The 72,089-nt window shown below is 40.6% G+C and overlaps 3 protein-coding genes across 3 annotated transcripts; 2 read left to right on the top strand and 1 right to left on the bottom strand.

Annotated features, from left to right (window-relative positions):
* Positions 1-29,090: 29,090 nt before the first annotated feature.
* LOC149023039 (uncharacterized) lies at positions 29,091-46,686 on the top strand. Its single transcript, XM_089150903.1, has 2 exons — positions 29,091-29,943; positions 45,791-46,686. The coding sequence occupies exons 1-2, from the start codon at positions 29,658-29,660 to the stop codon at positions 46,147-46,149; spliced, it is 645 nt and encodes a 214-aa protein (XP_089007029.1). The 5' UTR covers positions 29,091-29,657; the 3' UTR covers positions 46,150-46,686.
* A 13,260-nt stretch (positions 46,687-59,946) lies between these two features.
* On the bottom strand, positions 59,947-61,278 carry LOC149023038 (uncharacterized). Its single transcript, XM_089147750.1, has one exon. The coding sequence runs from the start codon at positions 61,276-61,278 to the stop codon at positions 59,947-59,949; it is 1,332 nt and encodes a 443-aa protein (XP_089003876.1).
* Positions 61,279-64,627: 3,349 nt separating this feature from the next.
* On the top strand, positions 64,628-71,301 carry LOC149023037 (putative sucrose-phosphate synthase 3). Its single transcript, XM_089150902.1, has 12 exons — positions 64,628-65,228; positions 65,691-65,923; positions 66,120-66,183; positions 66,263-66,961; positions 67,090-67,224; positions 67,307-67,438; positions 67,512-67,688; positions 67,772-67,825; positions 67,912-67,974; positions 68,782-69,756; positions 69,863-69,990; positions 70,641-71,301. Exons 1-12 carry the CDS (start codon positions 64,950-64,952, stop codon positions 70,918-70,920), a joined length of 3,219 nt encoding a protein of 1,072 aa, XP_089007028.1. The 5' UTR covers positions 64,628-64,949; the 3' UTR covers positions 70,921-71,301.
* Positions 71,302-72,089: the final 788 nt, after the last annotated feature.

Below are 72,089 nucleotides of genomic sequence, written 5' to 3'. Positions count from 1 at the left end.
ATAGCCCTCCGAATCCCTGTTTGAACCTTGTTGTTCTACTTGGTCGACTCCTTGGTCGACTGGGCTAGTCGACCAAGCACTCGACCAATTGTGTGTTAAATCCAAGAAAATGCAATTTTAGGGTTTTTTCACTTATATTTAAACCCTACTTCGTGTTTCTTAGTTACGGCTGCCTCCTAAACACTTTTTGAACGTGAAAAGACCTCTCCGAAACTCTCTCTGGTGATTTCGAAGATTCCTCTGCAGATCTGAAGCCTCTCATCTCTGATCTGACAATTCAAGGTTAGTAATCACTTCGACATTACAAATTTCTTTTCTTTGATCTTGTTCTTGATTGGGATCAGGAAGAAGATGCTGCATTCTTGCAACCATCCCTTCGTGATCTCCTTCATTTCTTTGAGATCTATAATCATCGTCATGATCTTAACCCTAGCCTATTTATTTTCTTGAAACCCTAACCTTGTATGATCTTTCTCGAAACCTTTGGTAACCTCCCATGCGAGAGAAACCTCATGGGCAATTTTTCTATTAATCTGAACTTGGTTTTCTATGATTTTCTTGTTATAATTGGCCAAGCATTCATTCCCTCTCATTTCGTGATCATAACCTTTTCATGGGAGCCATAAAGGTTGAAACCCTAGTTTCTTGGGTCAAATCAGAAACCCATCTTTTGACCATGACTTGATGTTTTTATCTTCCTAAATGATTCTAATACATCCTAGGAAGTTCCCCTTCGAATTTCGGATCAATCTGACTTCAAACGAAGAAGTTATTGACCAAATCAGTTTTTACTTTTCCGTACTGACTCGATTGGTCGATTGATTGGTCGACTGGACCACTTGACCAAAGGAGGCAGTAGCTTCATTTTTTGCCCAATTCGATTCGTTTGCTCTCTGACCTTTTAGGTATCTTTCCTAATGTTGTATTTATGATTGTTAGGGGTTTATTTGCTAAGTTTGGAGTTCCTCTCTTTGATCTTTGGATTATCTTCGGTGATAATCAAGGTAAGGACAGCTATTTCATAATAACATAGATCGCATACTCTCTGGTTTCTACTTTATGAAACTATGAGTTTGTTTATTGTTCTTGTACTTTATACTTCTGATATACTACTGTAAGTACAGTAGCACTTGTTTATGTATTCTTTTTCATTATTCAAGCTTATATGAAATGTTTATTACTGCTTGATCGGATTATGCTTTTACATTCTCTTTTATAGGATGAATTGTTGGTTGTGTATGTCATGACTAATCTGAGAATGTGTTTGATTAGGTATGGTTTGGGATTGGGAAGTGTCCTTTTGACACTTATGTCCTTGGACATCGGAGGGAATAGTATGGGATGTTCTCCGAAGATGCCCATCGACGCTTTCCCGAATCATTGGTTGTCATACCGAGGGCTGTCTAGCAGTGTTTTGCTAGGATGTCCCCGTTATATCAGACCTGAATCGGAAGGGTATTGAGACCGAGCGACCCGTGGTAGAAATGTGATTCACGGGCGCTCAAGACCGGTAACCAACCCGTGAGAGGACGGGAATCATATTGTGGGGGCCATTTATTGGAGGGTTGCATATGGATAGACTTGGGCTCATGGGCGCTCAAGACCGGTAACCAATCCATGAGAGGACATGAGAGCTTCCCGTTTATCATATGTAGATAACCAATAGGGTTGATGAGTCCGTATTTGAGAGAGTCGGATACGCTGACTCTAGTGTGAAGGATACTGGAAAGGATCCCGAGAGGGGAGGAATGGACGTATCTGGATCTGAGTTGATGTAACTGAGTAGATGACTTGCATTAGGCTAGGCTTTACCCTGACATGCGCCAGTACTTAGACCAATGGTGATGTGAGAGAGCGGTGACTTAACCCCCATCCATGGAATGTCCCGAGGGATGCCGGACCCACTACCAAAAGGCGTTGTGTGACTGACCTACCCAAAGAAGTATGGTGCTATGACTTAAAGCATGTCTGCCAATAGAGACCAGCATACATAGAGTTTAGATGCATACATACATTATATGTGACACCTAGCCCAAATCTAGCCCGAAGACCCGATCTGTTTTGGGTGAAGTCGGGTTTGTTTAATGTTGACTTTGAAGTTTGACCGTGATTTCAGTTTTACTATCTTTGAAAATCGTAGGAAGCCATGTCAGACATTTCCCTTAGGGTTGATCCAATGTCCCAAAATGAGGAAGATGTCTTTGTGGGCCATCTCAGTAGAAGATATGGTGTTTGACCCAAAACCCATGGATATTAATGATAGTGTTTCTTTATGGAAACCTTTTTTGAATTGGAGTTGAACTATTTATTTGTGATGAAGAACTTGGTTGATGGACCTAAAGCCTAGTTGGACGTGGTTTGAAGACATCCCTCCATACTAGGTAAGTAGTATGATGTGTTGAAAGAAGCCCATCCAAAAATATTGAAGTTAGGTCCATTAAATCCTTTGTTTTAAATAAGCTGTCCAGGCAGGGGCATTTTGGTAATTTTCTGTTTTGAAGTTTTTTTAAAAGCTTTATTTCTTTGAAATTCGTGTTAAGCTATCCCACTATTTTTCTAAACCTCTTGATGGTGTGGGAAGGACCTTAGAACTTTCTCTTTGGCAACCAATCAACCAACAGGGTCAGTTTGGTCAGTTTGGTCAGTTTGGTGAAATCCTAGTAATTCTTGAACTCTTTGTGCTATTTAAAAGGGGGAACACCATGTGTTTCACTCTCAATCTGTTCTAAGCCTTTGGAGAACGTGGGAAAAGCCCTAGAACCTCTCCTTCGAAGCCAAGGAAGATCCTCAAGCATCTGTTCAGATTTCTTCATCGGTTTCTCTTCTATGAGGTTGGTATTCAATTCGTTTCTTCTTTAATTCATTCTTTCTTCTCTAATTCTGATCTTCTGATTATGAGAAGGGTATTACACTGCTGTAATGACCTCTTCTCTAATTCTTTTAGCCCTAGAGTGAATCCCCCAATTCACTCTATGTTCTTGAAGCCATATGGCGATGATTCTTGAATTTGATTCCACCAACAATCTTGATGACACTTTCACTGAATTTTCTACCTATCTTTATGATTGTGGGGAAGGTCTCATACTTTTACCATGACCTTCCCTTGTGTCCTCATGATTTAGGAGTTGATCCCTGATATTCCTTAGACCATTGGAAACCAAAAGGGGAGAGATTTTGAGGGGAAATTTTTGGGTAACCAACTCTCATGAAAGGGTAACCAATTGGCAACCCTTTTATTTTCTATTAATTCATTTGGACCCTCCCCAAAACCTTTCTTGATTGTAAATTCTTTGCCCTAAGGGTGAATCTTTATTCTCCCTAGTCTTTTTGTGGGATACACAGATTCTTGTTAGTAAATCCCTAATTATATGATTTGAATTTCTTTCCTTTCATTTTAATTGAGAACCTTATTTTCTCTCATTGGTAGACCCTTCCTAATTCCATTCTTTATTTTGAAATACTAATGAGATGTTCCTTTATCTATCTTGGGTTGTTTTTGTGAGAGTTAATTATGGGTAACTCTCATGAGAGGTAACCAACTCTCATGAGAGGTAACCATATATGAGACCCTAATGTTCTTTTATCTATTGGAAACTCCCCAACACCTTTTTAGATTGTGCATTCTTTGTTTCTCTTTCTCTAGGGTGAATCTTGATTCCCCCTAGCCTTTCCATGAGAGCCATAGGTTATGTTTGATGAAATCCTAATCCCTTTATTATTGACCTATTGAGATTCATTTTCGGACTAAGATCTCCCCAATGTCTTCATTTGGGTTAGGTTGTACTTGGTCATCAACCCCATGAGCAAAGCACCCTTGTATAGCAATATACATGGGGGCGGTTGCTAGTGGCGGTCGATTGAACCAATCGACCGCTTGGAGCGACCGCCCGGTTCTGTTTTCGGGGTTTTGCCCTATTTTGCCCCCTGACTTCTATAAAAGGTAACCCTCACCTCTTTTACGAATATTTTATTCGTGGTTGCTATGGTTGGAGGTTAGACGGCTGTGGAAATGTGCGGGATTCAGGTCTGAAGTGTTGTTAATGATATGGAACCTTTTCTCTTCTATTCTTGGTGATTCTGGTTAAGGTAATGAATCTCCATTTGCAATTCTCTTCTTTTTAACCTCTAATTGATATGAACCCATCCCCTTTTTGTTAGTGGTTACCCAATTGATTTGTTGTACTCCCTCTCCAATGTTCTTGTTGAGATCCTGTCCAGAAATGAATCCCTGCATTTGTTAATGGATAGATCCAGTCAAGGGGAGAGTTTCTGGGTAATCCATTTTTTATGATTGTTAGTTTTCCCTTCACCTATTGTCTTTAAGAGTGTTAGGTTCGAGACTTAGGCCATGATCACTCGAAATCCGGATTAAAAACGGATGATCAGAAGCCTGAGTTTCGGATTGAAACTCTCTGTTTTTGGGGCGGTCGCTCAACCTAAGCGACCGGCTGGTTTCAAGTGTCTGTGTAAGTTTGATTTTGGTTTTGTTTTGACTCTTGACTCTTATATATTCTTGTAACCCTATGCCTAGGTGTTCTCAGTTTCAAGTAAAAGTCTTATAATAGTTTCTGGAATTCAAGTTAGAGGAATTTTACATAATTATAGGTAAGGACATGCATTCTTGTTTATATGCAATTACATATACATGATGATTCAGCTGTTCTATTTACTATTCTTTGATCATGTATCTTGCTGTAATTGTATAAAGCATGTGAATCTTATTGTATACTCGTTGTTTGTGGTGTTCCTTGATGTACTTCATCTTTTATGATATTGCACAACTGTTCATGATATGATAAAGAGTGATGTAGTGTAGTTGTGATGGAAGGGGTATTCCTTTGGGATATCTTAGCTTGGGATATCAGAAGGCTGTGGAATGGGACACATGCTCTTGATGTCTCCAGCACTATCATGATTACTGGATGACATACTTAGGAGTGTCTAGAATTGCATGGCTAGGTACCCCACATGCTATTACCCTTTCGGCAGGGGAATTGAAGCCGAGTGACCTGTGACAATGGTGACGTGACTTTGTTTCATCCTACAACGGTAACCAGTCCATGCGGAGACTCAGTGGTCCACTGTTGGTCATGCAATGGTAGGGTTGCATATGCTAGGGTTGGGCTCATGGACGTCCAAGGAGCGAACCGGGTGTCGTGAGGAGTCATGAGAGCATCCGCCCCAATAATATGTGGATGACCATAGGGTTATGGAGTGGAGTCCAACAGCGGTAGCCAGTCCGTGAGGGTTCTCACTCCTAGGTTGCGAAGGATACTGAACCGAGTTGGTTGGTGCCATAAGGGAAGTATCTGGACTCGATTTAGTATGTTACCTTAATGACTTGCATTGGATTAGAAACCCCGACATGCGCCAGTACTCATTGCGAAATGGTCGTGGTGAGAGAGTATTGACTTAAACCCCAGCCATGGTTTGAGAGCCAGATGTGGACTTACCCCTTTGCCCAGGATCCCTACAGAGGTAACCAGTCCTTGCCGGATCAGAGTGATGAGACTTACCCAGAGGAGGGCTGGTGTATATCTTAAAGCATGTCAGCTGTTAGAGACTTGCATAGTTAGATCTTAGTAGCATTCATATTTCTGCATACCATCCATATCATTTCATCTGTGCATTCGTGGATTGTATTGACATATATATATGAGAATTGCTTGTTCCTTACTGAGTTCGTTGGAACTCATTCCTTTCATTGTATATATTATATGAGTTGTACAAATGATTGCACAACGTCGGGAGTTGGAGATGATTCATATGAAAGAACCTTCTCGTATGAAGCTGATGTGACACAGACAGTGATACATGAACTTGCAGAGCATGAAGCCTCCTGAAGATGCTTGATGAGCGCTTTTAGCACCCATTGATGGCCAACAGAGGCAGATTCCCAGGATTTTGATGATCGTGTGAAGAAAGATTGGAGGACATCTTTACTTGTTAATTTAGACAACTAGTTTTTAGATTTATAAAAGGTAAGCAGAAAGAAGATTATTTAGTTATTTATTTTGCTTCCGCTGAACTCGATATTACATTTGATTCTTGATTCTTTCTTTTGATTATTTATTGGATATTTATTGGAGTATTTGGACTCCTATAACCTTTTTATTAATTATTGCTCTATTCTTGCTCTTGATTACATGTATTTGTATTTATTATTATTGATAGACTAAAACTGTGGATCCTATGACGGTTCGCACCCATGGGTTGTCGGGCGGGTAACCGGGCCCGGCGGGCGGGGTGTGACATTATCTGTTTCATATTGCATTGCATCTTGTTATGTTTTGATATATGTTATTTATACTGTTATGAGTTAACTTGCCTTACTGGGTTTCTTTCGAAACTCACTCCTTTTGTACCATATCTTTTGTTAGACTTCTCTACAGGTTCGGAATACCATGACGGTACGTACGAGGAAGCACAGGGTGAAGAAGAAGAAGAGCTGACTGAAGATGTGGAATAGTTTTCTCTACATTCTTCTAGACTTTTACTTTACTTGTATTAGCTTAGAGCTTTACTTAGATTTCGATCTACCTTCCGCATATGTTGTGGAGTATATTTCCGCTATACTCTACAGTTGTCTTTTGATTTGGTATCTTGTTAATTCGCACTCTGATATTCTTAGTGAACCTTCTGAGATCTTTTCTTGATTTTTATTATTAACTTATTAGAATACAATGATTTGTTCTTGCTTTTGATTATGTTATTGTGCTAAATGGATATGATCGTTCCTAAACTTGATCTTTTGGGCTGTGGATCACTCCCCGGATAACCCAGATAGGGTATAGGCTGGGTGTATTTGGGTGGGATGTGACATCTAAGGGCCACGAGGATTCAACCATCTTTGTATTAGTGCATGTGGACGACATCCTTATTGCCAGTTCTGATGCTTTGGCTATTTCCTTTCCTTCACCAACAATTTCGTATCAAATATCTTGGGCCCATGAAATAATTTCTGGTCTTGAACTGGCTCGTTCAAAAAAGGGTATTTTCCTAAATCAACGAAAATACACTTTGTATATATTATCTGATGTCGGCCTAACCGGTGCTCGCCCGACTTCAATTCCAATGGAACAAAATCTCAAGCTTATGGACTCTGATGGTGATGTCCTTCTTGAACCTACATCTTATCGGTGTTTGATTGGATGATTGATTTATCTCACCATCACTTGTCCTGATATTGTGTACACTGTCAACATTCTCAGCTAGTTTATGCACCAACCTCGGAAACCACATATAGACACTGCAACTTGCCTTCTCTGATACCTTCATAGCTCACTTGGCCAGGGTATTTTACTCCAGCTAATAGCACCTTATCACTTCGTGCTTTTTGTGACTCTAATTGGGCTAGTTGTCCCATGACTTGCCACTCCACCACTGGTTATTATGTTTTTCTCAGTTCTAACCTTATACCTTATCTCTTGGAAGACCAAGAAACAACATACAATTTCTCGATCCTCTGTCGAGGAAAAATATCGAGCCATGGCGATGGCCACTTGTGAGCTAATTTGGTTAACTTTGCTCCAAAATTTTGGTGTTCATTTGAAGCAGTCAATCCCTCTTTTCTGTGACAATCAAGCGGCCATCCACATCGCCGCCAATCCTGTGTTTCACAAGCTGATAAGCATGAATTTACCATTATTTATTTGATTTAAAATTCCCCATACTTATTTAATTGAAGAGAACTAATTGAGTATTTTTGTGTATTTTTCATGAATAAGGTGATTTTGGATATTAGAGATAATATGGAGTAAAGTTGGCAAATATATTAGATATTGGTGGATTTTAAAACATGGCATTCAATCTTGCTGCCCAATAAATCATGAAAAGTGAGATCTTAGCATAATTGGAAACAGATGGAGGTCTAAGGAACAAAATTGGTAATAAATCTGAAAATCGGGTAAACAAACCTACCTTCAGTATTTTGGGCATATCTCTCTCGTACGAGCTTGGGTTGCAGTGATTCAAAATGCTATGGAACGATATTGAAAATATCTACAACTTTTCAGTTTTGAGTTTTTCCAAAATTCGAAAGAAGAAATGTCAAATCGACGGGTAAAGAGGGGATTCATTGTGTGCGGGATACATAAAAGAGAAGCCAGCCACAGAGAAGAAAAGAAGACGGCGAATGCGGCTCTCATCTCTCTCATTGCTGAAGAAGAAGACCACATCTCTCTCTCTCTCTCTCTCCCTATGTTTCATCTTTATTTTTCTTATGAACTTTGTGATAATGAGTAGCTAATTCATTTTCTTTGGGATGTAGATGAACCATGTTTATTTCATTAATTTGATTGTTCTATATCTTCTAGTTGATTGTGTTTGAGTTTGGCCAAAGATGTTCTATAGCTCAGCGAACTAAGTGTGCCAAGCTTCCGCGAAGGACAATAGTCTTGCGAAGATAGGGCATATCTAGGAAGACCATCCCTAATTTGCTTTGAAGCGTAGAGTTATATTGGTTAGGGAAAAGCATTGGGGATTCAAAATCCCAAAGATCTTTACATATTCATAGTTTAAGTTTTTGCATTAAGTAATAGATTTAGTTTAAATTTAGTTTTGTTGAATTCAATCTTAGTAACTTAGCCTTTTAGTTCCCTATGGTTCGACCCCATACTTTTTGCTTGTTAGATTAGTATAGGATTTTATTTTTGATTGGTTAGCGACACGATCACAAGCGCACCAAACATATTGAAATTTATTGTTATGTTATTCGTGATAAGATACGCTCTGGCTTCATCCGCATCGTCCACACTTCAGTTTTACCCAAATTGCTTACATTTTCACTAAATCTCTGGGTAAAGATTATTTTCTATTCCTAAAGGACAAATTGAGAGTTCTTGATATTCACTCTCTAACTTGAGGGGGAATATTAGCTATAATATGATCGTTGGAAATCTTTGGAGAATATGACCATCGGGGATCTTATGGAGATTATGGTGGACTGAATTTCAAGCTAGCAATGACCGTTGCAAATTATATATGCTAGGATTGAAATTCAAATCCTCATCCCATGCATTTTTTCCCTTTATGTATTATTCCATATAATTTCTTTTCTTATGTACAGCATGCCACATTTATTTTATTCTTTATTTGATTGTATTATATATACTCATGAAGAGGTAATACAAAATCACTTTTACCCAAAATCTTCTTAACAAATAGGAAAATTTTTAAGAACACCCTTAGGTATTGGCAAAAAGCATAAATATTCCAAAACAATACCAAATTGGTAGTTGCCCCTTTTTTGCTAGAATCACTCGTTGTTTAGAGGGAATGACAAATATATTTTAGTTGTACTAATTTATATCTTGTAACATAAAATAATGAACGGAGGAAGAAGAAGGAACTCATGGAGGAAGAAAGAGAAGAAATTCAGGATTTTATTTTACCAATGGCAACACAGTAAAGTCAAAAGAGATTAAGTGAAATTTAGTTATTATGAAATTATCTAACCATGACCTAATAAAGTTTTGCTGACGGAGTTTACTATTCCGCAAGTTTAAGAGACATTTTTTTCATTTTTGGGCGCACAGGGGGGTGAGGGGGTTCATTCCACATTTGACATACTTTGGGGTGCCTGTGCATTTTTTTTCTTTCAATTATTCTAGGGTGTCCATAAAATTTTCTTATGTATTATATATGTATTCAATTTGAATTTGACCAATTGGATGATCCCTTGTCAAACAAGGGGTTCTCTGTTGTGGGCAGTGTCCATAAATTTTTTTCTATTTATTACTCTTACCACCTTATGTTATAGATTAATTACTAAGCTTTTTAAGGTGAAGGAAAAGCATATAGAAATTGCTGAGAATAATAATAGAAGGGCACCCATGAAAAAGCAGTCTGTGTGTGGGGAAATTGTGTCTGCATAAAGTTTACCCTTGTATTATTTTGAGCAGAATTCCATCTGTTTGAAATATTTTAACTGGAGAAATTGTTCGTTTGCAGTAGACTTTTGGAGGTCTAATTTAATTCTTGAGTTGACTTTTGGCATGGCTTAAGGGTGAGATCTTGTCTTAACAACCCCCAAACCCAACCAAAAAAAAAGAAAAAAAAGAAAATGAGATCTTGTTTTGTTCTTTGGAGAATTCGGATCATCACCCTGTGAGTCTGTGCTCCCTGACGGCTTTACCACCATAAATCCTGTGGGACTCACAGGCAAAAAATAAAAAAATAATAATAAAAAAAAAGATTTTCCATCACCCAACCCCTAGGTCCCCTTGTATTTATGGTGGTAAAGCCGTCGGAGAGCACAGAGTGCTCCCCCAACGGGTAGCTGATCCGAACTCTTCTTTGGGTACCCTGGAAGTCACTTAATGTGCTGGATAAAGCAAAAAAAAAATTTCTTTTCTATTTTAATAAAAAAAAGAAGACTGTTTAGCATTTTAAATTTAAGGTTAATTTTTTCCTAAGGATAATAATATAATTTAATATAAAATGTAAATAAATAATATAAAAATTAAAGGTTATTTTTGGGTTTTTGAATTTATAAAAGATGTCATACATTACTTAACTAACTGACCTTAACGGGCAAGAAACATTAGTAATTATAGACAAAGTCTAAGGTTGAATAATGTAATATTAAAAAATATAGAGTAAAGTAGTAATTATGTTGTAATACAGAGGGCAATAGTAATTATCCCATTATTTTTTCATTTGTTCTAGAAGGGGAAGTACCAGAGATGGTGAAGCTCTTCTGCAATGTGTCTCAAACGGGATGGATTGTTGTTGGTATAATCAGATTCCAATGAGGTAATAAGTGGATAACTGGTGCTACATGCCTCCTCAATTTGAGCTTATCAATATCTTGCAGGATATTAGTTTTTCGAAGGAAGAAGATGAGTGAAAGAGGAATCATTTCACCCACCTAATATCGTTTTTTAAAATAAAGTGTCGGGGTATTTTAGCAAATTTACATTTATTAATTGTGAAGAAGGCATTTTGGTCCTTTTCCCCTTCACCAACCTATATAGTTTTGTAAAATAGGGTAAGTGGCTTCTCTTTTGAAAAAGAAAAAAAAAGATATGTAGGTATTTTTGTAAAATTATATTTATTAATTGTCAAGGAAGGCATTTTGGTCATTTAACTTTTAAATTTTGAATTAGACTAATAGTTACTCAAAGTGTTATTGGCCCTATACTTAGATGTAAGGTTTCCCACTAGGAGGACCCAACAGGTAATTTATCCTTGACTAAGAAGACCCTGAAGTAAATTTCTCTCTTTTTTTTTTTTTTTTTTTTTTTTTTTTAAATTTGGTTTTGTTCTCACCAACTCTCAAACCAAAATTAAGTCAAATCCACCATTTGACACCACTAACAAAAGAAGTAATCACACCAATTTAAATAGTTCTCCATAATAAACGAAAAGGTAGTAGTTGCAACTGCTCAAAACACAACATGCTTATATGCTTTCTCTTTCTTAAAAGCTAAAAAAAAGTATAGACAAGGAGTGTTATGTGTTACCTAATTCTTATACCCAACTTCATAGATGAAGCAACCCCAATATATTTTGGTAGGCTATTTGAATGACCCAACTAGCAAGGGCAGACCTATGAAGGGGCCGGAGGGGGCCATGGCCCCCCCCCCAGATTTTTTAAAATTTTATGCATATTCCCTTAATTCCTTTAATTTTTCTGGTTTTTTCTCTTTTCGCATGTGAAATGTCACTATTTGCCCCCCCCCCAATATTGTGAACAATTTTTAAAGGTAAAATGATGGGTATAAATGTCATTCCCAATAAAAAAATTAATTCATCAATCCCTATTTATTCTCCCCTCTCTTCTCTCTCATCTTTTCTTCCTATGTATTCCCTTCTGTTTCTATAAACGTGGGTTAAAGGAAATTTTTGAAAAAAAATCTTATTAGGTATTCAAAAATCAAAATGTTATTTCTAATTTAAAACTAACTCTTCAATCCCTATTTATTCTCCTATCTCCTCTCTCCTCTCTCCTCTCTCCTCTATCATCTTTTTTTTCCTATTTATTCTTTTCCCTTTTTATAAGCGTGGTTTAAGAAAATTTGGAAAAAAATCTACTCCACAATTATGTCTTTTTCTCTTGCTCAATTTATTTATTGTTTCTCTTTTTCTCTTTTCTTTTTTAGTTATTCTTTTTAATTTTATTTTATATTCTATGTTTCTTTATTTCTTTGCAATTTTTGTTATTTGATTTTGTATTGTGAATAAAATGTCTATAGTTAGTAGGTAATTAACTACCATTAATTTGCATCTCTTATCTAAAAAAAAATTCTGGTTTACATCTCCTACCAAAGAAAATTTTGGTTTGCATTTAACTTTTTAGGGTTGAAGTCATGTATATATATTTTTTATATTGTTGCTTTAATTTTACCTATATTTTGTCTTAAAAAAAATTATTATCAATAATTTATTATTTTTTCAAATATGTGTGGGCCCCACAAAATATATGTGGGTCTATTCTTTAATTTAATAAAATAATTTAGAGGTGGGACCCCAAATGGGAAGGTTATCTGGCTTTCATTTTTCAGCCCCCCTACTATTGCATCCTAGGTCCGCCACTGCCAACTAGTGATACTTGTAATGGATGTTGGCCCAAGCCCAGAGCCCATCACGAATCTTGGTTTTGGTTGAGAGTGTAGCTAACCGAATATGTCAACCACTTTACCATATCAAAATCTAAAAATATGTACTCTATCTTCTCTTATCAAGTCATTGTGAGATTTGAGATTTTTGCCTTAAGGTTTTGGGTGAGAGTTTTTGTAACACCGTTTTGACGATTAAGTTTAAGATCTCCATTATAATCTTCTTCCTACATAGTGAGAGTTCTTCTTCTTTGCTTTGAGTGTAGCACACCGTGTTGGTGTGTGAACCACGTTAAAATTATATTCTACTTTGATTTGTCTATGTTCTTATTTGTGATTTCTTGGTGTTCATTCTGACAAGTAATATTGATTAACAATATTCTCAGGCTCAACTGGGGGTGTCAACTTCAGGCTCAACCCTACAAAGTCGATCATCCTCCTATAGTTAAAAGTTTGTGTGCATGGTTTTTCTAAAGACTCCTAGTAGGATTGCAAATGCAAGTAGGTTGGGTTGGTAGAACTTAATTTTTAAGCCTTGACCCTAATCGTAAATCCAGTAACTTGATCTTGACCTTATAAGGTTGGGTTAGGATTAGGTGTGTTAGACAACTAACCGTGACACTGACTCTAATCTAGACCGTAACCACGAAACAATAAAACAATGCATAATTCCATAATGTTACCTTATTTTTACTAAAAATATTCTATAAGGCGGCTCGGTTAGACTGGGCAATAGCTCAACCTTAACTCGGCCTAGATCCTAATCCAAGGCTACCTTAACTTGGCCTTGACATGCCTTTAGGATAAGAATTTTGGGTGGGCCTGAGGACTCGGGACATAAAGGTCCAAACTTGGCACCCACAGGTCCTAGCTTGTTGGGTGTCTAATGAGACTGACAAGTCTAGGCTCGACCTAGCCCAACCATTAAAATGGATTGGTAAGTTAACTGAGGTTCTTATATATGCGCTCAGGTGGGCTGAGAATGAAAGAATGGTGGTTGGGCTTATGTAGACTGTTATACAATGCTTTATAATGCCATGTTTAGATTTTACTCATTCATTGTTTTTTTCTTTCAATTCTATTAAAAAAAAAAGAAGAAGTTAATCATGATGAATGTCATTTGCATAAGCTATCATTTCAGCTGAGCTCCACTCAGATAAAACATGCCCATAGCCCAAGTTGTTGCCTCATTCTCCATAACCATTAAATATTGAGTTACACAATGGGAAACACAACATGGTTTTCTATATAGATTTCACTTTGAATTGGGACATATTGTGAAGTGAAAGCAAATACTTTTTATTGTCTTATTCAAGTCCAGTTTTGCTTCTTTTGAGGGTAGTGTATAACATTACATCTCATTCCCACTACTCTACAATGAGAGGTCTCACCTTGTCAACTTTTAAAGATGGGGGTTTCACTTGATTGTGTGATGGAGAGGGTGGGGCCTCTAAAAGGGAGATGATCCCAACTCATCTTAACCACGGGAGTGAATGAAACACGAGTTAAAACCCTCATATGGTTGATTTCTTCTTCAAACTCTTTTGATATTGGCGAATAGATGTTTGAGTAGCAGAATGACCCACTATGTCATCACAAGAGCCAATAGACACTACAAGAAAAAGGGTCAATGGCAACATTGGTAGATATCGCCATAGGTTCTTTAAATGCTGCTTTAGACCTAATTTGGTGTTTCCCTAAATGCTACATAAAATGTTGCCAAATGTACCATTGTATTGCAATAACAACACTTTTCAAGCGATTGACAATGTAAGCTCATGAGAGATGGCCTCCCCACCCCCGCTCTGATCCTTCCGGCAACTCCCTTGACCTCTCCAATGACCCACCGAACCCCTCCCCCACCCTTGACTCTTTCCCTTCCATTTCTCCAACTAAACCCTGGAATTCCCTCTTCACTTCCTCCACCTCTAACTCCATCATAAATGAATGCAACTTCTGCTCCCTTGTCGGTTACCCCTACTGCCCACTACCCTGCCTCTGCTACCAAGGAGAGCATCCTTCTTTGGCAATTTGCCATTGTTGGATAGTTTCTTAGCCCTTCTCCAGTATTGTAAAAACCTCATTATCTAAGCAATGGAAAGCAATAGAATATTTGAACTTTTTGTTCTCAATTCTAGCTTCTTTCTCTTCAATCTCCATTCCTCTAATTGCAAAGCCCGCACTTTGGAAGGTTCTCCTTGGTTCGTCGGTAAATCCCCTATTTTCCTTCAGCCATGGTATCCTTCAATGCCCCTCCACAAGGTCGACCAACACAATTCCCTTGTGGATCAATCTCCCCGGTCTCCCTCTTGATTTCTTAAGTACTGAATGTCTCAACCGCATCGGATCTGCCATAGGAAGACCCCTCCGCTCTGATCATAAAACATTGAATTTCAAAAGGCTCTCCTATGTCAGTATTTATGTAGAAGTGTCTGCTGCTAATCCTCTCCCGTCCTCCATCTCCATTGTTGATGATAATGGACTCAACTATAGACAAGTTATTGTCTATGATTGGGTTCCATCAAGATGCATCTCTTGTCGACTATTTGGCCATGAGACTGCCTCCTACTCTTCTGCTACCCTGAATACCCCCATCAACATCTTCTAGCAAAGAATTCATGTCGGTTCCTGGTAGCCTCATATTGACAAATTAGAAAGATGTTTGATTGATGTCTCTCGCACCATTGTCGCCACTGACCTAGAAGATTTTGTTGTTGCCGCTGTTGCTCAAGAACAAGAAGGCACCGTTGCTGCCACTGCTAATCAAATCCTTAAAGAAGTTGTTGCTATTACTGGTGCTTAAGACACTTTACCCCTTGCTGATTTTAGTGAAAATACCTCTGCTCTAGTTTGAGAATTTCTAGTGTCAAGCACTCAGAAGTTCCTACTCCTTCATCATTAGCAATAGCAACCTCTATCACAGCCGTTGTCATTCAGGCGGTTCCTTCAATATCAATACTTGCGATTCAGGGTTCTCGATCGCCGCCGGTAGCCAGTACTTACCGGAGAAGAAGTCGATTAAATCCTGTTCAGACAGCGACAATTCCAAGCATAATGCCCCAAATTGTGAAGACCTTCAAGAAATTTTGTCAGTTCACTGTAGTCAAAGCCCCTGCTTCCTCTGTCGAAGCTAGGATTTCTGCTCCTTCCACAACTTTTGAAGGTCCTTCTTCCTTTAACCAGTCCCTACAAGAGTCATTGTATCTCACTCCTAGCCCTCGAGATCAGACCACCCTCTTCCGTGAAACCCAATCCTTTGAGCTCTCTGTTAACCCCTCACCACCTATCCAACTTTTCTCTTTGGTTAATGAAATAAACATTTCAACCACCGCCACTTCATTCTCCTCTCATACCCATGATCAATTTGGCCTTCCCATTTTACCTCCCCAAATTGTTCCATTTTGGGCCCTACGCCCCATGGGCCTAACCTTATTAACCCCTGCTCCTCTCCTCACTCTTCCCCCACCCCTGTTCTGAACCCCTTGGCCCATTCCTCTAATCCCCTCACTTGCTCCACCTCTCACCCCTCCTCCTCTCACCCCTCTTTCCTATCAGTAACCCTTGATCGCTCTGCCAAATCTCTGACTTGTGATTTAAAACCCACAGAGCACGCTATTGATTCTCTTATCTCCCTCCCTACACACGATCTAGACAGTGCTAGGTGTAGAAGGAGTAACCATCCTAATAAAGGGCACAACCCATTCGGTGATGACTTGTTGGTTGATCTCAAGTCCTCCAAGAGAAAGAAGGAAAAGAAAAAAAAATTCACAGAATAGCTTCTTTGGGTCTCTGTTGGCCCTATTTCTTTGGGATATGTCCTAGCTGCTTTGTCTGTGCCCTTAAGCTTCGCTAAAATTTTGCTTTGATGTAAGTGTGTTTGTTCGGTTCTTTTTAATGCACTTATTTATTCATCCAAAAAAAAACAAAGGTTTTTTGCAAGTGCTTGTGATGGTAAGAAATCACAACATACATCCTAACATATATGTTATATAATGAAGAAAAAAATGCCAGAATATATGTATACATGACAATGATTTTGTAGAACATTGTAATAAATACATTATACCTACGTTTTTGTTAAATATTGTCATAACACCACCCAAAGTACTGTCGTTGACCCCTTTTCTTGTACTAAGAAGCTCATAAGTTGAATTAACATGGATAGAATTTTCATCTTTTTTACGGGTATGAGACGGTCATCCCATCCTATGCGTTCATAGGAGGCATGCTCTCAAATAGTCATTTTCCCTCAATATATCGTAACTTTCACATACGAATCCATGACCACTATAAAGATTAACCATCACTGCCCACCTTTCCTTCATTATTGTGGCTTATATTTCACCACCATCAAAGTCCCTACATCCTTGTGGTTCTTGGCAACATGTCTTTGGCATGCATCTACCGTGACACCATTACTAATCCCTTCCTAGATTATGAGTAGCCAATGTTTCTACGTGTGAACATTCTTCTAGTTCCACTATTGGCTCCTTCACGAGGAAGTCTAAAGATTGAAATGTTTTGAGTTTTCTTTTTCCGCCTATTTTTTATGAGAAAAAAAAACCCGAAAAAGTAGCAAACAAGTTGCTGCACACCTTAAGGACCAAGGTCAGATGCCCAACTGTCCATAAAAAATCTATCACTGACTTATCTAACAAGTTGAGTATTTGTAACAAAGCAGGGACTAAATGCAATGGCCAAGGTTTCTTCGATTCAAGCAAAAACCAACTCGATTGATCAAAATTGGAGAAGACGAAGTTGATTCAAATTCCCATAGTTGCTACATACTGTAAGCCTTGGTGAAGTACAATCAACATATATAGCTATTAAACAAAATCTTTTGGTTCCCCATAATATGCTATTGCAAGAGCCTTTGTCAATGAAGCCACAGTACCAAGTGCCCTCCTGCGATTCCCAATGTTGCTTGATCGGCAATGATTAGGGAATTATTAGGCAACATATTCCAGTTAAAAAGAGAATTATGTGATGAAGTAATTTGGGACACAAAAGCTTCATGGGCCTGATTTAAAGAGAAAGCCTTACTTAACCAAAGTATCCCAATAGTGAATTTGTTTAACTAGACGCAAGGGACTCAATTTTTTTTATAGAGTCTAATTACATTTCTCTCTCCCCAAATTAAATAACAAGTTATTGCAAGTATATTAAAGATCTAGGCGAGATACCCTATATCCCATTTATGCACGATGCAAAGCTATTTACAAGTACTCAATAGGTTATTCAGGTGAAAAGGCCAAATGAACACCCAGAAAAAAGGGTCCCGCAGCCTAGGTATGATTAATCCAATCGCATTCAAAAAACAAGTGAGAGATGGTCTCTTCCTCTTTTTTACAAAAACGAAAAAGGGGTCTATGTGAGCCCACTTCACAATTACAAAAGAAACAGGAACCCCATTATTTATAAGCCGCAAAAAAAAAACACCTTGGAGTCATTTTGATTTCAAAAAAAACCACCACCACTTTTTTATCAATCTATCAGCTTGATTAGCCAATGAAAGAGATTTTGTCAATCTATCATTCTTCTTCTTCTTTTTCTTTCTTTCTTCTTTTTGAAAAGGACCATTGGTTGTCAACAAAAACTCTCGAGAATACGAGGAGTCTAAGATGGAGATATGGAGGATGGCCCGGGTTACTTCAGATGGCAGATTTTGAGAAATAGGCATTTCCTGCCATTGGAAATTGTTCACAAAATTTGAAACTTGAGAGTAGGGGTCACTTATTCTCCAAATATGATGGATTGAATGCAATGAAATCCCCTTAACCCCAAGGGTCATACTAGAAAAAGGTGGAATTCCCATTTCCCAGTTTCCTAATAGTGCCATATTTCAAAAGAGACGACACAAAAATTATAGAATTCCAAATTCTAGACCCCTGCTTAGCTTGAATCTTTGGATCAAACATAGATGAATTTGGAGGGTTTTTGGTTTTCGATACTTTTTGCCCAAATGGATTGGGGTTCACTGAGAAGGCGCTAGGCTTGTTTTAAGAGAAGAGCTTTATTACGTGTTTCCACCTTCTAAAACCCCAATCGTCCTACCTTTGTAGGGAGACGAAGTGTATCCTAACAATTCAAAGCAGAGTTAGATTGTTTATCTATATTCCCATCTATAATCTAGATGCTATGGAATCTATTTTATAATAGCTCTGTTTAGGTAAAGCAAACACTCATAAAAAGATGGGATGGAAGCTAGAAAGGATTTGATTAAGACCCTTCTCTCTGCAAAACTAAGACATTAGCTTTCCCTTTTAGCTTACTGACTACTTTCCTAAACAAAAATCAAAATCTTGAGTTTGAGACTTCAAATGAAAGAGGTAAGTACATGGATACTTACTTGAGGTACTAATAAGAGGATGACCAATTTCTTCACTTAATTGAGTCTACAAAGGGATATGAACTTGGAATATTAACACTAAAGAAAATACCGCTCTATTGAAAATTAATTTTCGGTCCAGACAAATATGAGTACAGGTAAGAGCTGCATAAATTGTTGCAAAATCCTTTTCCGTAGCCTAGTAGAATATGAAAACATCATCTGCAAAAACCATCTCCAAGTTATTTCCTCATTATATTTTGTTTTTTTGGTACAAAGTGGGGTCACAGACCCAAGAAAAAACTAAATACACCTTGGTGTAAGATCAGTAGCACTAAGGATCTCCCTCAAATCCTCAGGGGGATTTAGAAAGAACACTGATGATTGCTGAGCAAGGAGCCCCAACTTCGACATCCAATCAGTTGCTTTATTGGCTTCTCGTACAACGTGCTTGAAGAGGAAACGCTCACACAACCCCACCACAACCTAAATACTTCCAACCACCATCACGGCCACTCCTTGAACTCGAGCATTTGGTTCAAGGAGACCGACTGCCTTGATCGAGTCAGTCTCTACATAACACGGCCAAGTACCTAAACTTTCCACCAAATGATCTCCCTCTAAAATCTCTAACAATTCGGCCTCCACCACCGAGCTAGCTTGAATACTCTTCACAAACCCTCCCAAAAACGTCCCTTCGCTATCTCGGATAACCCCGCCAACCCGGTCACTTCCTTTCCTCCCAAACGTCGCATCCACATTGCATTTGAAGGGGGTACACGAGGACGCTCCCACTTGGCTACACTCCTTCACCAATGACTTCTTTGCACTTGCAAATGGCATGGATCCTAAGCCTCCCTCATTGAAGCATAAAGACCATCAATAGCATCCTTCCCATCAGCCGGTCTCAAAAACTCGAGATCATGAACTCTTGGTTATGCCAAAACCAAAACAAATACAGGGCACAAGCAAAATACTCTGGCCACCCCTAACTCCATCGCCCCCTTGAATCACAAATATTATCCCTAATCCACTCCTCAAATGAGCACCCAAAAAACCAAGAATGATGGCGAACATCTACCATACGACTCCACACTCCTTTAATGGCACGATAGTCCCTGAGAACATGAATAGTGTTCTCTCTCATGGCCGAACACAATCCAAAACTCTCATTAGCCGTCAAACCTACACTAAACTTGCTCTCATTTGTAATTATCCTCCCTAGACCAGACAACCAAACAAAGGAACAAATCCAGAGAGGCATCCGTAACTTCCAAATCGCCTCCCAAAATTTGTTGTTCAAATTTAATTGCATGAGTTGAGGAGATTCTGCAGACAAAACCTCATATGCCGATCTCACCTTGAAAACACCATCCGCAGTTGGAGTCAAAATTATGACGTCCCTACCCATCTCCACCTTAGGCGGATCAACATGTTCAAGTCTATTAATGGCTTCTTGGTTTAGAAAGCGCTCCACTTCTTCTCACTTCCACTCACCAAAGTCATCCACAAAATCACTAACTACATTGAGCAAAAAAAAATTTGGAGGCACTGCTCAACAATGTCGATAAAGCACCATTCTTGCTCAACCCAAGGAATCCACCAAAACAACGTAGAGCAACCATCACCAATAACAAACTTATAATTTTTTATAATTTTGGAAAGCACTTGGCAGATCCCTTTCCACAGAGTTGCATCCTCCACACCAACCACAAAAGGAGAGCGTTGACAAGAAGAAAGGTACTTGGAATTGAGAACCTTCGCCCACATAGAATCTTGGTGTAAAAAAATCCAAGCAAGTCTCATCAAGAAAGCATCATGCATTAAGGGCAAATTTTTAAACCCCAAACCTCCTTTTTCTTTAGAGCAACATAAGCGATCCCATTTAACTAGATAAACCCTCTCTTGTCCAGACTATCCCCCCACACAAACCCACGGGCAAGCTTCTCCACCTCGCTCAAAATTCCCTTTGGGATAATACAACTTTGCATAGTATAATAAGGAATAGCCATAACAACTGACTTTGCAAGAGTCACTTTACCTGCCAAAGAAAGAGAAGACACCTTCCACCTGGCCAAATGCTCCTTAACTTTCGAAATAATAAAGTTATACCTTTCCTTCTCCTCTCTGCCACCCATCCCTGGCACTCCCAAATAGTGCTCAATGTCCTTGGATTCAAAGAAGCCACTGATATTCAGAATGTCCTTAGCCTGTGCAGGAAGGACACTCTTAGAGAAGAAAAAAAATCTAGTCTTCTTTACACTCACCTTGCTTCCTGAGGTAACACAAAAATTATTAAGACAATCAAGGATTAACCCCATCTAACTCAAAGAAGCCTCTGCAAAAAGAATAACATTGTCTGCATACATGAGATGAGAGATCAGCGAACCCTTCTTGCCCAAATGAATTGGTTTCCATCCACCTCCTTCAACAACATCCTGAATGCAATGAGTCAGACGTTCCATGCAAAGCACAAAGATGTAAAGGGAGAGTGGATCCCCTTGCCTTATACCCCTAGAGGCCGAAAAGTACTATGTGGCCACCCCATTCCATAAAATGCTAACTTTGGTAGAAGAAACACAAAGCATGATGGTCCTAACCAACACATCCGGAATACCTGCAAATTTGAGAGACTCCTCAATAAAGTCCCATCTCAACCTATCATAGGCTTTCTCCAAATCAATCTTGATTGCCATATACGTAGTTTTGCAACCTTTTTTGCTCATGTAGTGAACCACCTCGTGAGTAATAATATTATTATCTTGGATTTGCTGCCCAGGAACAAAGCTGGCTTGATTAGGAGCCACCCAACTGGGCATGTATTGCTTCAATATGTTGGTTATAGTCTTCGTTAAAATCTTCAAGCTTACATTGCATAGAGAAATAGGTCTAAACTGGGTCACCTGCTCAGGGTTGTCAATTTTTGGGTAAGGGTATTTAGAGTGTCATTGAGACCCTCATCTAACGAACCCTTAAAGGCTCTCTGGCACATTATGATCATTGTATTACAATTAGCATCCCAAGAATGCTGATAAAAGGCAGCACTAAAACCATCAGGACCTGGGGCCTTCCAAGGGCTCATCTGCTTGATCGCTCTAAACACCTCATCAACGAGAGAGATCACTTGAAAGATTAGATAGCCATTCCTACTCAAGAACAGGAAAAGTGTGATTAGTCAACAAGGAAGGGGGAATCACACTCTCCGTAGCAAAAAGGTTCTTATAGAACCCAATAGCATGATTCTTCAGAAGTTATTTATCTGAGATCCAATTCCCATCAGAATCTTTAAAGCATTCAATTTTATTTCTTCTCCTCCAAGCCACAATGGAAGTGGAAGTATTTTATATTTCTATCTCCTTGCAGCATCCACATCTTCCTAGCCTTCTGAGCCCAAAGGATCTCCTCCCTATACAAAATCCTTTCTAATTCCAACCTCAGCTTCTTCTCAAGCTTAATAAGAAACTATTTGTTCCTCCCTGCTCCTAAACTTCTTTGAATCCCTCCCAATCTCGCATTGAGTCTTCTTTTGACTGCCTCAATACACTCAAAACAATTGGTATTCCATTCCTTAAAATGACCCTAAAGTTTTTGAAGAGCAATGGGCAAATCCAAATCCGCATCCCAATTATTGCTTACTACTGAAGAAAAATCATTACGGGTAAGCCACATGGCTTCAAATCTGAAAGGACATGGCCTATAACGCTCTCTCTCCGAGAGAAGATCAACAAGGATAGGGTGGTGATCAGATTTCACCTTAGAAAGCACTCTCACAATAGCATCAGGGAAAAGAGTATGCTAGTCAATTGAGCACAAGCCTCAATCCAACCTCCTAAACACTCGATTTTGACCATTCCACAACGGACTCCTCCATGTAAACTTGGGTCCCACAAAACCCATATCCAAGAGACTACATTTATCCATACTATCTCTAAAGCATTTGCAATGTCATTGAGGTCACCAACAAGAAGCCAAGACCCTAGAATATTCCTTCAAGCTATCTTCATCTCTTCCCACAAAACACGCCGAACAACATCCTGTGGGCTTACATACACTGCCGCTAGAAACCAATAACTACCATTCACATCTTTCACTTTTATTAAAAAAAAATTGAGAATGAGAGAACAAGAAGTTACATTGCCATCGAGTGTCCAAGAAAATACACCAAATTCCACCAACTAGCCCAACTGCATCCCTCTTGAAATGATATGCTCCTCCCATCTTCTTAATGTCCTTATCCACCTTAGCCCCACTGATTTTAGGCTCAACGATAATTAAACAATCAGGTTTGAGCTCTTTTTTATAGTGTTTTAGGGTCGTTGAGAATAACTTGCTTCTTGCACGTCGAAATTCCATGCAAAGACCTTCATTATAATAAAATAATAAGAAAAGGAGAAGAAATATCAATCTGTTTGCATAACATCGCTGCCCTTGAGATGCCCTCTATCCACTGCCATAGTCTGAACTTGGATCCAACCCACACCATGATCCAATGGGTCAGGTGGCTTATCTGGATCCCAAGGAATCTGTAGATCATTCACCACCAAACGAGTATATTCTGCAATATATAAGGAAGCTTCCAAATTAGGTGCACGTATAGGATCCTCCATCTCCATAAATTCATTTGAGCGGACCATGTTTGAAAGCCTACTAGATCCCTCCATGGTAGCCACAAATTGCCTAGCTTGTGCCAACTCATCAGGCAAAGAATAGTGAATTGTGAATTCAAAGACTTCCTTCAATTAGCATTAATTAAATCCCTACCAACCACATGAGAATCATTCCTTTCCATATCAACTTGTAACCTACCATGCACAACCCCTCCATTACTATGGTTGACTTGAAAATTCTCTCTCTCAACACCTAGCTTCCCAAATTTAAAGCCCTTGGCCCCACCTCAGCATCACCCTCCAAAATAGTTTCCCTCAAAATTTGAAATCGAGATCTAGAAGTTGCGCCCACGTCATCGGTGGCAACACCTTCCCTATATTGCCTCCACCTTCCATATGAGGATGACCCCTCCATAGCCGCCACCATCTCCTCTCCTATTGTCCTTCCAATATCTTAGTTTCACCACCGTCATTGTCACATCCTCCCAGCCGGTACCCTAACTGGCATACCCGAGAGTGTGATCCACAGCCCCGAAGATCAAGTATCGAGGAAATCATCCTCCCACATATACAATAACATAATCATAAACAGGAAATAAATCAAGGTTTAATATTATAAACAAGGTTCAAAACAAAAATGAATAATCAGTATAATCAGAGTTCGGAAAAGATACCGGATATCCAATGATATCAAAAAGGAGTAAAGTGAGGCGGAAACTCACTTCACCAAAATAGCGGAACGTAGTATGAAAGTCAAAGGAATTACAACTGAAACAAATGTACTAAGAAATAAACTAAGATCAAGCGTCTTCAAGTTTATAGATAACGTCTTCATAAGTATGGACTTTGTCAATCCAATGAATCCGTTCTAACTCTATGCTGTTTTCAAAAGTAGTATGCAGCTTGATCCGCCGGGGGATCATCAGAGTAATCTTGATCGTCGCCAGCACCTTGCATGTAATACGCTTCATTGGCTTGCGCTTCACTGTACTGCTCGTCATAATAATCTGTACCTGCAGGATAATCTAACAAAAAGAAATATACAAAAGGAATGAGTTTAGAAGAAACTCAGTAAGGTAGTTAATCCATAACATCATAGATAACATGTGGCAAAACATAACATGATGCAATGCAGTATGAAATAGATAAAGTGTGAATGCATCTAAACTCTATGTATGCTGGTCTCTATGGTAGACATGCTTTAAGTCATAGCACCGTACTTCCTAGGGAAAGTCCGCTCACACCCTCAACCATATAAGATTTCTTGGGTTCCCTCAACCATTTAAGGTATCTTGGGCAGCCGGTTGGTAATGGGTCCTGCATCCCTCAGGACAAACCATGGCAGGGGGTTAAGTCAACACACTCTCTCACAACCATTTGGCATAAGTACCGGCGCATGTCAGGGAAGAACCTAGCCCAATGCAAGTCATCTACTCAGTTACATCAACTCAGGTCCAGATACTTCCATTCCTCGTCCTTGACGATCCTTTCCAGTATCCTTTCCACTAGAGTCCTAATAGTCCCTGACTACGGACTAATCAACCCTATTGGTTATCCACATATAGTAAACGGGAAGCTCTCATGTTCCCTCACGGATCATTTCACCGGTCTTGAGCGCCCATGAGCCCAAGTCTAGCCATATGCAACCCTCCAATAAATGGCCCCCACAATGTGATTCCCGTCCTCTCACGGGTTGGTTACCGGTCTTGAGCGCCCATGAATCCCCATTGCTACCACGGGTCGTTCGGTCTCAATACCCTTCCGAATCGGGTCTAATATAACAGGGGTATATCCTAGCCAAACACTGCTAGACATCCCTAGGTATGACAACCATTGATTCGGGAAAGTGTCGATGGGCAACCCCGGAAACATCCCATACTATTTCCGATAATGTCCAAGGACAGAAGTGTCAAAAGGACACCTCCCAATCCCAAACCAAACTTAATCAAACACATTCCCAGATCAGTCATGACATACACAACTAGTAGTTCATCATATAAAAGAGAATGTAAAAGCAAAATTAGATTAAGCAGTAATAAGTAATTCATATAACATGAATAATGAAAAAGATGATATAAACAAGTGCTACTGTTCCCACAAAGAGGAGATCGGAATTAAAATACAACAACAGTAGGTAATCTCATAGTTTCATAAAGTAGAAACCAGAGAACAAGCAATCTATGTAGTTAAGGAATTAACTGTCCTTACCTTCTAACTTGGATAGGATCTTAAAGAATCAAGTATGATCTTGACTAAACCTGAGAAGACAGTCCTAAACAAGTGCACACAACATGTTAGGAAAGATGCATAAAGGAAAAGATCATAAATCAATCGAAACAGACCAAGATTGAGGTTGCTGTACTCATTGGTCGATTGATTGGTCTGTTGGACCAGTCGACCAATGAGTCGACCAATGCTGACAGTGGCATGCAAGAATCCGAATTTTGAGAATCCAGAACTGAATTTGATGGTTCAAAAGGGTACAAATTAGAGGGGAATTGTCATGGTAGTATTCTAGGGTATAGAGGATATCAAATCACAAATCAAATCAAGTTCCCAAATTATAACCTAGGAACACAAAGGTTAACCTACTAGGTTAAACATGGATTATGAGAGAAAAATATTATAATCAAAGATTCAAGAATTAGGATATGAGGATTACAGATATAGTAAAGAAAACACATTGATTGGGTTACCATGATTAAACTAGAGGTTCTTGATCTTACCCAAGAATTAGGGTTTTACCCTTTTTGGTTCCCTCGGAAAATAATTGTGAGATCTGGATGAAGGGAGATAAATTGTTAGCCAAAAATAATAAGAAGGGTCATTCAATGATGAAGTTTAGGTTAACACAATATTACTCAAGAAGATTTTCCTTCACAAGGGAGGTTACCAAAAGCTCTCCAGACGATCTCATAGGTTAGGGTTTCAAAGGATTAGGGTTAGGGTTTCGAAGATTTCACTGGCTGAGGTTAAGATCATGATGATGATCATGGATCTTTCACTGGCTGAGGTTAAGATCACGATGATGATCATGGATCTTAAAGATCATGATGAGATCATGGAATAGATGGTTGCTAGAGTGCATCATCTTCTTCCTGATCTCAATGAAGAACAGAATTAAAGAAAGAAAATCAGAGGTAGAAGAAATAGTGAGTGAAATCATACCTTTGCCGTAGGAAGATGAAGAATTCTTCAAGTCTTTGCGAGAGATCACCAAAGAATGCAAGGGAATGGGTTAGATTAGGGTTCTAACTCGTTCCAGAGGCTTAGGAGGTAGAGGAGGCGGAGTATTCCCGAGATTAGACTTAAATAGAAGAGACAGGATTCAAATTTCAAAAACAGAATCAATTGGTCGATTGATTGGTCGATTGGTCCAATCGACCAATGAGTCGACCAATCAAGACAGCAACTTCAAAACAGGGAATTGAAGGCTCAAATCAAGTCCAAACATCAAGGGGTTTTGCACACCTCTAGAGTGACATACCTAGGAGTTAGAAATGCCTTTGAATCAATACAGAGACCACTCCAAGACCATCAACTAATCCAATCTTCATCCGGGTGCAGTTTCCACCATTGGGACACTGGCATCAACACTCATGGATTCCAATCCAGCCATCAAGTCTTCAACAGAAATGGTCCAAAGATGACTTCTTGCCCTACTTCGGGTCACTGGACCTACAAATAACAAAGTTTCCGGATTAGGGTCAGGGCTGAGTTTCACAGTCATCCACGACCCATACATGTCTGTTGGAGCTGCCCCATCACCACCACCATCATTCACCTCCCCCTGCCGCTGCTCAACCCTCTTTACTTGATTCAGTATTGAGAACTCTTTCGCCACCTTATGGAAAGAACAAATTTCTCTACTGTGTCCAAACCGACCACACGAGTAGCATAAAAGGCGCAAAGACTCATATAACACATCATAAACTCGCCTCTGCAACTTGAACTTGGACAGAAGAGGTTTCTCTAGATCGAGTTCAACATAGACTCTTGCAAACCACCCCCTGGTAGCCCTTTCTGTTGTGGCATCAACCTTAATTACTTTCCTAACCTTACTTCCTAAGTTCGCCAGGAACTTGTGATCAAAATATTCGATCGATATCCCTGGGAAATGAACCCAAACAACCAACTTCTTCAACTCATCAGTATTAGGATCAAAGTTTGACTCCCATCTACAAATTGATAAATAAGGGTCAGCAATGATCCAAGCACCATCGGTTAGAACCTTCTTGTAATCATCTGAAGAACCAAACTTGGCTATAAAGTAATCCCTTCCAACGTCAATTAATTCCATGGTACCACTTGGTTTCCAAACTTGAAGCAACCGCCTTGACAACATCTTGTATTCAACCAATCTACCTGCGAGGTTAACTATCACAACCTGCCTCCAAGGCCGCCGGAGCTGCTCCTTCTCTTCTAGCGATATGTAGATTGTCAGGCACAGGTCATTACCATTGAAAGTATAATCCTCACCCTTCCTACCTCCTGAACTCTTTGCCTAACTCTCTTCACCACTGTCATCCTCCATGCCCCACTTCGACGAATCCTCCGTATAAGCTTCCTCATCATCATCACTAGCCTCCTTTTCATTCATAAATTCCTGATAAAAAACCTCGTCACGCTTACCGCGAGCCACCATCTCAGCGTATGACCTCCGGTCCAAACCTTCATCAGAGCCATCCCCATCCATGACCTGCCTTTTCCTCTTGACCTTCTTGTTACTCCGTCGAATTAGATCCAGTTCTTCGTCAAACACTCCAGTCAGTTGTTGCTCTCCGTTCATCCCCATTCCAGTCGTTACCGCCTGTAATGGGGTTTTTTTTTTTAATTTTATTTTATTTCCTCATTATATAATTCATAATCTTTCAATCATGTTATTTTTACAAGAACAGTTATATGTTGAGAAAAAAAATCATAATTTCGAGGAAACACAAAAATGGGCCAGAAAAGGCCCCAAAATAGATGTTTACATGATAGCCCATTAAAAGTCAAAGTAGTACATATAGATGTGAATACCTAATTAAATTCTCAATTTATTTGAGGAGTAGGTTGCTTCTTCCCCCCCCCCCCCCCCTCTTCTGTGAAATGTAAATTTATCAACAAGAACCATGAAATCATTTTGATTCATCTCCTTCACATAGAAAAAGAAATCGGGAGTGGAAAATGGTTGGACTATGAAACACATAACCTTATCAACAAAGCCTTCTTGACTAAGTTAAAACGACATAATTGATACACCTTAAACAATATATGATAAGTCAAGATCCTCGTCTGCAGAATCTCTTTTAAGAGTGAAGTATCTTTAGTATATTTGTAACAACAAAAATAAAAAAAGGAGTATCAGAGAATACACTACCTTTAGAACATAATTAAATAATCACTTTAACTTATCAAATCCTTATTTATGAACTAACCTTTATAGTTTATTCTACCTAAAGTAAGACTTTCCAATTATTTAAGTAATTATCAATATATTTTCCTCTTTCTTAGGCTCTTATCCTTATTTTCCAAATTTTTATATTGTATTACTCCATCAACCTTTAGGTTTAAAGATTAAACACACTTTTCTCTTCACAAATCACATCAGCTTTAGCTACGAATAATGCATACAAATGTAATGAACGCCTAGTTTACTACATATTCAGTGACATTAGGTGAGGATTTGCGTGTTTGGAAAGGAAAGGGAAGCTAAAAGCAAAAGCCAACAGAAATGAAAAGGATGCTTCTTCCTGATTTTCCTTTTTTTTGGGGGAGAAGCTCTACCTCCTTCAGCCTCATTTATTAACAAACCCATCATACTCTTATTAGTGTAGCATGTCAAATTGTCAATAGACAATCTTCTCTTGCTGTTTGATGTTTCTTTGACTTTTCTTTGACTCTCATGTCATTTGGGTAGAAAATCCGCTTACCAATTATTCTCTGTCGCACAGAAAATTCGATCGCGACTGCGTGTGGTGTGGTCAGATGGAGAGCTGAGCCTGAGAGTATCTGCAAAAGAAAACTCGTGCTTCCTTGGGACTTCATCCTTAAAAGGAAGTTCTTGGGAGGTGGGCTTGCTTGTTACGTTATCATTTTGCCCCTAATTGAGAATTTGGCGATTGTTAAGAACTTTTAAGGATATTAACCGTAAGTAGTGAAGTGGGTTTTGTAGCAGAGATGATTCAGCTATTGTTCTTGGTACTTTTTGCTGAAGGGGTTGTGGCGTTTCTTCTCATGGTGAAGATTGGGCCCTTGAGGGAGCTGGTGATGAGAAACTTGGACCAGCTGAAAATGGGGAAAGGCCCCCCCACTGTGAAGACCATCGCTGCGACCATGTCCGTGATTTTCGCTTCGAGTGTTACAAGCATTCTCAAGATCCAGAACAAAGGATCTAAGATTGGGGCTCTCACTCCCATGGATCAAGTTCTCTGGAGGACTCATCTGCTAGAGGCTTCACTCATTGGTATGACATTGTCTATCGCTTCTCTTCATACATCGTTTGACATTTTAATTTACTCTTACCACTTCCCTCCTCTTTTCCCATGTTGTTTCGGCAAGTGATTCGAAATTTTGGCTCCCATAGATCGTCTCCTGTTTATCTGGAACCCATATCGTTCAAATCGTAATTTTTTCTTGATTTATAGAAAATTTGTATGCTATGATCAACTCTCATTCAGGAACTTTACAAGAAACCCTGAATGTAGAGGAAAAAAAGCTTGGTTGTCATTGTTCTGTAGCTTTATTTATGGTAATACTTTGGAGAAGCAAAGTTTATCTCCTCAATCGGTGATTAGAAAATTCATTTGTTGCTTGATTTGATAAATTAATGGTGCTGCTCGGCTAGGCATCGAGCAGAGTTTATCAGTTTAATTGTTTCGTGAAAACTGCATTTTTCGCTAGATGTGATAAAGAAGGTGAGCAGAAGATCCCTTGGTGTTAAATCTGCATCCTGATACGGATTGATTCAGCAAGGTTCCCACCAATCTTGATAAATGCTGGATGACGTTGATGTTTGAATTGCACTTGGCATAAGTAAAAGTAATTCTAAAGCCGATATTGACACATTGTTGATATCGACTGAGTGGTGTAGAAAGTCTGGATGATGAGAACCACTGCGGTATCAAATCAGTTGATACGCACTAGGATGCCAGGTGGTGATAGATTTTTAAGTGGCATCAGTATGGTGGCTGGTACTTGGAAGTCTCTCTGATTTCTGTCAGTTGCTACACCAAGCAAAACTTAATTGGCACTCTTTCACAATACCTTATATTGGAAGAATGTGGCTGTTGAGATGGGAGGTAAGGCCATGAAGCCTTTCTTTGTTTTGACCTCACAATGGATTTTAGAAAGTTACATGATGGTACTCATATTGTAACATGATCGAAGGGATTTCATTATTGACATTGATGTCTCATGCATCATTACTAATTCTGTCTGCTCCTTACTATACAATTTCTTATTAGTCTTTACGATTATTTTGGTCTTCCTTAAATTTTTTTCTTGGATCAATAGTTGAACCGCCAGTACACGGCCACTTGCAAGGCATTTATGCCCTCTGTAGATAATTGTGGTACTAGGATGTATCATGAACTGTGAAAATGTCATGGGAAAGTTATCCTTTTGTTGTGAGGAAATTGCCGGGTGTTGATGAGATATCCATATCATTTAAATGCAAAGTTAAGGTTAAGAGAAACATAAAGAAATATTCTTTTAATAATCAAACATTTCTTTTCATTTTCATTTTCCTAGGCCTAGTTATCGGGTGGATTTATCTTCTTTTTTATTTAATTAAACTTTTCAGTTTTCCATTCGAGTCTTGTAAGTTTCTATCCGGGAGTCCAAAACTTTGGGTTAAGTAACTAACTTTGCATGGTATTAATTTCTAAATAATTTGGTTCTTTATTGGAGTTGACTTCTAGGTGATCATTGATCTATCCCGAGGGTCATTTTTATTATCTTTTATATTTATACACTAATGTAATCCAAGGGACATGCCTTGGTGCAATGGGGGTGAACCACAGTTGTAGCCTGAGGTCAGGCATCGATACAATCTCTCAGAAAAAATTACTAGGGTAAGGCTGCATAGGAAAATTGCCTCTTGGACACCGCTTATGCAGAAGCCTTCGGCACCAGATTTGCCTTTTATGCTTATGTGATCCAATGATGAAAGAAAGATGTGATGAATGAATGATTGTATGTTGGATTATGTGGAAATCGAAAGGTGTGTTTGATCACCTTCTATCCATCCCCGCTGCCTAGCCTCTTTTTTTTTCTCTCTCTTATATTTCTTCCCCTTATCTTCTTTAACTTTGACACATTTCTTTATCTCCTACTGAACCTACACCATCATCCATTAAACCTGCAACTTCGTTTGACCTTTCGTCTTCTTCATCACCTACAGTGTACCTTTTCACCCTCTTTAACTTTTTTTTTTAACCTTTGGCAGGTGATCCTCCAAAATTGTACTTCACAGAAAATGTTGGCAACTCTTAACAGTTGAATTGAGAATTCAAGGTCTAGACTGGTCATGTCATAAATTTAATCTTCAAATTCAATTATTTATCCTCCCATGCAACAGCAGATGCCCCCTCCCCATGATTATACGTGCAACCCCCCTCTTCCCCCAGTCCCATGCACCATCTTCAGAGTCCTAGATTTTCTTGATGGTTTATTTTGCAACCTGCCCAACTCAGATTAGAACTTGACTTGTTGGCAGTGACCTTCGGTCAATCTGTCCACAAGATTTGGGGTACATCAGAGTGTCCACTTGGCCGGTTTGATGTTGCATGCAACTCCTGAAAACCACCCAAGTTAGTGATCCATAACCATACTCTTCGATCTGGGGGTTATTTGCTTTAAGAGTCCAGACCGATATGGAGAATAAACCAGGGCAATACTCTTAAGTGTTTCTGTTGGGTAGTCTACCTGAATAGAATCTTTTCTTCAAAAGATAAAAATATTAGCAATAACTAGAGATTGTATTTTATTGATCAATATGCTTCTGAGTGGATGGGCAAAGCTGCATTGGTTGCGAAGATTAGATTGCTCCATTTTTAGCAAGTGCTCATGGGTGGAGACTCTGTAAATAGCCCCTCTGCGAAGCAGGGGTAGGGCTGCATACATTATGACCTCTCCGACTCTGCAGTGGGCCAGCACAGGAGCGTCATGTAACAGATACTACCTCTTGGTACAACTGAAGTGAAATTGTTGGAAACTACTTAGGGTCTACAGAAAGCCAAAAATATGCACGAGTAACCCATGACCGGATACATCAACAGTAAGCATTGGATCTCAGGTGGAAGAGAAACAGGTCCCATATGGCTCCAGTGAACTCTTCAGTTGCCATGACCCAAACAAAATTCATGGCAGTATCAGTACAGATCCTGTGGAACCTCCTAGTATTGTCTTAAAAGATTTTTCTATACCATTCCTTCTGCGAACCCCAACATTGTAGCTTAAGGGATCAACGCTACAGCACTTCATCATAAGGTTTCCATTTTTTTTGGGTGAATAAAACTGTGCTATAACAGCACAAAAAGGAAAAGAAGACAAGAGGGGGAGAAGGGGGGGGGGCACTAGGATAGACAGACCTAGGAGTAATAAAGGTGAATCTAATCCCTATGTAACGACCTTGAGTCTGTTCCTTGGGGAGTCTAACAGGGGTTTCGGAACAAGAAGAGAAAGTTTGGAGCCGACATCTGTATAGATAGCCTTCCAGATCTGCTCAAGAGGTCTGGATTTGGAGGTCCATTTGTGGAAATTTTGCTCCATCCAAATATGAGAAACACACGCGTCGAAAAGAAGCTTTCCTACTCTGTCAACAATAGTGGAACCACCAAAGGAGGAGGTGACTAGCGGCACTCTGGCTCAAATGGCTGAGGGTGTCTACTATGGGGCCTGATGGAAGCTAGTGCACAGGCCCAGATGGGCTTAGAAAGGGGGGTTGGTGAAGAACAGATGGCTAAAGTCTTCTCAGGGTAAAAGATGCAAGAGTGGGGAGATTGGATGGCTAGGCTAATGAGAAGGGATTCGGTGGGAAGGAAGTGAAGGGTTGTGGGGATGTGGCCTTGGAACCAGACTAGAATACACCAAAAGACCTTGGGTGGAGAGTAGGGATAAGGAACCAGATGTGGTTGAGCTCCTTTTGGGGGGGGGGGGGATTTGGAGGGATGACCCAATTACCAAAAGAGATGAAGAGGAAAGAGGGGATTCTTTGGGGATACTTGAAGAGTAGACAGCTCTAGCCCCCACAAGATTGAAGAGGATACCTAGAGGATGTCAAGGGCTGAGTCAGAAGGAAATATTGGAGCTTCCAAAGATGGAAAAGGAAATAGCTGTAAAGGTAAGGGGGAGGGGGAGGATAAATCTCCAACTCCTGGTGATGTAAGCAAGCCTACCCCTCGTTCCCGAATCATAAATTGGACCCAAGAACCAAGCCCATTGGCACACCAAGTGGGCTGGCTGAACCCTACAAGGGGTAATTTGGTATTTTTCCCACTTATTTTGGACACTAAAGTAGTCTAGTAATTTTCTTTTTATTTTTTTAAGTCCATATCTACTTTTGTTTCTTTAATTGAGTTAGTATTGACAGTCCTAGTCAGAGAGGGATTCCCAGTTGGAATCAATTTTAAAGTGAGATTCTACTTAGTTTCTACTTTCTTTCTTTCTTTCTTTCTTTTTTTATTTTTTTATTTTTTATTTTTTATTTATTATTATTTTTTAAGATTCCTTTTTAGAGGTTGTTTATTTATTGAGTTGTAAAGGGGATCCTAAACTATAAAGGATTCCGTAGTTGACTCCAATTTGGTTTCCTCGTTTAAGTCCAAGCCTTTTCCCTCCAGTCGTAGGCTATTTAAAGCCCTCACCTCCTTGTGAACAAATCAGTTGAAGTTTAATAAAATCAAAGACTTGGAGTTGTGGGAAACATAGCCCATGACCTGGGATAGAAGTTTATTGAGTGCTTTACAGGTCCAGCTTATTATTCATCATCTTCAAGTGTGGTGACAGCCAACTTCAACTCAAATTCAGAATTCAGACCTTCCTGACCAGTAAGTACACCCCAGCCCCTCCCCCACCCTAAACCCCCTTCCCTACCCGTCTCAGACCCCTGTTCCCCTTTTTCTGAACCTTGCGGCAGCAAGCCGCCACCCTTCCCTCTCTTTCTCTCCTAATCGCAGCCCTTCCACACCCCTCCCAAACCTTGTGGCAACCCCTCCCCAGCCCTTCTCTCCCTTCCACCCCCTTTTCTCTTTTTTTACTGGATCTTGTGGTAGCATTAGAAGAAAGAAAGAAATTCAGAAACGAGCAAAAAGAAAAGAAAGGAAAGAAAGAAAAGAAAAGAAGCAAGAAAGAAAAGAAAAGAAAAGGAAGAAAGAAAGGAAAGAGAGAAGTAAGGTTGATCAAGAAGGACTGGGAAAGCTCAAGATCCATCCAAGAGTTCCAGAACTCCATCAAGATCAATCGAGAATCCTATAACAGCCCACATCTTTACGCATTCCTTCATCCATCCATCCCTAAACCCTCCCTAGACTCAACCGCAAGCTTCCCTTTCCATCCTTGGTAAGTTTGGTAAACCCAAAGCCATAATTCTTCCCTAAACCCATCCCATCTTGATTTCATTAAACCTTAATTTTCCAAAATGCCTTCCTTTCTTAATTAAACCAACCCATTTAGATTTTGTTAACCAAACCTTTCCCATGTTTTCCCCCCCAATACCCTAAATCAACCCAAAATCTATACCATCTTACTGATTGTTACACCCAAATTTTCCCTAGACCTTCCCATATTAATCCTTCGTTTGCTTGTTCACAAGGAAAGGATCCTGGAGTAGACCTAATTTTAGGGATTTAGTTGCAGATCTCAAAACCCTAGAATTTAGGTTACATCACCCAGAAGGGTTGGGAGGGGAGGGGATAGTCTAAATAGAGTCTTTCTTTGGAGATAGGAGTAGAGATAATTGTCTGAAATGGAATTCTCTTTTGAAGAGATTTTCTGGAAGAGCTTGAAGAGGCTGGCAACATTGTAATCCCTAATCCTTCTTAATGCTAAGGCCGCTTTTGGATTTGGGTATACAAATAGAAGCCCAACTGATAGGGTGGAGAAACTTGGAGGATTCTTGACCTTTCCAAAAGGTAGCTGCAGAAGAGGGATTCCATAGTGTGGATAGTGAATTTAGGGAGAGCAAAGGTTCTACACCAGTAGATCTTGGAGGACTGGAGAACAGATCTGATGAGCACAGCTCTCAGAAGGTTTCCATTTCTTTGGTTGTTTTGGTATTTTACAAATTTATGAATAGTAGAGAAAACGATATTGTGGTTCAAAGACGGACTACATTTGTCTTTTGAATCCTGAGTTGAAAGGTTTTGATAGAATCCTCCTGTGGTTTATCTTACTTAACTAAGTTGTTTAATAACATTAAGTACAACTGTACAAGGAATATGGCAAATGAATGGAGGAGTAATATTGTGGATCTGATTTATGAAAATCAGTGTGATATTCAGAGCTGCAGCAAAATCAAGGCATAAAACTTAATAAGTCATGCCACTAAATTATGGAAGAGGGTAATGAATCCCACCCAAGATAAAAAAACAGTTACAATGGAGAAACAATTTGGTTTCTATGCCGGGAAAAATCCATGATGGGAGCTATATACTTATGAGACTTATAGAAAGATGGGACAATTTCCTAGATTCACTAAATTAAAGAAGATCAATCTTTAAGCCCTTACTTGTTTGTGCATATCATGGATGATCCAACCAAAAACATTCCAGGTGAGATTCCTTGATATATGTTTTTTGTTGATAATATTGTTTGTTGGTTGTGACAAGAGCAGGAGTTAAAGCCAAGATGGAATTACAGAGATCAAACTTAAGATCATAAGTTGTAAGAAATTTAGAATGAGACAGAGTGGACAGTGTATTTTAGTCAGACTAGGACATAAATTGAGGTGGTGAAAAATGATATGTCAGAGATCCTGCAAAATCATTATTTTAGATATCAGACCCCGGTAAGTAAAGAAGGTGATACAAAGTATGATATTCCATAGAGCATTAGAAAAGGATAATAAAATGGAGAGGTGCACCCAAAATATGTGATTGATTTTCTCATTAAAACTTAAGGAAAAATTATTTCACAATCATTCAACTTACTATGATGGATGATGAGGAATGCTGGGGAATTATTTAATCATGTAGATAGACTTAGTGTAGTAGCACAGTAGCAAGGATATAGTAAGAAATGATCATATAAGAGATGATTTGGGAATAGCTTTGATATGCAGTAAGCTGTGCGAAAGTCATTGGAGGTGGCATGTGCATGTTCAGCGGAGGCCTTTGGATGCTCCAATGCGGGTGAGTGATTTGCTTCGTATTGGAGTAACTGAAAAAAAAGCTAGGGACAGACTGAAAACAACACTAGGAGTAGTGGTGTGGAAAGGCATGCATACTATTCCGTGTGATGTAGATCCTAGGCATAAACAGTCCAAAAGGACAAGATTAAGCCACCTTAACAGGTTTTTTGAAGGCCAAGAAAAAAACACCTAAAGTCTTTTCGCGTTACTGTTCGCATGAATTGTGTCATAGCCCCAAATTTCACTTGGTGAGATGATTTCTAGATCTTTTTTTTTTTTGGTGGGGTGGGCCAGTGGGGTGGAGGGGTGGGGGTGGGGCAGGATCAGATTGCATGGAGGCTTTATGCACGTGATTTAGGAGATATCTTGCTAACCCCTTACCATGATCTTCCCTCTTCACTGCTCCAAAACCCCAACTAACCTGTTTGTCTGAACCTCACCTTTATCCCCCCCCCCCGGGGTCCCCTTCTGGGTCCTCCTTTGTATCCCCTGCCCCTCTGCTGCTCTTGCTCTTAACAGGTTTTTTGAAGGCCAAGAAAAAAACACCTAAAGTCTTTTCGCGTTACTGTTCGCATGAATTGTGTCATAGCCCCAAATTTCACTTGGTGAGATGATTTCTAGATATATTTTTTTTTTTTGGTGGGGTGGGCCAGTGGGGTGGAGGGGTGGGGGTGGGGCAGGATCAGATTGCATGGAGGCTTTATGCACGTGATTTAGGAGATATCTTGCTAACCCCTTACCATGGTCTTCCCTCTTCACTGCTCCAAAACCCCAACTAACCTGTTTGTCTGAACCTCACCTTTATCTCCCCCCCCCCCGGGGTCCCCTTCTGGGTCCTCCTTTGTATCCCCTGCCCCTCTGCTGCTCTTGCTCTTGAACCAGGCATCTCTCATTAGAAATTTACATTGGTTGGGTAGTTTCTTGGCCCTTGCCCCTCCATCAATGTAGTAAAACCTCCCTCTTTAAGCAATGGTATCTGGGGCAACCTGGAAGTCTTTCTTCTTGACAATGACACGTTCTTATTCAACCTTTCCTCCACAGAAGACAAGGATAGGGCTATCAATGGATCTCCATGGCTTGTAAGTGACCTACCAATTTTTTCTCAAGCAGTGGGAACGATCTTCCCTCCTCTATAAGATCGACTTTATTTCTCCTTTTATGGATTAAGTTGCCTGGTTTGCCTCTGAAGTTTTGGAATGTAAAATGCTTGAGCAGGATAGGCTCAGTCGTTGGCCTCCCCCTCCGCTCTGATGTTTGAAAGATGAGAATGGACCGCTTGTCCTTTGCTCGCATCTTTGTTGACATCTCCGCCTCCAAGCCTCTGCCTTCCCACATTTTGGTTGAAGACGACCATGAGTTTTCGTTTGAATAGCCTGTAACATATGATTGGGTTTCTTCGCAATTGTTTGAAATGCTTTGGCCAGGTTGCTAATATTTGTAGCAACCGTTTGTCTACAGCAGCCATCAACGACGCTGCTCCTTCTATAATGGTTGCCTTAAACCCTCCTGGGCCTATAATCCTTGCGCAAACACCCATCGATGTTCGCAAACCCAGTTGGGGTCAGAGGCGCTTCAAAGGTGGCACCAATCTGGCACTAGATCTCTACTTCCCAAGAAATTGCCAACAATCGCTACATCCCGCTGAATTTGGCTCGCTGATGGCTAGGCTCGCCTGCTCTTCTTCCCTCACGGGCCTGAATTGTTTCTTTCCTCTGAGATGGATCCTTGCGCCTTTGCAACCCTGCGGTCCTCTGACCCTGTGCTCACCTTGATCTCCCCTCCTTTGTTTAAAACTGTTGTACCCTTGCTCCCCAGCTTCCCCTGCTCTTGAACTGCTGCCCCTGTTGCTGCTCTCTCGATTTTTTTTCCCTCTTCTCTCTTCTCCTCCTGTGAGTTCCCCCTCCCTTTCTCTTGTCTCTCAACTACTGTCATGTCCCTCTCTCAGGCCCCCTGTTTCCCTTTTCTCTGTGGGCTTACGTACCTGCCCCTCTTCCTCTTCTCACACTCACTCTGGGCTGGCCTAGTCCACCTAATCCCCCTTTCACTCTCGACCTAAACCCTCTCCTCCCCCTAATCCCCCTCTTACCTCCCTCCCCCCCACCCATTCGGCCACTCCTCCCCCTTCCTTGGCCCATCCCAAGCCCACTGTGCCCCCATCTCTCCCTTCTCCTCTTGCGGCCCACCCTTCCCTCCCCTCCCCCCCCCCCAGCCCTCTAACCAGTCCCCTGAGTTTCCCCCTTCTCCCGTCTCTTCTTGGGCCGACATTGCCCATGTTACCCCCTTCTTCCCCTCTCTCTTATTCCTTAGGCCCTACCCCCATTTTTCTTCCCTTCTCAGCCCACTTTTCTTCTCCTTCTATGGGGACAGTCCCTGCTTGCTCTTCCCAGCCGTCCAATCACCATCCTCAGGCTCAAATTTCGATAATTGAGGGTAGTTATGGCGGGCAGGTGGCCTCCTGCAATACTGAGACTGGGGGTTCTTCTGATTCTAAACCCCTTCTCCTCCGCTTTAGGGTCGTAATGGAAGTAGCTAATCAAATAAAGGGTGCCATCACCTAGACGAAGACTTAATTGTGGAGCTCAAGTCTTCTAGACAGAAGAAGAAGAATTTTGGGAAAAAGTAGTTTTGTACTTGGAGTTTGTCTTGGCTCTTTAATCTCGGCCTTTAGTGCCTAGTTTCTTTCTTTGCTGTGCTTTTCTTAGGGCCTGTTAGTTTTGGGGGGGCTTTGTCCTTTGCTTTCTTCTTTCACTCTCTCCCCCTTCCCTTCTCTTCTTTTGGCTAATGAACTATTTATTCATTGAACCCCCCCCCCCCCCCCCCCAAAAAAAAAAGGGTTAATGTATGAGTAAGGTCCCAAGAAATAATTTTCAATATCTGTCTGAATATTGGTTGCTCATGATGTAGTAATAGTGAGAAGCATAATCTGTCAAAAGTAGCAGTAGATACTAGCAGAAAATATTGTGTGATTTTAGTTGATCCAATATCAGCGGGTCAGAAGGACGTCGTAAGATAGGTGGATAGAACAGGATATGATATCCGTTTCTCAGGTCTGAGAAAACTGAGAAAAGACAAGAGTAGCAAGGAGATGTAATATTCCGGCCACCAAAAGAATCTTCTAGCAGTGACCAAAGGTTCCTTCAAATAGGTTTAGAAATCCTCAGATAAGCAGTAACATTACCATGCTGATCTAGGGACAAGCGTGTAACTTGTGGGGCTATCAGTGGTACTCCAGAAAACTTGATAGCAGTAGATTGCTAATGGTCCAGCACCCACAGACAGTAGCATATAAGAGGACAATGGTACTACTGAAGGGAGTACCGCTGAGAACTAAAGCTGAAGACTGCAAAGTGATCTGAACACTAAAGCAGGAATTAGAAGGTCGCAAAAATGTCAACAGATACCCTGAACAAAAAGAACATCCACAGGGAAGTTTGGCTGGCCCAGATTAGGAAAATCAAGCCACCAAAGTGCGACCCAAGTTGCACTGAGTCAGCCTCCAGTGAGATAGAGGTAGCCGTCAAGGAAGCAGCAACATCAGCAGGTTATATGAAGAAACTGAACTTCGAAAATTGCTGGAAAAATACCCTGAATCAGCAACAATAATATGTAGAAGACCTAGTTCATGTTTCTAATCCAATAACTAGGACAGAAGTAGAAAATAGGCAGCACAAAGAAACTGCTGCAAGTCGAACTGATTGAGTCTCAACTCTCAACTCTTCCCTACCGCTATAAAATAGTAACCAGAAGAGTTACAACTATCAAGTAATTCCTTGAATAACAAGATAAAATAAAATACAACTCCTAATCTAACTAGAAATGGAAATCTAGCCCATGGTTCAAGATCTCAATCTCGAGGCCATCTCGCCAACTTAAAATAGAGAGTTGGCTTGCTAGGCGAGATCTCACCGAGTTGGTGGGAAATTTTCTCCCCAACTTGAGGGGTATTAGGGGTCATCTGGGGTTAAAGTTGCTGGCCAGCCTATTTCAGCTCTCCTAAACGCAATGGTGACCTCAGATTCATGAACAAATAGTGTAAATGTAAGTTATACTTTGGACCCTCAATTGAGAAATCACTGTGGTGGAGTAAAACCTTGAATGGCCTATGGTACACATCATATATTCATACATTAATGCTCAAAGTTGAAAATTCAAACAAGTTTAATACATTAGACATGTTCATAATTCAATTATCAGAGTTAACTTGAGAATCTAGACTAACCTATGTGCTGCATTGTAGGCCACTTCCTTGGTTCTTGGCCCCCTTTCCACATTGTAAAATTTTCCATGACCAAACAATGGAAGCCATCTGGCATTCTCGAAACCTTCTTGGTCGATGATGGGTTCTTCTTGTTCAAGTTTTCAGATGAAGTAGACAAAGAAGGGCTCTTGAAGGAGGGTGATGTGAACACAAGGACCCCCCCTAATTGGGTCCCAAGATCTAGATCCAAGTGGCCAATCCAAGCTGGCTGAATGCCCCCCCCCCAGGGTATTTTGGTCATTTACCAGCCTCTTTCAATATGGGTCTAGATAGATTCCCCTTGATCCAAGGGTCATGGATCTACTTCTGGTTTTTTGCTTGAGTTAGTAGTTTGGAAGTTATTTGAGAGTTTAACTTGTGTTGAGTTAGTTGTGGATAAGATAAGATTCATTATCCGAAGGGGTTTTTATCTTTAGAGTTGTTTTTATTTGGAAGTGAAGTTTAAGTCCCAAGTCAAGTGTCTTTACAAGATTCTAAGCCTAGGGTTGTGGTCACATAGTAATTTGATTACGTTTTGAGTGTTTTGGTCTAAAGTTGGGATCCTTATCTCTTAGGCTGCGTTTGTTTGCTGGAAAAAAGGTGGGGTGGGAAAAAAGGGGTGGAAAAATTCTTGAAAAGAGTGTAGATTTTTTATTTTTCCCTTAAATCCCAAAATGGTAGATTGTTTGGTTGCTTGGGGTGGGAAAGTGAGAGACAAGTTTCCTTGAATCAAGGAAACTTGTCTGGTGATGTGGCAGCCCAACTTTTCCACCCCAAGCCATTTTAAAACCCCACATATTTGGTGGGACTTTGTGGGAAAGTTGGGAAAAGTAAAAAGTGGGACCCACCACTATCACTTTTCCACGAAATCCTTTCCTTTCCTTTCCTTCTCCCTCACCCCACTACACATGGGACCCACATGTTTTTTTTTTCCACCCCTTTTTTCCCACCCCACCTTTGCAAACAAACGCACCCTTAGGGATTCCCAACCCCAGTTGAAGTCTTTTATTTTTAGGCTATAAATAGCCTATTCTAGGCTTCTAGCATTGTAATATAGAGATTTGATGAATTTAAGAATTTGAGTATTGCCTGAGTGAGTGGCAGGGTTCCTTTGAGGGGGACCCTGCGGTTGTCTATTGAGAGCTTTCACGCAGTCAATAATCAAGTTCAGAAGGTCAATTCAGCAAATCCAGCAAGTTCCTTTGACATTCCAGCCTATTTCATCAATCCCCAAGTAAGTAGAAGATTCCAACACCAGCCTCACCCCCACTGTAGCCTCTCCAGCCCCCTCCCCTTGTGTTTGAGCCTCGAAAACCTCCTCTCCCTATTGCAATTATCCCCTGCCCCTTCTCCTCTAGTTTCCTTCAAGCCCTAGACCCTCCCTCACGCATTCCCCTCTTTTCCCACGGCAGCAATATCCTACTCCGATTGGGAAACCCTAATTCCCAGCCTCTTTCACCTCCATTAGGGTTGCCCCTAATCCTAAGCCCTGCCAGTATTTCTGCAATTCAATTTTATTTTGCCGAATTTTAAGAAAACCTGCACTTCATCTTTTTCCTTGAGATTCTGCAGAATTTTTATTTTATTGAAATCTGACTTTATCTCAAGTTCTGAACATATTATAAGTTCCAGACCAACCACCTCAGTTCTGAACCTGCTGAACAGCAGCTCCTGTGGCTCTGAACTACAGTTACAGCAATCCCCTCCCCCATCCCTAACCCTAGCTGAGTCTTTCCTAAACCCTTCAAATTTCAAATCTGAGTTTCAGTTTACAGGAAGATTCAGATCCGAATCTCAGTCCTAGCAGGCTTTAAAGTACCTTAGAAACCCTAAAAACTCTTCTGCCTTTGTTGGACTTTCCTAGGCAAACCCTAAGTCTAGGGAAATTATTAAAATGCCCCTAACCCTAGACATGGTTTACATCAGAGGGTCTTGAATGCTAGTAAAGAAACCGTTATTCCTCCGGCAATGGCATCATGAATTGCAACTCACCTGGGAGGATTTCTCTTCATTACCTCTTTGGGTTTCATTTCTTTGGCTCCCCCACCATTACTGGTGTGCTGAGGGGTTGAGCCTAGTGAGCTCTGCTCTTGGCACTTCACTCTTCTTAGACAAAAGAACTCTAGCAAAAGATCACCTAACCATTGTCCGAGTCTGCATCAAGGTCTCGGCAAAGACCCCCTTCCCTCTATGATATCTTTCAAAGAAGAATCAGGTTCTGCCTACTCTCAGGAAGCCGTTATGACTGGAGACCACCCCGTTGCCTAATTTGCAGCAGTTTTGGCCACCATTCCTGTGCAGAGAAGCCCTCTCAGGAGTCTTAACAAAACATCCATTGATGTCTTGCCCAAAGGCAGATCTAGGTCAGCCAGGCTAAAAGTCCGCCCTCTGCTTATGCCTAAGGCCAGACAACACTCCTTGACCTGAACCATTTCTCTCTCTTGGACCCTAAAATCCTTGCTTCAGTTGAAAATTCCTGCCGTCCCCTGCCGTGGCTGCCCCCTCTGCCTCTGCGGAAGTAAACCCTCCTCTTTCCCCAACTCCCCATTGCGCCCCACTCCTCTCTCCATCTGTCTTCCTTGACCTTGAATAGGCCTTCGTTCTCCCATAGGCCCCGTATCCTCCCCCCCGCCCCCCAAGCCCGTGTCTCCTCACACCCTCTCCCCCTCTCTAGAGCCTATTTGTAGCTCTCTTCTCAAGTCCTGACCTCTACCCAACCTCTCTAGACACGGCCCACTCCTTCCCCTTTGTAACCCTTCCCAACCCATTTCCCCCTCCCTTTCTATGCAGCCCATCCCCTCTATTCCCTCCAAATTGGCGATTTCTTATTTTTCAAAGAGCATAACCAGCCCCATCTTGTTCTCCCACTTCCTTGTGGCTTTGTCCCCTTTGAATTCCCCTTCAGAGGTTGCTGACGCTGATCCCTCTTTCCCTGACACCCATGAAGGTTTATTCCCCTCCTAGAGCCTTTGAAAGAAGCTAACCTGTTGAGAACACTATTGCTATTGAGGACACTGATATCCTTAAGGATTGCCTTGAGCTTGACTGCAATCACACCAGTTGTAGGCAAAGTAATCGTAGTACCAAGGGTTGTCATCATATGAATGGAGACTTTATTGTAGACTTTAAGTCTCATAGTAGGAGGAAGAAAAAGAACAAAGGGAGGAAGTAGATTCTAGTTTTCTTTCTTTTTGTTCCCTAAGCTTGCTTAGGTTTCCTGCTGATGTTTGTGTCTTAATTTGGTTAGGCTTGGTCCTTAGTGTGCTATTGTATCTACTCCCCTCCCCCTTTCTCTCCTTTTGGTTAATGAATTAATTTATTCATCAAAAAAAAAAAAAAAAAAAAAAAAAAAGAGGAAAGGAAAACATTAGGTTGTTGTAGATCACAGATGACTCCGCATTAGGTTGGTGCTAAACAACATTAAATGTTGTATACTAGACGGCATCAGGCTGTGAACCAAATAAATATGCATCATTGCTATATTCCAACATCAAAGATAAAGTTCTTGCTGATTACCTGAACATATATATGGTAATAATCTTCAACTGATGAGTGGATGACTCAAACATATTGATCTTCAACTGATGAGTTGAGCAGATGAGCATAGAAATCTGAAACAACAGCCAAAAATCTGAAGTCATCTTCAAGTCAATTGAAATGGAACCTTTCCAACAACTTGAACTCAGCCAACAGTTTCTAACCTCAGTGCTTTAAAAGCTGCCTTTAGCTCATCTTGAACAGAATTACAATGGCAAATTGGGGCCAGAAAAGAAGGCTAGCATTTTCATTACAACTGCAGGATGAGGTTTTTCTCTATAGATGCCTTCAACATTTAAATGCTGTTGCTGCTTCCTTTTTATTTATTTTGGGAGGGTGGGACTTGGTATTTTCAACCTCTATAGCACTGGCCAATATTCTGAAAAAAGAGTGGTGTTTCATATGCTAGGGTTATGTGAAATAGGGCTATGGGTCCTTAAAATGTAACTCGTGAATTGGAAAATGGTCTTTTATTAGTATATGCACTAACCATTGTGTTGCTGCATTAAACTCAGTATCACGTTATTGAATGTTGTTCATTTAATTTTTATGAGAAAATGAAACAATTAATAATACTACTCACATTAAGTGTTTATCTCCTTCCAAACAATTAGATTGTAAGTGAAAGAAATTGTGTACTTCTGAAAGTTTGAGCGTTTAGTCATGTCCATTAATCCAATGTGTTAAGAATGCCGATATATATTTAGTTTAATATCCTCTGATTCATATGATGTTTCTACATTGTTTGTTGTTGACCTAGTTTTTATGGATATTGTCATCTGTTCCTTACCATCTCATTGATGAACAGCTGTATACTGCTATTGTAATCATCAACCATTTATAGCGACTGGGGGCCCACAGGCCCGGGGGGAGGGGGAAAGTTGTGGTAGCAGCGGAGGTTTGAACCGATGACCTCCTTGGACTTACAGCCTCTACATAAGAGGCTGCCACCACTGCTAAAAGCATATCAACTGATCTACTGGATGGAAGAGTCATGATGCCAGGAAAATTGTTTATTGCCTGTACGGTTTGATTCAAGAGCTTATATGTGGCTCAAGCTTGGGATTATAGCAAGTAGTGAGGGACTCACATAACCCATCTTGTAAAGATATATGCTGTCGAAACAATTGATTATTGCCTGACGAAGTTTTTTCTAATTTATACCTAAAAATAGACTTAATATTGCAGGATATTCTTTATTTCTTGGATTTGTAATTGACCGTTTGCACCACTATCTACGCAAGTTATCCGGGTTTAGGGCATCCAAAAAAGAACTTGAGAAGATTCAGAAAGATCACCAGCATATCAAAGAGAAAGAAGAGAAAGCTTCCAAGGAACTCAAATTGCTCTTGGAAGAGATGTCAAATTTGACAGAAAACATGAAGAAGCTGAAATTGGAATGTGAAGAGAAGGATAAGAAGGTCCTTGCTGCTGAAGCTCATGTTGCTGCCCTTCAGAAACAATCTGAGGATCTACTTCTTGAGTATGATCGTCTGTTAGAGGATAATCAACATCTTCAGAGTGAGGCTCTTGGATATAGGAATTGAGGGGCTGGTGGAATACCAAACTTATTAGTTCTTCTTGGTTTGTATCTACATGCTGGTATCCTTCGGTCATCTCTCATTGGTCGGCAAGATTGATAAAAATCAACAGCTTCCTTATTGGGGACAATTTGAAAGAAAATTTTCCAGTTCCTTTTAGTAGATGCTGTTGAAAATTTTGTAATGTTTATTGTACAAGTTCTCCATCTAGATTTTTCCAGATTGTGTTGATTCTGACCCAAAATAGGTGAAATCTACAGGATCAAGAAGGCTGATCCGGTCCCTTACTGGTCAAATACCGTTGGATCATCAATGTAATTGAAAAGTTAGAAGAATATTAGCTCCATCATGAGTTTTATTAGGGCTTTCTACTTTTCTTTTTCTTTTTTCTGATTGTTTTGGTAGGAATGAGTTCTGTTGTGCTTTATTGAGAGCTTCTGCCCATTTAATGTGGTTACATAAGAAAAGGCTAATGGAGAGGTTTATTCCTTCCATACTCTTGATGCCATGGGAAGCAGGTCCGTGGGCAGTTTCATGCTTCACTGGCTTTGTTGCGCACCTGAAATTGTGCAATTCCTAGTGCGCATCACACTAAATTGAGTTGTCACTGCATCAGCTTGGATCTTCCAGGATGCAAGTAGGGAAAGTGGCTAAGGTTCTATATGGTTAGTAAAGTGGTTACACCAAAAAAACAAAAAATATATGGTTTGTAAAGTGAAGCACAGTGATACAATATTCCTTTATAAATGGATTTATAAATGGAAAATGAAATGAAATCAGGAATTTCTGGAGGCCACAGTAGCACCCTTTCGTAGTTAAAAAAATTCTATTTCATGAGTTATTTGGAATAGGAAAATCTGGAAGTAACCTATGCAGCAATGGCTGGGGGAACACGGTATCTTAACTTGAATTTTCTGAAAAATCAGCTTCTGTTAGTGATGGCAGTAACCATGGCTATCTTTGAACGTAACTGAGATTTCTATCATCAGTATTTATTTCCAAAGAAATCTTTACTTCTCAGCTTCCTGTTGTATCATTTATGTTTACAATCATGCCGAAAAGGATCCCAGATCTGTCAATGGAACAAGCTAGTACAGTTACCATGAGCTATAAGGCGAGACTCATTGACCCAGCTCCCCATACTGCAACCCTAAAGCCTTGAAGAAGAAGCGGTTTTGTCGGGACCCAGGTGCAAGCTGAAACATCAGCCAAAACTCTCTGAGATGATACATGGTGGTATTCTATAACAGCAGAGGAAGAATATGTTTTTGCAACTTTAGGCCATAAGATGCAGTGCAGTGCCTGACAAATGCAATTTCCAAAAAGGGCCAGAATACACCCTAAGCATTATCAAAGTGGTCCCAAGTAAGAACACTATCAATCCATCTCAATCTGGTAGGTTCGAGTTCTTTGTCTTACAGTATAACTGATGACAAAGCAGCACTTCAGCCATTGCCATGTATGTTTCACTTATTGATATTGTGTGGTAACCCTCCCCCTTGTAGTCCATCTTCACCTTTATATAATGTATATAAATGTATGAGGTTCCACAGCAACTCTAGCTGACCCATAAGAATATATATCAATGACCAGGACAGATATTCACTTGCATGACTGGTATCTGAATACATCACTTTCCATAGGTTTAAGAATGACTAGTCACATTGATCAGGAAGCAGACAAGTCTAATGGTATCAGCAACATATTCAATGTTTTAATGGTTTATCATGAGCAAGTCTTTTAAAAAGAATTAATTTCTTATCTTCATTGGCGGTCACCGACGTAACCGGGACTGGCTGAAGACCGAGGCCATGCCGGGTTTTCAGTGCTCAGCCCAGACCTGGTCCTGCCTGGCTCAGGGAAGGTCAGTAATTAAAGGAGAAAGATACAGGTTGGTGGAGAGGTTGTGAAAGGGAATGCACTGTGCAGTGTACATCATTTTCCAATGTTTGATACTTAAAACATCATGTGGGGGAGGGAAAACCTCTTTTTTTTTTCTTGGCAATCTATTTGCTGCAAACACTTTTCAACTATAATGTACCACTTTCTTTCTTCTCTTTTCAGGTTTTTACAAGTCATCTTCAAGAGGGTTCTATTTCATGCATGGCCCTTTTAGCTATGTTCGTTAGAGAATCCAAACTAATTTTTAAAGTTGCTTTCTAAGGAATCTAGTGGAAGCAGTATGTGGCATGCATGCATTGTCAATGTGGTCCTGTATAGACCATGATTACAGTGCTTTTGGATTCGTGTTCTCATGGTAGAGCTTCTTTCAAAACCAGAGAGAAAAAGAAGTTCTTTTTAGTCTCTCCTTTTAGATCTCCCCAAGATCAAAGAAACTGAAAAGAAAAAGAGTCCCCAAAGATCTTAGGACATCCAAGTGAAAAAGTGGAGTGGTTAGAAGACCATTCAAATTGTAAAGCAAGTGGAAGCTTCAAAACTGACTGATTTGTTGGCATCTCTGAACTTACTTTAAACCAAAAATGTCACCAAAAGTTTGCTTTAATTTGATTTGTCCAATGTGTATCACATATTTCTCTGACACCCGACCTGAGAGAGGCCATCTTTCTCTATCTAGAAGAGCAATTGCAGCTTCTACCCAATTCAATTTAAGAAAGCTACACGTAGAGAAAGAAAAGGCTATCACAAGAGTTTTTAAGGTACATAAAGCTTGACAAGAGATAAAGTTTGATTGATAGTGGTAACCACACAAAGAGGGATGATGATTTGCTGCCACATACATGATCACCAAATAGATTGAATCCATATGTATGTGTTATAGATTGAGAGATTGAAACTATTAACTAGAAAGGGAAGTGTTGCTGCACAATCCTGTTCGTCCCTTCAGCCGGTTAAACCTGCACAGATGAGCTCGACCGTGGAGGTCGAGTTTTCAACTCCGACGATCTAGTTAGAAATCCGACTAAGGAAGGCAAGAAAGTAATGAACAATAATAATACGAATAGTGATAATTCTATTCAGCGTACCTTTCTCTTGTGCCTCCTTACCTTCTTATAGATTTTCTATGTATGAGTTTTAGCGAGACTCAAACCCTAGTTAGGTTGTGATCTGACTCTTAGTCATTGAGTCCTACTCAAACACGAGTAGTTGAGTCGTGACTGAATACTGCTTCTTTGGCTAGAATCTTATTCAGATCTACCTTGTTACTCAGCCTTTGATTTTGTTTGACTGACCTTGACTTGGTCGGTCCGTTGGCAATCCGAGCTGGTCGGATTAAGCCCAGACCGAACTGGTTTGATTCCGATCTGGTCGCTTCAACCGAACTGGTCAGGTCGGACTAGGCTTAGATCTGGTTGAACTGGGCTTGAACCAAGTTCGTTCAAGCCTATTTATTCTTTCCTCATCATAAGCCCCCCAGTCTCTGAAGTCCGAGCTTTATTTGGTCGGGCTTTAGAGATTTGATGACCGACTATGATGACATTTCCGACCAGTATTACTTGTGGTAATATCCACAGCATTTCTGGTTTTTGAAGTTTGATGGCTGACGTCATCCTTCATTTATACTGCGCCTTGAAAATAGGTAATGACGGCGCACTACTTTTCTGCACGTTCTGCTTTAATGACAAGTGGCATCTCATTTATGATTTATCATCATGTCGTTTTTAGAAGTTCAAAAATCACGAATTTCAAACGTTTCTTGGCTCAGAATTTCTATCGTTCGATTGGGATCTTTTTCAGAACTCCTGATTTGGTCTATTAGATGATAATGTCCTAGGAATCTTTAGATTAGGGTTTTTTCCTACTCTCCTTTTTATCCATCCGATTGGAATTTTTAGAGAGTATATAAAACCTGGCCTCGCATTTCCTACTTCACTTTTTACTGTGTTCATTTTCGTATCTGTTGGAGAAGACGAGTTGCAGTGTTTTCTTTTCGACCTTCACAGGAGCTCCTTCTTCAATTCCTTTCACAAGTAAGTTTGTCTTCCTCTTCTGGTCATTTTTATCCACTTTATTTTTCATTTAGTGTTGCATTCTGAGCGTGCTTTACCCTTTCTGTTTTTCTTTTTATTTTCCTTGGGTTTTGCTCGTCTGCTCTTTCATTTCTGCAACTCTAGCCTTCGTGTAGCCGTTTTGTGTTTTTTTTTATTTTTATATATGGGTGTTAAGAAGAAAGCTTCTAGGCCCTCTAGATCTTCCCCTATTCCCCCATCTTCTGGGAGCTCTTCTGTTCGTTCTGAGAACAGTGGAGCTGCTTCTTCTGGTTACAGTGACACAGAAAGTGACACTGAACTTGATCCGACCTTGTCTCCTGGTAGTCGTCCCAACCTACTTAGTGATGCTGAATTAACTTCACTAAGTATTCGTAGTCGGTTCAGTACGAACAGGACGCGTTGGCTGCGTAAGCTTTCTTCTTCAGCCTTGGCTTTTGAGAGAAGTCGTCCTAGGACTTCCGAGCACATAGATTTCGACCCTAGTACCTCGGGTCCCAGTTTTTATCCGTCCGAGCTTACCGAAACAGATTTGGAGGATATCCGAGCTCGGTACTCCATTCCTGATAGCTTTATACTAAGAGTTCCTTCTTTTCATGACCGGGCTCACCGACCTTCTCCTGGTGAGTTTGTAGTGTATGAAAATGCCTTTGTCAGTGGCTTCAGGCTTCCAGTGCACCCAATTTTTTCTGATGTACTTAATCATTTTGGGGTTTGTCCAGGAATGTTGGCGCCAAATAGTTGGCGTAACATAATTTGCTTCTGGGGATTCTGTAAGCAGTCTGAGGTCGGTGTTATTTCGACCTTACCTTTATTCCTTCAAATTTTTATGTATAAAAAACAAGAACAAAATCGTTGGTTCTATCTCTCCAAACGAACTTCTTTGCAAACTGGATGGGTAGGTAACTTTGTAGGATCGGGTACTCTTCCGACCAATACCAAAGGTTGGAGGTCCCGGTATTTCTTTGTTCGGTCCCCTTCCCCTCCCAGCTTTCCGACCTCCTGGCCTAAACGACCTAGGGAGGATTCAAATGCTATTCCTCCTCTTTCTCATTCCGAACAGGAAGCAAGGGATCGAATTCGGAGGATTCCTACTGAAGATCGGAACTTGCTTGCTATGAACGGATATTGTCCGGAATATCCGAATATCCTTCATCACTGGGGGTTCTTAACTGGTAAGAGAGTTTTCTGCTTTTTGTCTATGTGTTTTCTCATATTCCAAGTTATCTTACTCGGGAAAATGATGTAGTGATGCTCGGAGAAGATGATTTTGAGGATGTTGCTGCCACGATGCAGCAAGTGGAAAAGAAACATCCGACTAAGTCGGATAAGGCTCCAAGTGATCCAGTCTCCTCCCCCAAGGGAAAAGCAGCCAGGGTTCGAAAGGAGAAAACTGGCGACCTGCCTCCCCGCCCTTCGAAGAAAATGGCCAGCTCGGAGAAGGCAGACTCTGAGCCTCTTCCCTCAATGGGAGAAAACACGTCCACTAGGGACATCCCTAGGTCGGAGGCTGGAGCTTCAGGGTCATCCCACATTCTTCGACCTGATTGGTCATTAGATGCTAGCTCCTCGGTTTTTGATGGAACCTCTTCTGTTATTTCTCGAGTTGCTAATGAGTGGATGTCTGGGGTGCTTCTTCCTGCTGACATGGCTTATCTTGAGAATTTTGGTCGTCTCAAAGCCCATGCTATTACAGTTAGGTAAGTGATGTCTATGTAGTTCTTTGGTCGTTTCTTTCCTTTCCTTAATGTATTCTGACCAATCCTTTTGTGTGTAGGATGGCCTGTGCTATGGTTCAATCTGTAGGTCAAAGTATTCACGCTGCTCGGGAGGATTACTTTGCTTTGCAGAAATCTGAGCAACGTCTTAAGGAGTTGGAAACTGAGGCGTCTTCCTGGAAAGCAAGCAAGGATTCTTTAATTGCACGAGAAGCCGAGCTTCTCAGTGAGGTTGCTGCCTTGAAAGGAAGAAATGAAGCTATAGAGCAGGAGAAATCTTCTCTTCAGACTAGCCTGGAGGAAACCCAAGGTTCCTTGGTCAGCAAGGATGCAGAGATTTCTAGCCTCCGTGCCAAGTTAGAGAGTTCGGATCACCAGGTGGCCAAGTTGATGAAGGCAATTGAGGAGAAAGCTCCTTGTGTTTTCGAAGATATCCCTACCGAGCTTCGGGCTGAGGTGATTAAAAGGTGGGTCAAGACATCCAGCTGTAAGAAATTCATGACCAAGGTCGCTGCACCGGGGTACATTTATGCTCGTCGTCATGCCTATCAAGGTATCATTGCAGCTTTCAAAGACTTGGATTTGGAACGGTTTCAAGATTTGATCGATCCTGGGATTTATGACGATCTTAAGATTCCCCGTCCTTCTTGGTGTGTTTCCCGAGCTAGGTTTCCTAAGCCGCAACCAGTGGAAGTGGCTGAGTTTCTAGATTCTAATTGGGATCCTTTGCCCGAGGTTGGTAGCTCGGGAACTTCCTCTTCGAAGAATGGATCCAGTCTGAAGAAACCAAATATCACACCTTAGCTTATTTCCTTGTAAATTTTGCTTTTTGGCGTCCTTGAGTTTTTAAGGTTATGACTCCTTTTGTATGGATGACTCCTTGTTTGAAATGGAATATAATTTTAATCTCCAAAGATGTTTTTTGGTCAATCGTTATTCCTTTCTTTCCAAGTATCATTTTCTTGTGCTCGGGGAACTTTTACTTTATCAACCTCAGTAGGTCGGTCGCCTAAGTATCCTAGGACTTTTGTGCCTTAGTTGCTTAGGGCTTTGGTGCCTAAGTTGCTTAGGGCTTTTGTGCCTAAGTGACTTAGTGTGAAATCCCCCAGATTTCTACCCCTTTAACCCGTGGTTTTAAGACCGAGAACCTGGGCCTTGATTCGGCGACAATTGTGGACCATTCAATTCGAGCCCTAAGGATTGGAAATTAAAAAAAATGTTGGTAGATGACCCTTATAATGACTCAAAAACTCTCTTAGAGTTTAAGTGAAGAGAGAAGATTAGTCTCGATAGTGTGAAAAGGGTAATTTTGGAATATCTGTAGATCAGTGGTGGAGAATCCGATTGATGCAAATAATGTACCAAATCGAAGATCGTCGAAAGACCTTTCCAACGAGCCAAAGATCATCAAAATCGGAGTTCGTTTGGGGGTCCAACCATGAGCCAGAAGTTTGAGCCGTTTAGGTGAACCAACCCCCACCCTATTTTCTGTTTAGGGGCAAAATTGGAAATTCGGATTTTTAAACCCTATTTATGTTTTATCTCATCCGTAAACGCATTTTTGGAGGCTAGAAAGAGGCGGAGGCTTTGGAGAAAAGGATAAACGAAATAGAGGAGCGATTTCCATTCTTCCGAAGGTGTCTGTGATCCGAATCTTCGCAAAATCATTACGAAAGGTTAGTTTTCTTTAATGCTTCTCTTACTCACAATTTTGTGAGTATTTTCTCTCCTTTCCTTTTGAGGAATCTTGAAAGGGAAGGTTGTTAGGTATTGCTTTCCTTTATTGTATTAATGTCCCTTCCTAGTTTGTGGGAGTGATATCTTTTCTCTTCTATTGAGGGATCTGTGAAAGGGAATAATGATAAGTACCCTAGATGCTTATATTTTCTTATATTAATGTTTCCCTTGAGTTTGGGAGTATTGGTTTATCTCATTGCAAAAGATTTTATAATTTTGATTCTCTAGGTCACCCACGGGTGATTTATGAGAGCCAAATTTGGGGCATTTTGATTTTGGTCAAATTTAATAAAATTGAAGGTACCCGTAGGATCCTTTTGTTTCCAATTAGATTTTCCCAAAGTTTTGCTTCATTATAAACTTCGAGTTGGTGGCAAATTAGTGACCATTCACTAGTGAGGTTGAGAACTACCATTTTTTAACCTAGTTTTCAGATTTGGGTTTTTGTGGGAAGATTTTAAGATATCATTTGAAACCCAAATTGGCTCTAATTTGTGATAATTATTTCTTTTGCATGAATAGGTTAATATATCTTTAGTCACTAATTTGTGAGAAGGAATTATTGATCATTGGAGGAAGAATAAAGTAAAAGGTGAGGAATATACTTAACTTTATATTACATGTGTAATGATGTCAGTTACTTTTCATTATTGATATCTTGTATTGCTTTAGTATTATCTTGTGGTTATTTTATGTCTTTTGTTAAATATGAATTGCTATGATTTATGTTTATTATTACTTCTGATGTTGCTCCTTGCTTTGAAATCAATTATTGTTGTTATGAAATGGAATGTGATTGTATGAGAGGAGAAATATTATTATTTCTTCTACCTTGTATTTTCTACTAGGGTTGTGGGTTCACCCATTGCCCTAGTGATATTATATGATTGCTTACATTGTAGTTGGGAATGGGGAATGCCCTTTGGGCATTTTCGCCATAGGATACCAAAGGAGGCGGTATGGGACGCATTCCTATGGTGCCCTTGGCTCTTTCCCGATTACTAATTTACATATTTAGGGCATGTCTAGAAGTGTTTGGTTAGGTGACCTCATGAGTACTACTACCCTTTCGGCAGGGGTATTGAAGCCGGTTAACCCGTGATGTTAGTGGTCGGGTCCCGTATGTCAAGCGAGCCCACTATCATCATAGAGAGGTAGGGTTGCATATAATAGATAAGGGCTCATGGACGCTCAAGACCGGTGAAATGACCCGTGAGAGGACATGGAGATCATCCTGTCCATTATATGTGGATGACCCTGGGTTAATGAATGGGGTCCAACAGATGCCTCCATTGAGGATTCCATTCATAGGTGGGAAGGTATTGAACCAACAGAGCACTAGGCGTGAGGGGAAATATCCGGACCATATGTAGTACGAGACCATATGACTTTGCATTGGGCCTAAGATTATCCTTGACACGCGCCAGATCTTATACCAATGGTGATGTAAGAGAGTGGTGACCTAATCCCCAACCATGGCTTGACAAGACTTTACACAACAACCGCGGAGAACCCAACAGACGTGCATCAGAGCCGTGAGGGAAGAGTGATGAGACCGCCCAAAGAAGACTGGTGTGTGACTTAATGCGTGTCTACCATAGAGACTTCATGATAGAGTTAGGAGCATAATCATTCACATATCATATCATTGTCATTAATTACATTATTGATATTCATGTTATATGTGTGGTGTGGAATCTTGAGAATGAATGTGTGATATGATGTTGAGTTGACCTCACTGAGTTCTGTTGAACTCATTCCTTTTATATGTCTTTTTCTATTAGATTATGTTGCGCAGTTATGAGGACTTCTTCCAAATGGATGATGCGTTACCAATATGTCTTCTTGAAGGAGTGATCGAAGAAGAAGTGGACGCACATGGAGCTTCATGCCAGTATCAAGACTATTCTTTTGGGTGGGATTCCATTAGAAAACTAGTCTAGTTTATTTTTCCGCTGCGAATAAAACTACTCTTTTTCTTTTCAAAACTCTGATGTTATACCTTTTATTTTGAAGTAATGGATGACTGTAACCATTATTTCGGTTTTGATAATTTATTACTTGAACTTGATTTATTCTTGTCCATTTAATTATGCTATATCATGTTTTGTATGGATTTGTCACTGAACCTAGATCTTGCGGTGTATCACCCCCACGGGTGGGGGGGGGGGGCCCGGTGGGGGGGGGGGGGGGGCGGGGGGGGGTGGGCGTGGGGCCCTGGGGGGTTGGGGGGGTGGGGGGGGTGGGGGGCTTGGGGCGGTGGGGCGGGGGGGGTTTTTTTCTTCCTTCCTTGCGGGGGGGGGGGGGGGCCGGGGGGGCTTGGGGCTGTTGTGCGTCTCTGGGGTGTGTTGCTCTTGTGCCTCTTGCTTTTGTTGCTTTTCTTTTTTTTTCTTCTTTTGTCCCCTGCTTAGGGATTTTGTGCCTAAGTTGCTTAGGGCGTTTTGTTTTCCGACCTTAGTAGGTCGGTGGCCTAAGTGACTTAGGGCTTTTTGTGCCTAAGTGACTTAGGGCTTTTGTGCCTAAGTTGCTTAGGGGCTTTTGGTTTTCCGACCTTAGTAGGTCGGTTGATGAATTTCAGTTGTTTGTCAATACCCCCATGATCATCTTAGCTAAGTACGATAGCTTAAGCTGTAATGATATGTAGAAATTTCAAAAACTTTATTCAAATCAAAATGTCTGAATCACCAATTGTAGTGAGTATCTAAACAATTTAAAGACGAAAACTGAAAGAAAATTCCAAAATCTGTTGAGGCTTTTATATTATTGATAGTACTTCCTCAAGTTGTTTGAATTCCAGGTCCGAGGTATAAGTTGGCCGGTCTCTGGATCGCGCAGCTTGTATGCTCCTGGGGCAACTTGTTGTACTATGATATACGGTCCTTCCCAGTTGGGAGCAAGCTTTCCTTGATTTGTAGGATCAGAGGCAGATGATTTGCGGAGGACCAGATCTCCAGGAAGATACTGTCGCATTTTTACCCTTGCATTGTAATGTGTTGCAATGCGTCTATGGTATTCCTCCAATCGATATTGTGCTTTATCTCTGATTTCCTCAATGAAGTCTATGTTGGCCCTCATCCCTTCGATGTTAGCTTCTTCATTGAATTCTTCTTCTCTGATAGATCCGACCTTAACCTCTACTGGAATCCGTGCTTCGACTCCATAAGCTAGTCGGAATGGAGATTCGCCGGTGGTCGTCCTGGCAGTAGTTCGGTAAGACCACAGAACTTTTGGTAGTTCCTCTACCCATCTGCCTTTAGACTGGTCCAATCTTTTCTTTAATCCTTCCAACATTGATCTATTAGTCACTTCCACTTGACCATTGCTTTGTGGATATGCTACAGAAGACCAACGGTGCTCTATGCCTTGCTCTTTACAGAATCGTTCAAATTCAGCATTTTCGAACTGTTTACCGTGGTCGGTGACTATGATTTTTGGGATACCATACCGATACATGATATTATGCGTGACGAATTTTTTCATCTGATCGGTATTTATGGATGCCAATGCTTCAGCTTCCACCCATTTAGTAAAGTAATCGACCGCCACCACCAAGTACTCTCTGCTTCCTGTGGCCTTTAGTAGCTTCCCTACCAAGTCCATCCCCCATCTAGCGAATGGAATCGGAGAAAGAGTTGATGTTAGAGGCATTGCGGGAGCATGAGGTATGTTGGCGTGTGCCTGGCACTTGTCACATTTGCGGACGTGAGCCTTCGAATCTTGTTGTAGTGTGGGCCAATAATATCCTTGCCTTATTACCTTATCTGCTAAGGCTCTGGCTCCTATATGACTTCCGCAATTTCCTTCATGAATTTCTTTTAGGATGACGGCTGCTTCTGGAGCCCCCACACATCGTAACAATGGTCGGGTGAGAGACTTTTTGTACAACTTGTCATTTCTGACAGTGTATCTAATCGCTCTCGCTTTACCGATTCGAGCTTCCTTTGGATCTTCTGGTAGTAAATCACCTTCAAGATAATTGATTATTGGAGTCATCCAACCGTGCTCGGACTGAATGTGCATCTGGTCGGTCAGATTGATGCTCGGAAATTGTAGCTCTTCCATATATACAACCGGGTCTGCTTCTATCTCATCCGTAGCCAACCTAGATAAGGCATCTGCCTGTTCATTTTCTGCTCTAGGGACTTGTTGGATTTGGATGTTTTTGAAGAACTGTTTGTATTGGTTGACCATGGTCAAATATTTAGTCATCCTTTTTTCTTTTGCTTCATATAGCCCGTTCATTTGATTCACAATTAGTTGTGAATCGCTTCTAACTTCAATATTCTGAATGTCGAGGGCTTTTGCTATGCGAAGACCAGCTATCAGTGCTTCATATTCTGCTTCATTATTTGAGGCTTTGAACTGGAAACGTAGGGCATACCGGATGTGGAATCCTCCTGGACTGATTAGGAGCAATCCCGCTCCACTCCCCGTGCGTTCTTCGGAACCATCCACCGAAAGTGTCCATCTCTTGATGTTTTCGGGAGTGGCCTCTTCCTCTTGTTCATGCTCTCCGCTCGAAGTTTCAAGGATGAAATCAGCTAGGACCTGAGCTTTAATAGCTGGCCTTGGTCGGAATTCTATTTGATGCTCACTAAGCTCGACTGCCCAGGATACCAATCTTCCGGCCAAGTCTGGTCGGTGCAGTATTTTCTTCAAGGGAAAATTTGTCAGTACTGCAATAGGATGTGACTGAAAATATGGTCTCAGTTTTCTGGCTGCTATGACCAAGGCCGAGCTTGCTTGTCCACTTACGGATATCTTGTTTCAGCATCAATGAGCACATGGCTCACATAGTAAACCGGGTTTGCTGTTTTCCTTCTTCTTGCACTAATACCGCACTAACAGCCAAGGGTGAAGTTGCCAAGTAGACGATCAGTTCCTTTCCTGTGGTTGGTCGTACGAGCAGAGGTGGAGTAGTTAGCTTTTCTTTTAGGTGTTCGAAAGCTTGTTGACACTCCTCGCTCCATTCTGGTACTCCCTTTTTGGATAAGTTTTTTAAGGCTTGGAAGAAAGGTGAACATCTCTCTCCTGACCGGGCTATGAATCTGTTCAAGGCTGCTACCCGACCAGTGAGACTTTGTATTTCCTTGATGCTTTTTGGCGGTTTCATCTCTTGTATGGCTTTTATCTTCTCTGGATTAGCTTCTATTCCACTTCGGGATACCATGAACCCCAGAAATTTTCCTGAAGATACTCCAAAAGCGCATTTCTCTGGGTTGAGCTTCATTTTGTATGCTCGGAGTACCTCAAAGACTTCTGCTAGGTCCTTCAGATGGTTGATTTGAGATGTGCTCTTTATTAGCATGTCATCAACGTATACCTCCATATTCCTGCCTATCTGCTGTTCGAAAATTTTGTTGACCGCTCTCTGGTAGGTTGCCCCAGCATTTTTTAGACCAAAGGGCATTACTTTATAATAATAACTATCCATGTCTGTCATGAATGCCGTGTGTTTCTGGTCGTCTGGATTCATCAAGATTTGGTTGTATCCTGAATAAGCGTCCATGAAACTGAGCATCTCGTGCCCGACGGTTGCATCGATGAGCAAGTCTATCCTTGGCAGAGGATAACAATCCTTTGGACAGGCTTTATTGAGGTCGGTATAGTCTGTGCACATTCTCCATTTTCCGTTGTTCTTTTTTACCATCACCACATTGGCCCACCAAGTTGGGTGGTCGATGGGTTTAATGAATCCGGACTGCTTCAACTTCTGAGCCTCTGTTCGGATTGCCTCATGTTTTTCCAAAGAAAAATTTCTTCTTTTTTGTATTATTGGAATTGCATGCGGGTCAATATTCAACCTGTGCTCGGCTACTGTTCTGTCGATTCCGGGCATATCTTCGGCGGACCATGCAAAGACATCAGTATTTTTCTGTAGAAAGCTAGTTAGACTATTTTTAAATTCTTCTTCTTGTTCTCGCTCCAATCATAGTTCCTTGATCTTCCCTTGAATTCAGCATAATCTTTTCCAATTTTTCTACCGGTTCGGCCTCTTTGCATGTTTTCTTCATCACGATCATCTCGACTTCAACCGCCATGGTAGAGCTTGTTTTTACCCTCTTTCTCATGTAATTGGCGTAGCTCGCTCTCGCTCCCCTTTTGGTCGGCGGAACATTCTCCTATTCCCTTTTTTGTTGGGAATTTCATCTTCATGTGTAAGGATGATACTACCGCCTCCAGGGCACAAAGGGTTGGTCGTCCTAAGATCATATTATAAGTTGACAGATCTCGGACGACCATAAAATTTGTTTGGACGACCCTGTCTCTGGGGTGTTCACCAATACGAAGATCCAATCTGATAGTGCCCTCTGCTCGGGTTGAGGTTCCTGTGAAACCGTACAAGTGCGTCCCACAAGGGATCAGCATTTTCTCATCTAGCTGTAATTTTTGGAAAGCTTCTAATGACAAGATATCTCTGATGACGACCCGGTATCTACTAGGACTCTATGGATCTCTGTTCCGGCCAGAGTGACTTTGATGACAAGGGCATCGTCGTGGGGAGTATTTACCCCCTGCTTATCTTTGGTTGAGAAGGTGATTGGTTCTGAAGTGATCTTCTCACCTGGTTTTTCAAGCTCGGCATTCCCCACATATCGTGCTTTTCTTTTGGCTTGCCTACTAGACTCCTCAGTTGGACCACCAAATACAGTAAATATTGGTGGTCGTTTTTGATTATCTCCTCCTTCTCGTGGTCGGGACTTGTTTTGGCGTCCTTCTCTGCTTGGCGATCTATGCCTCTTCCTACCCCCTTCTATTTGCTTTTGATCGGGCTGGGTAGGTTTGATGTATTTTACGAGTCGTCCTTGATCGATGATTCTGTCAATTTCTTCTTTTAGTTGTCGACAGTCATCTGTCCAGTGTCCATGATCTTTGTGGAAGTCGCAATATTTGCTTTTGTCCCGATTTCCTGGTCGAGAATGTAACTTTTCGGGTTGTTGGAGGATTCCTCGATCTTTAATCTGCATCAGGATTTCCGATCTCCTCATGGTCGGTAACCTTTCCTGTTCAGGTCGACCATCCCTGGTCGGGTTTATGGTCGATCTTCTTACAGGTTGGTACTTTTCTTTATATGTTCGTGCCTCCATGTTCGGATGCTCCTTCTTTCGAGATTCAATTGTTTCTGATATCTCAGCTTGCTTGTGACATCGCTCACGGAGATCGTTATATGTTTCTGGCATGTCATTCAAAAGTCTTTCAAGTAAACCTTCATGGCTGAGCCCTTGGTACAAGGCGTGAAAAGCTATCTTTTCATCCAGATTCTCAATCTGCATGGTCAGTTTATTGAATCTCTCGAGGAAATCTCTAATGGACTCCGTTCGCCCCTGTTTTACGGCAAACAGGGTATCTTCTCTCTTTTTGGTTTCTACTCCGCTTTGGAAACGCAATAAGAAAGTCCGACCTAGATGTTCGAAACTTTTTATTGTGCCCCGAGGCAGAGCTTGGTACCAATCTAAAGCAGCTCCGGTCAATGATGCTGGGAAACTACGGCACATGGCTGCTTCATTATGTCTTTGAGTAGACATGACAGACTTATAATGGGTGATGTGGTGCTTAGGACACTTCGATCCATCGTATGCCTTGAAGGTCGGACATTTGAAGCCTTTTGGCATCTCCGCCTCCGAGACGCTTTTGATGAAAGGGTCCTCCTTTAAGACGGCGTATAGCTCTTCCTTGCCGAGTTTTAACGCCTTTTTGACTGTTTCGTCAATGTCGGCAATTTTCTTATTCATCTCGTCATCACGCTTCTTTGAACCATTATGATCTTTTTTGTCCTTTGAGGCCTTTGCTGGATCTGTACTGCTTCCTCGATCTTCATCGTTGTTGACTGGAGGATTATCCTCCCTCGATGCTCGAGATTTCACCAGCTCTTTTTGAGATTGTTGAGGGATCTGGTCGATCACTGGTGGTCGGTCACGCCTGCTCCCCTCGAGACTTTTTTGTTTTTTCCCGAGAATCGCCTCTCGGAGCAACTATGTGTTGTATGGCCATCCTGATCAACTCGCCTAAGGATGAGATTTCTTTTCTCATCTCAACTTGTTCCTTTTGAACTTCGACAATTTGATGTGTTGTCGCATATGGATTTGCTGGTGTGTCTGGGAGAATTGGAGAATCTTGCTGAATCTGGAGTTCGGGAATTTTTTCCATCCCACCCTGGTCGACCTCCTTTTCTCCACCAGACAACTCTTCGATTACCAAACCTGATCTCGTCTTCATAATAGCCTTTTGATCAAGTTCCCACAGACGGCGCCAATTGTTGCTGCACAATCCTGTTCGTCCCTTCAGCCGGTTAAACCTGCACAGATGAGCTCGACCGTGGAGGTCGAGTTTTCAACTCCGACGATCTAGTTAGAAATCCGACTAAGGAAGGCAAGAAAGTAATGAACAATAATAATACGAATAGTGATAATTCTATTCAGCGTACCTTTCTCTTGTGCCTCCTTACCTTCTTATAGATTTTCTATGTATGAGTTTTAGCGAGACTCAAACCCTAGTTAGGTTGTGATCTGACTCTTAGTCATTGAGTCCTACTCAAACACGAGTAGTTGAGTCGTGACTGAATACTGCTTCTTTGGCTAGAATCTTATTCAGATCTACCTTGTTACTCAGCCTTTGATTTTGTTTGACTGACCTTGACTTGGTCGGTCCGTTGGCAATCCGAGCTGGTCGGATTAAGCCCAGACCGAACTGGTTTGATTCCGATCTAGTCGCTTCAACCGAACTGGTCAGGTCGGACTAGGCTTAGATCGGGTTGAACTGGGCTTGAACCAAGTTCGTTCAAGCCTGTTTATTCTTTCCTCATCAGGAAGAAAAAAATTATAAAAACCCCCCAAAAAAAAAAAAAAAAAAAAAAACACCAAAAAAAAATTAAAAAAAAAAAAAAAAAAAAAAAAAAAAAAAAAAAAAAAAAAAAAAAAAAAAAAAAAAAAAAAAAAAAAAAAAAAAAAAAAATGACAAATGAAAGAAGAAAAAGAAAGGAAGAAAGAATATGAACTTTATAAAAGAAAATTTTGGATGAATAAATAAATCCATTAAAGACGAAAAAACGAACATACAACGGAGCGAGAATGGCGAAACTAAAGTGAAAAGACATAGCAACTACAACATAACCAAAAGACAAGGGCTAGAATGAGACCAAAAGAACACTATTTAGCTGATTTTTTATTCTTTTTCTTTGAAACCTTGTGCTCAATCACGAAGTCGTCACCGTAAGGGTTGTGCCCTTTAGAAGGACGGTTACTTCTTCTACATCTTGCACTGTCAAGATAGGGTGATTGGAGGGGGGGGGAGGAGACACAATAGTGCGCTCAGAGGGGTTCAAATTTATGGCTGAAGATAAGGCAGGGTTGTCCGAGGATGAGGCGAGAGAGAGAGAGAGAGAGAGAGAGAGAGAGAGAGAGAGAGAGAGAGCAAGTGAGGGAATTGGAAGAATGGGCCGAAGGGTTTAAAAGAATAGGACCATGGGGCAAAGAGTGAGGAGAGGGGCTTGGGCCAGTAAGGTTGGGCCCAAGGGGAGAAGGGCCCACGGTGGAACAAGCAGGAGGGGGTAAAATAGGAAGGATATTTTTATCAGGGATAGGGTTGAGAGAAGAGGACGAAGGGTTGAAGGGAGGGCAAAGAGATTCGTTAATCAAAGAGGGAAAATGGAAAGGCGGTGAAGGGAACTCTGAGATATCAGAGGCAAAACTTTCACCGAAGAGGGAGGGGGATCGCGAGGGTCGTTTATAATTTTTATTTTACTAAAGGCAATATTGTAAAGTTACAAACAATAAAGGATATGACAGCTTAGGAATTATGAAATTATCTAGTCATGATTTAGTAGAATATGCTAACAAATTCTACTATAATGCAAATTTAAGAGACAATTAGAGGATAGTTTTGAAGTGTTTATGCTTTTCACCAACTTTCTTAGGGTATTCATGAAATTTTTCCTTAAATATAATGCCAGCTGTACAGTAAAATGATTTTTTTCTTCCTCTTATACGTATCTAGACTAATCCTCAGTTTGGTTTCATAAATATGAGACTTTGCCTTAGCCTGAAAAAATTCAATTTCTTGAGCTCATAATATATTGACTATTGTTGACTAAACCAACCCTTTGAGATTTGTATTTAGATAAATTTTTTGAAATTAGCCAATAATTTTCTTTCCCTTTAATTTTTTTGAAAATCTATAGCTTTTGTTAATAAAGAATGAGATCTATTACGTATACCATAGCAAGACTCAAACCCGGAACCGCACAATTCAGTTACCCTTCGAGGAGTGGTGAACTAATTTTTTTTTTCTTTTTTTTAGAATAAGGAGTTTGTATTAAAAAAATAATTAAATAAGAGGATACAATCTATAATATGGTTTTCAAGCAGAGTCCGGATCAGCGACCCCGATGGGGAGCACTTTGTGCTCTCGACGCTTTCCTGACCACAAAGATCAGTAGGGCCCACGGTAAAAAAAACACTTTTTGGAAAAATTGAAAAAAAAGAAAAACTTTTTTCCATCAGTGGGACCCACTAGTTTTTGTGGTCAGGAAGCCATCGGGGAGATGATTCGAATTCTTTCAAGCAACGTCATTAAAGACAATAATATCCAAACTAGCAGGTAACCCTCCCGGATCAAATTGTATCTCACCAAGAGCTCTAAGTAACCCTGCGAATAAGTCTGCTCCTTTGGTGACTAAATTTTACAATCCATAATTGTGTCTACCAATGAGAAATTACGCGACTCTATATAAAAAGAGATCTGCACCGTTCAGTTAGTGGACTTCTGTTGACCACGTAATCTGATACACTAGGAATAGTTGCTGACGAGATGAATATCATTTTTCTCCCCAAGTTTTGCAACAGAAAAGGAGGAGAACTTGGCTGAGAATGGGAGAGAGAAGAATATGGAAACGTTGAGATCGCATTGGGAACCGGGCAGCCTCGAGTGATGTGACCGTTTTGGCCGTACACATGAGAAAAAGAATCTCCAATTTGTATATTCCTGACACGCGTGAAAGGACCCACTACTCCATTGCCACGTGTCCACCCCAGAGCTCAACTGCTCGCCGCTCACTCCCACTCTATCATTCCACGTACAGCCTCTCTCCCTCTTCCTCCTATCATGTGTGATGATATCTCCAAAAACACAAACAAACAGAGCAAACCCGATTGCAAACCAGAGCTCTCTTTCATTCTCGTTCATACCCGTATTATATAAGAACAATATATCTTTCTGAACTCTGCAACTCATCCTCTTGAAATTAACATTTCGGGATTCGAGTGCGTTGGTAGAAAGATTTGATCAGTTGGGTTTGGTTTGGTTTCTCTCGTAGTTCCAAGTTCATGTAAGCTTCAGGTTGTTCTCTGCGACTTGCATTTCGTATTGGGTTTTGTAACAAGAATTTGAAGCACCTGGGCTCTGAGAAATGGCTGGGAATGAGTGGATTAATGGGTACTTGGAAGCAATTCTCGATAGTGGGGCTTCTGCGATCGATGAGCAGAAGCCGTCGCCAGTGAGCCTGCCAGAGAGAGGAGACTTCAACCCAACCAAGTACTTTGTTGAAGAAGTGGTCACAGGTGTTGATGAAACTGACCTCCATCGTGCATGGATCAAGGTCGTTGCTACTCGCAACACTCGTGAACGCAGCTCCAGGCTCGAGAACACTTGTTGGCGTATTTGGCATCTCACCCGCAAGAAGAAGCAGGTTTTCAACTCAACCATTTCTGTCATTCTCTATCTTGAACTGTTTGGAGTGATTGGGATGTAATTTAAATACAGATTTTGTTTGTTTAGTGAATCGGGTCTTAACTATTCGTGTCTGAAAAGAAAAAGAAAAAGGTAGGATTGGGAGGTTAATGGTTACTGGTTAATGAGGGAATGACATTATAGGAGAGTATACAGAAAGAAATAGCTGATTGCTGTAGATATGACAAAGGAACTAGGCCAAGATTGTGGCAAGAGAAGAAAAAAAAAGGAACTAGATAGAGAACAATTAGGTGAAGAAATCAATTCATTGACTTATGCTTACAGTGAAATAAATGGATCTTGAGATACTTCTGTCATTGCTGCTGTTATCATGATCACTATCATTGCTTATGGATCTGTTGTGGGAAATATTTTCTTTTAGCAAAATCTAAGAATGCTTCTTTCGTGGCTGAATGAATAGTTAGAATTGGAAGATTTCCAACGAATGGCACACAGGAGGTGGGAGCGGGAGCAAGGACGAAGAGATGCTACGGAAGACATGTCTGAAGATTTGTCTGAGGGTGAGAAAGGGGACACCGTGGGGGAGCTAATGCAGAGTGAGACTCCAAGGAAAAGGTTCCAGAGAAATTTTTCCAATCTTGAAGTGTGGTCTGACGACAACAAGGGGAAGAAGCTCTATATTGTTCTTATCAGGTAACATCTATTTCCTTGAATTGTGGTGCAAAACAACGTGAATTCTTCTGTTTAGTTGTTCGGATTGAACCATATTGCTGCTCACTGGTCAAGGTGCATTCATTCATCACAATTTGGTCATGAGATCTCACTAAGGAAAACCCTGTAATTTAGTATTCTGACCCAAATTTCTGTCAAAACCCATTCTCCCAACCAGTTTGCATGGTTTGGTCCGTGGAGAAAACATGGAGCTTGGTCGGGATTCTGACACTGGGGGACAGGTAACTAGGATAAACATTTGGGAATCAACTTTAAAATTGCGACGGAAGGAAGTTGTTAATTTGGTTTGGAAAATTTCAGGTTAAATATGTTGTGGAGCTTGCTCGGGCTCTTGCTATGATGCCAGGGGTATACAGGGTGGATCTCTTCACTCGCCAGATATCCTCACCAGAGGTGGATTGGAGTTATGGAGAACCTACAGAGATGTTAACTGCTGGCTCAGAAGATGCAGATGGAAATGATGTTGGCGAGAGCAGTGGTGCTTATATTATAAGGATTCCCTTTGGGCCGAGGGACAAGTATCTCAACAAAGAGTTACTTTGGCCATACATTCCAGAGTTTGTGGATGGGGCTCTTGCTCACATTCTTAACATGTCCAAGGTCTTGGGTGAACAGATTGGTGGAGGCCAACCAGTTTGGCCTTATGTTATTCATGGTCATTATGCAGATGCTGGGGATAGTGCTGCGCTTCTTTCTGGTGCTTTCAATGTCCCAATGGTTCTTACAGGACATTCTCTTGGAAGGAACAAACTGGAACAACTTCTAAAGCAAGGACGCCAATCAAAGGAAGATATAAATTCAACATACAAAATAATGCGGAGGATAGAAGCAGAGGAGTTATCCCTTGATGCAGCTGAACTGGTCATCACAAGTACCAAGCAAGAGATTGAAGAGCAGTGGGGCTTATATGATGGCTTTGATGTGAAGCTGGAGAAGGTATTGCGTGCCCGTGCCAGGCGTGGAGTCAATTGCCATGGGCGGTACATGCCAAGGATGGTGGTGAGTTTGAAGTAATACCTCATAGGTTCTATAACAGTTGTGCTTCATATTATCCCCCCCCCCCCCCCCCCCCGGAAAAAGAAAATAGCAGAAACAAGTATGATAATACAGTAACATAAGATTTGCAGGTTATTCCTCCTGGCATGGACTTCAGCAATGTGGTGGTTCAAGAGGACACACCTGAAGTTGATGGGGATCTCACTGCACTTATTGGTGGCACTGATGGGTCATCTCCTAGAGCAGTCCCACCTATATGGTCTGAAGTAGGTCTTTGGCTACCAATTTATCTGCTTTCAGTACCATCATACCTGTCTTTTGCTTGATCAAAGAAGTATGTCTCTACAGGTGATGCGCTTCCTCACAAATCCTCATAAGCCAATGATCTTGGCCTTGTCAAGACCAGATCCAAAAAAGAACATCACTACCCTCTTAAAAGCCTTTGGAGAATGTCGTCCTTTGAGAGAGCTTGCTAATCTTGTAAGGACAAGTTTCTCAGGTTCCCTCCAAGACAATATTTAGATGCTTATTTGGAAATAATATTATTGTACAGACGCTCGTAATGGGGAACAGGGACGATATAGACGTCTTGGCTGGTGGTAATGCAACTGTCCTCATAACAGTATTGAAGCTGATCGACAAGTATGACCTCTATGGCCTCGTGGCATACCCAAAACACCATAAGCAATCCGATGTTCCAGACATTTACCGCCTTGCAGCAAAAACAAAGGTATTTTTAATTGATCACTGTCTTTAAGTTGATTTCTCCAGTTTCAAGAAAGCTGATCAGATGATGGTTGGGAATCATGGCAGGGAGTCTTTATTAATCCAGCATTGGTTGAGCCATTTGGCCTTACTTTAATTGAGGTTTGTTTCATTTGTATCTCATGAATGCTCATATCATCTTCTAAACCCATTAAACTAAATTTCAACTCCTATCTGACATTATCTAGGCAGCAGCACATGGGCTTCCGATGGTTGCTACTAAAAATGGTGGTCCGGTTGATATTCAGCGGGTATGGAATTTTTACTCTTGTTGATAATGACTATACTTTAGGTTATAAGACAAATATAGAATGGGAAATAATTCATACACAAATGAAGAACATAATGATAGTTGCATTGCGTAATTCTTTTGGGTGAATTGCATACTTGATTTGTGCTTTGTTTGCAACATTGGTCATTATCAAATACTCCAACTTGATGGGTGGACCCTATTTCCTATCTAGATCATAGCTTTGAGGAAACCTAGAAACCTTTTATGTTCTAGTAAAAAGTCACCTAGTCCATAGTTGACATGAATGAGCTTTTTATCCACTGGCTTTCAGTTGAAAGAGCACTCTGTGTAGTATGTACCACTACTAATCCCTCTTTTTTGGGTGCATACAATTCCTCCCCCCCCTTCCCCTTAGCATTACAAAGATTACTTACTTGCTTATTGAGTGCACCACTAAACCCACCTACTCCTCTCCCCCCCCCCCCCCCCCCCCCCCCAAAAAAAAAAAAAAAAAAAGCCCAAAGGAAAGACCCACCATTGAGTGTACTATTTACTTGTAGTTGTTGAAATTTTTTGAAAGGTTTGTAAAGAAGGGACTGTAAACCCCCACCCTTTCGTTGCTTCCTTAGCGTGGGTAAAGATTTACTTGATTTATAAATTAACACAGTAAATCCTACTAAGGTGATCTGTTTAGAAGCAATTTCTCTACCAGGATTGTTTTCTTGTAATGTTATCCAAGAATATAAAAGCAGGACAGGATATTTTGTGTTGTACTTTCAGAATGTTGCAGAACAACATTTTATTTATCTCTTTGAATGATTTTTAGGCACTGAACAATGGGTTGCTTGTGGATCCACATGATCAACAAGCTATTGCTGATGCACTGCTTAAACTAGTTTCAGAAAAGAATCTGTGGCATGAATGCAGAAAGAATGGATGGAAGAATATACACCTGTTTTCCTGGCCTGAACACTGCCGTACATACTTGACAAGAGTGGCAGCATGCCGGATGAGGCATCCACAATGGCAAACAGATACACCTGTGGATGACATGCCCACAGAAGAGTCCCTCGGTGATTCACTCTTGGATGTGCAGGACATGTCCCTGAGGCTATCAGTAGATGGGGAGAAGTCCTCACTCAATGGTTCTCTTGATACTTCTGAACTAGAGAAAGTGGTAGCAGCCAATAGTGATCCAGAGGTACAAGACCAAGTGAAACGGATCCTAAGCAAGATAAAGAAACCAGCATCGAATCCCCAAGAGGGCATGGGTGGCAAGAAACATCTTGAGAACGTGGTGAACAAATATCCTGCCCTGAGACGACGAAAGAGGCTGATTATTATAGCAATTGACTGTTATGACAGAAATGGAGACCCAGACACTAAGCTGCTTCAGGTAGTACAAGAAGTATTCAAGACTGTCAGATCAGATCTCCAAGCCTCTAGATTCTGTGGGTTTGCATTATCAACAGCTATGTCGGTATCTGAAACTCTAGAATTCTTGAAATCTGGAAAGATTCAACCAACTGAATTCGATGCTTTGATATGTGGTAGTGGAAGCGAAATGTATTACCCAGGTACTTATACAGAAGAGAATGGGAAGCTCTGTCCAGATCCAGACTACACTTCCCACATTGACTACCGTTGGGGTAATGAAGGCCTAAAGAAAACTGTCTGGAAATTGATGAACTCACTGGATGGTAGAGGAGATCTATCTGATGATTCTTCAAGTCCCATCCAGGAAGACAAAAAGTCATGCAATTCTCATTGTGTGTCATATCTGATCAAGGATCCCACCAAGGTACATATAAATCTCTAGGAGGAATTGACAGTTTGGAATTGACAGTATATAACTAATTATTTGATGCTATTAGATTCTGCTAATATTGTGGTTGCCAACTTCTTAGGTGAAAAGAGTGGATGATTTGAGGCAGAAGCTAAGAATGCGTGGGTTGCGTTGCCATCCAATGTACTGTAGAAATTCCACAAGAATGCAAGTTGTCCCTCTGCTTGCATCTCGAGCTCAGGCTCTCAGGTACTGGTTAGTAATTTGTGAAAATGATAGGCCAAATCTGATGAGAAATGAAACCTTGTTGCTAAATCAGGCTTTCTAAGACTACTTTGTACAAAATTAAATGCTTATCCAATTCTTTCTCTGGAATAATCTTTTTAACGATGAAAATGTAGATCCTATGGTGTAAAACAGGGGAATAATTCTACATCAATTAACACTAAGACCTTGGACGATTTTATATACTTGTTGGGCCACTCTACCTATTAACTCTAGCTTTGGAACATTTGAACATTAAATGAACAAGAAGTTAGGCTAGGTATCTCTGCCAGCCCAAAGAAGTATGCAAATTGTCTACTTGAATCTGACATTGTGGCCACAATAACCCCACACATTACATTAAAAATTGTGGACATTGGCATGTATAACTTAATAAATGGCATACAAAATTGAGATAAGTATCAATCACCTCTTGGATGAACAATGTTAACAGGAAGATATGCCAAAGCTCATCTCAATCAGAATCCAAACTTGTTGAATTGCTTAATACTTGGTTGGGTAATTTGGACTTGGAAACTACAATTATAGGATATCATCTGTTGTACGATTCAAAATTTCCTTCCTTTCTGCAAGCTCTGAATGGTGCTTCTGTCTTCTTATGAAATGGATGCTAGGTATCTCTACGTTCGTTGGGGACTGAATGTTGCAAATATGTGCTTGATACTGGGCGAAACAGGTGACACAGATTATGAGGAAATGATTTCAGGAACCCACAGGACTGTAATCATGAAAGGGCTGGTGGAGAAAGGATCTGAAGAGCTGCTCAGAACCATAGGAAGCTATATGAGGGATGACATTGTTCCTGGGGAAAGTCCATTTGTGATCCACACTGCTGGTGCAACTACTGAGGATATTTCAAATGCTTTAAAGGCAGTATCCAAATCTATTGCTTGAACATGAGAGGACAAAGCCTATGGGTTCTATTAAGATGGAGATTATTTTCCACTTGCGTGAAATGCAAGTTCATGATATGCTGTAAACCACAATGTAGCTAGATGATAGCCAATGTTTTTTCTCATTCATATATGTATACATGCCCTTTGTTAGTTAACAGATGACAGCATCCAAGTTACTGTGCGTGTAATTGCTTCGCAGCTCAGTTTTTCTTGATTGTATTGGATGGATTCTACCCAGAAAAGCAATCTAGAGATACCTTTCAGTCTGAGGACATCCCAGTTCCTGGAGCATAAATTTTTTTTTGTATCAGTGTGCTGATAACTTGAAGGCAACGCTGTACACATCCATAATGAATGCCCTTAACGTACATTTTTTCCCTTTACAGAGTATATTCAAGTGAAACTAAAAAATCCTCCTGCTCTTCATTAATAATTTATTTAGATACTATTTATAGTAAAATTTGAAATTAGAAAGAAGACAGCCATATATTGAGATTAAATCTTTTTGTTATATATCCCTGAATTTTGATAATTTTGATAATTTTGATATGAGGTTGAAGAACACATGATAACTACCTAGTTGAGACATAGGCAATTATAGAACTTCTGGATTCTAACTATTTGGATGTTGAGGGAGGATATCACTTATCAGCTGGGGATATTGTTGGACATTTATTAATAGCTGGGTAAGCATTTATTGCCATTGAAGTACAATGTGGTAAAACCATCTGTAGTTTTGGCCTCATAATTCGAAACTTCACCAAACTCTTCGCATTTCTCCAAAACCTTGATTGGAAGGAAAAATAAAATGATTCAATTCCATCTACAACTGGTTGGGCTTTCCCCAATCATCATCTTAAAAAAAAAAAAAAACTTTTCTTAGACCTGGAAACGGATCGGATTCGGCTCGGATACACTAGTATCTGAATCCAAATCTAATTAGCAAAACCGCTATCCAAATCCGAATCGAGCATAAATTTAAAGTAAGCATCCGAATTCGAATCCAGAACTTTATCGGATATCTGATAAACTATCCGATTATTAATTGGTGATTGTCATTTTTTTTTTCTTTTTCTGATTACCAATTTCCAGTTGTTGATTACTGGTTTCCAAATCCGAGTATCAGCCCTTTTTTATAGAGATGTGTTTAATACTTTACTCAAACTG

Source organism: Hakea prostrata, chromosome 3, assembly GCF_041222555.1.
Source record: "Hakea prostrata isolate BN-2017 chromosome 3, UWA_Hpros_2, whole genome shotgun sequence".
Lineage (NCBI taxonomy): Eukaryota > Viridiplantae > Streptophyta > Magnoliopsida > Proteales > Proteaceae > Hakea > Hakea prostrata.
Note: the sequence above shows the minus strand (reverse complement) of the source record. Positions and strands in the feature narration are given on the sequence as shown.

Coding starts and splice junctions, on each gene's coding strand:
- LOC149023039 (XM_089150903.1), top strand. CDS start 29,658: ATGATTCAGCTATTGTTCTTGGTACTTTTTGCTGAAGGGGTTGTGGCG. Junction 29,944..45,790: donor GCTAGAGGCTTCACTCATTG/GTATGACATTGT, acceptor TTAATATTGCAG/GATATTCTTTATTTCTTGGA.
- LOC149023038 (XM_089147750.1), bottom strand. CDS start 61,278: ATGAATAAGAAAATTGCCGACATTGACGAAACAGTCAAAAAGGCGTTA.
- LOC149023037 (XM_089150902.1), top strand. CDS start 64,950: ATGGCTGGGAATGAGTGGATTAATGGGTACTTGGAAGCAATTCTCGAT. Junction 65,924..66,119: donor CTCTATATTGTTCTTATCAG/GTAACATCTATT, acceptor TCTCCCAACCAG/TTTGCATGGTTTGGTCCGTG. Junction 69,757..69,862: donor TGATCAAGGATCCCACCAAG/GTACATATAAAT, acceptor CCAACTTCTTAG/GTGAAAAGAGTGGATGATTT.